The 72,089-nt window shown below is 42.9% G+C and overlaps 2 protein-coding genes across 3 annotated transcripts; both read left to right on the top strand.

Moving 5' to 3' along the window:
• The first annotated feature begins 32,233 nt into the window (after nt 1–32,233).
• Nucleotides 32,234–43,290, top strand: w (eye pigment precursor family transporter white). Its single transcript, XM_080279683.1, has 14 exons — nt 32,234–32,269; nt 33,319–33,459; nt 35,259–35,418; nt 36,857–37,095; nt 37,392–37,463; nt 37,732–37,830; nt 38,059–38,297; nt 38,836–39,019; nt 39,747–39,899; nt 40,099–40,230; nt 40,879–41,107; nt 41,381–41,486; nt 42,129–42,297; nt 43,040–43,290. Exons 2-14 carry the CDS (start codon nt 33,415–33,417, stop codon nt 43,139–43,141), a joined length of 1,929 nt encoding a protein of 642 aa, XP_080135809.1. The 5' UTR covers nt 32,234–32,269; nt 33,319–33,414; the 3' UTR covers nt 43,142–43,290.
• Nucleotides 43,291–50,179: 6,889 nt separating this feature from the next.
• On the top strand, nt 50,180–67,870 carry gammaSnap1 (gamma Soluble NSF attachment protein 1). Of its 2 annotated transcripts, XM_080279866.1 has the most exons (11): nt 50,180–50,266; nt 51,379–51,446; nt 53,730–53,814; nt 54,014–54,031; nt 59,205–59,412; nt 59,863–59,933; nt 60,103–60,167; nt 63,066–63,178; nt 63,638–63,784; nt 67,155–67,259; nt 67,391–67,870. In XM_080279866.1, the coding sequence occupies exons 1-11, from the start codon at nt 50,208–50,210 to the stop codon at nt 67,415–67,417; spliced, it is 966 nt and encodes a 321-aa protein (XP_080135992.1). In that variant the 5' UTR covers nt 50,180–50,207; the 3' UTR covers nt 67,418–67,870. The 2 variants fall into 2 exon arrangements, with proteins under 2 accessions (XP_080135992.1, XP_080135993.1); XM_080279867.1 differs by lacking the exon at nt 54,014–54,031 and having other exon boundaries at nt 53,730–53,832.
• Nucleotides 67,871–72,089: the final 4,219 nt, after the last annotated feature.

Raw genomic sequence — 72,089 nt, 5'->3', positions numbered from 1 at the left:
GGGGAAAGACGCAAGAAGAGGGGAAAAAATGCGTCATGGTACTGTGAAAAGACGCAAGGACGGACAGAAAAAAAAATGCGTCAAGTTTGCGTGAAAGTTTGCAAGAACAGACGAAAAAAATAAAGCGTCATGATATCGTAAAAGGACGCAAGAATAGACTAAAGAAAAATGCATCAGTACTGTAAAACGACGCAAGAACAGTAAAAAAAATAATAAAAAGCGTCATTTTAGCGTGAAAGGAGGTAAGAGGCGTCAGTAGAGCGAAGGCGGGGTGGCTTGAACGTCGGCCACTCCACCAAGCAATTTGTGGCGTTTATATCATTTGTGGGACTCAACCTCTGCGTGACTCTTGTGCGTGACCTGCCTGCTTAAACCCCCGACTCTATAGGGAGGGGGATGGAGGGGAAAGGGGGGAGGGAGAAGAGAGGAAGGGCTGTAGGAAGAGTGGGAGAAGTAGGAGGGGAAAGAGGAGGGAGGGGTAGAAGGGAGGAAGGGTAATGGGAGGAGAAGTAAGAGGCAGCGAGAAGGAGAGGATGAGGGTGAAGGTATGAATGAGTGGAAAGGATGAGAGTGGAAGAAAGTGAGGGAGGGAGAGTGGGGAGGGGGGGAGGAAGATCGTGGAAGATGGGAGAGGGAGGGAGAGAGGGGTTGGGAGGGCAAGGAGGAGGGAGGGAAGGAGGGGGAAGAGAAAAGAGGGGGAAAAGACGTACTGTTCAATTCTGTCCCCTCACTATGCCTTTTTTTAACTCTGGCTTGAGAAAGATTGTTTTTTTTCTCTCTTTTATGGAACAATGGCACTTAGAGCTGGTACTTCTCTCTGCCCTTTGACTGATACCAGGAACACACACACACACACACACACACACACACACACACACACACACACACACACACACACATACACACACACATGTACGGACACTGACACGTATACACAAAATAAAGCCTTCTTATCCCCCTGCGAGAGAGAGAGAGAGATAGAGAGAGAGAAGGGGGGGGGAGATATACAACAGGTGAGGTAGAGAGGGTGTGGAAAAGGGAGTGGGAAAGAGAGAGGGAAGGGAAGGGAAGGGAGAGGGAGAGGTGATGGTGTGGGTAAGAGTGTGAGAATGAGAGAGTGGGAGAAAGGGAGTGGGAGAGGGGGAGTGGGAGAGGAAGAGAGGGTGTAGGTGAGGAAGTGGAAGACCGAGAGAGGATATGGGTGAGGGAGTGGAAGAGGGAGAAAGGAGTGGGAGGGAGAGAGGGTGTGGGTGAGGGAGTGTGAGAGGGAGAGAGGAAATGGGAGAAGGAGAGAGGGTGTGGGTGAGGGAGTGGGAAAAGGAGAGAGGGTGTGGGTGAGGGAGTGGGAAAAGGAGAGAGAGTCTGGGTGAGGGAGTAGGAAAGGGAGAGAGGGCGTGGGTGAGGGAGTGGGAAAAGGAGAGAGGGTGTGGGTGAGGGAGTAGGAAAGGGAGAGAGGGTGTGGGTGAGGGAGTGGGAAAAGGAGAGAGGGTGTGGGTGAGGGAGTAGGAAAGGGAGAGAGGGCGTGAGTGAGGAAGGCCAGTGTAGTGCCTGAAAGTGTTGGCCAGTGCTCCACCAACTTCTCACACGCACATACCACCGCCACCACCACCACCACACTCACCACACCTGTCGGTACTACAGTACTACCATTGCCAGTTTACTACCACACCAACCACCAGGATCACATACCACTACCACCATTACCAACACCAACACCTACACCAACACCACACCTGCCCTCACAGGTGTTTATACTATTACCTACCATTATCATTACGTATACGCCACCACCATACCCACAACACCTGTCCATTACACCTGCTCGTACTACCATTTTATAAGTCACCACCACATCTACCACCACTAGCACAAACTACCACCAGTACCACAACCTACCATCACCATCAAATCCATCCTACACCTGATCCCACAGGTATTGCAGTACTTCCAAAACCAGTGTATGCAAATCATCACCACATCTGCCACCACTACCACAGCTCTCCAGTGCTACAGGGTGTTAGGAAATCATTGTGCAGTACAAGACCACACCACACTTCAAGCTGCCACACTTCATACACTCATACTTCAGTCACATGTCACACTGCCACACATCACACTACCACATCACTCATTACACCACCACACAAACCCTTCACACTGAGACACTGTATACTGATGCCCCTCATACTACTGCGTCTCACACTGCCACAGCACATATGCATTTCACAGTAACACCTCACACTGCCTCATTTCACCATTTCACACTTCTAAACCTCACTCTGTAGCACCTCCCATCCTCTACTGCACACAGACTTCTAACACTCCTTACAATAACACCGTCACCACACACACACACACACACACACACACACACCACAATCACTGCCTCCACAATCACCACATCCGCCACAATATTTACAATCTCCAGTGACTATAAGCATAAGCCAGTGACCAAGACGAAGAGATACATTTCCTGTGAACTGAAAAAAATTCAATACAGAAATACTGATTCTGGCCCGTTAAAATCTGTAAAAAATTATGAAAAAAAAAAAAAAATCTGTGCCAGTATATATTTCAACGTAAAGATTTTGGTTTTTTATTTTTTTCAGGCTGAGTTATATAGTATAAAAAAGGAAATAACTAAACAGGTGTACCAATAGGCCTACATTAAGGATTCACACAGGAAGTTCTAAAAACCAAATGAGAATTGAGTGAAGAGCATAACAAGAGCGCAGAATAAAAGCACAATAAAAAAACAAAAACAAAAACAACAGGAGTGCGCGAATCTGACAAGGATAACACTCAACAGGCATCCCTCCACACTCCGACACGCAACAGTCACGCCGTAAATCCAGGTCCCTATGCAACAATACTAAATAAGGAGAACCTAAACAGAAAACGACTAGACAGCAAAAGGAAATACGAGAGGACTTCGAGGTATCAGAAGTTAACAGAAGAAAGAGATGAATAAACAGAGAATCATACTATGCATAAGAAAGCAAAACAATCCAAGAGAGAACATAAAAGTCGCAGGAGAACGAGAGAAGTATGAATAACAAGAGAAAATATGGAAAATGAGTAACGAGAGCTGGTTAACAGTGTATAACAAGAGCCCTGGTGAGCAATGTAAAACCAGAGAACAATGCAATGCGTAAGAGAAATGTACTACTGATGTGAGAAAAAAACAGTCGAACATGGAAAGAATACATCGCGAGACCTTAATGTTTGAGAGATGTAAGCAATGAATAAGAGAAGCAGATTATTAACAAGAGAACTGATACATGTTAGAATAAAGAAAGAATGTATTGCTAGAAAAAATGTATGAAAGATGTAGACAGAGTACAAGGGAAGTAAATTATTGAAAAGAAAAATGAAAAATGGTTAAACAGGGACAGAATTTATAGACAGGCAGCAAAGTTTGAGATGTGTAAACAATGTCTGACAAAAGAAGATCGAAAAATGCTTAAACCGGGACAGAATGTATAGCCAGATAGCAATGTTTGAGATGTGTAAACAATGCCTAATAGAAGAGAAGAACGATGCATAGTAAGAGAGTAAGACTGAAGCACGCCAGGGTGGGGGTGGGAAGAAAAGTGCGGTGGAGAGGTGGGTGCTGTGGTGGTGGTGGTGGTGGTGGTTGTCGAAAGCTGAAACCACGCCATTCCCCACAAGTTACCCACACCCACAGCCTTACCCACAGTTACACATAATTATACCCTCACCACTAACAATCACCAGCACCCATCCAAAATCACATCTACTTATCCCAAACCAAATAATCAGTTGAATATCACAATAAAATCACATTCGTCACCCATCCATACTGCACCTACCTATCCCAAACGACATCCTTAATTGAATACCACTCTCAGCCAATCCAAAGTCCATCCTAGCCAATCCTAACTACATACACCTTTCCCAGACTACATTCTCAATACATATCACTCAACTCATCTCCAGTTCACCAGTCCCACACACAACCACCATAAACCAACGATACCTATCTGGCTACACCCCATCCTCGTCCTTCTCAAACTACTCCCCAGTTATATACTGTTCTCAGCCACAGCCACAGTCCACCACAGCCACCCTCAGCCACTCCCCGGGCCGGCCATGTACCGCAAATACCTGCAGGAGTTGAGTGAGAACCCTGCCGCAGCCACAGCCACAACCGCCACCGCCACAATCGCCTCCCCCGACCCTGTCTTCCCGGATACTCACCTCATCGTGGACGAGGCGCACATCAAGGCGGTCAGGGCAGCCGCTAAACACCACCACCACAACCACCACCACTACAGTCTCTCACCGGTCATACAGTCACCAGACTCCAGCCAGGATACCACAGTCAGCTCAAGCAGTCAGAGTCATGCCCCAAGTGCTTATATTCAGTCGTCAGCTTCCAATCAGGACACGCCAGTCAGTTCAGGCAGTCACAGTCATGTTCCGAGTGCTTACAGGCTGGAGGGCAGCGCTGGCAGTCAGAGGGAGGCGCCTGAAGAAACCTCCGTCACCAAAAATGACCACCGCTTTGACACGAACAGTCTAGGAAGTGTGAGCGACGAGGAAGGAGACAAAACTCAAAGTGACGGTGAGAGAGACAGTAAACAAAGTGCTGTCAGTGCCAAGTCTAGAGAGGAATCGTGTAGTTTAGGCTATACCACAAAATTAGTCGATGCTTTCAGTGTTTCGTTGATAGAAAGAAGTGCCATTTACCGAAGTACCGGGACTGACGTATCGCGTTACCAAAGTACTGAAAGTGACGCTGTTGCTGACAGTCACGCGGGTACAGACACTTTGGGGAATCAGATAGCTTCCTCGTCAACATTCTTGGGAGAACCTATAGCCTCCTCTTCTGCACTGCTGGGGGAACCTGTAGCTTCCTCGTCCTCAATCTCAGATACCAGGTCAGCGGGATGGCGGCGGCGTGACCTCAGGCAGTCCGAGGTCATACAGTTGGATGACCTTGTGTCTCGCAGTGGCACACCGGAATTTCGGAGACGCCCCTTAGACCATCCCAGCCACTCTTCCCGCTCCACCCGCTCCCCCACCCACTCCGCCCTCAGCTTGGTATGGGAGGACGACAATGAAGTAACTAAGGTAACGAAGGCCCCAAGAAACGAGATCATCCTAGTGCGACCTGTGGAAGAAGCCGCTAAAGTCAGGTCGCCTCTCTACCCGACCCTGCGCCAGAATCTGTTGTCGGAGATGAGGCCCTCCCGCGCTACATATTTCCACAACCACATCCAAAGTCACACTTCCGGCCACACCCACGCTCTAACCCACGTCCACGCCCGCAGTCGCAGCCCCGAGGTGATCAGGGTGGTGTCGGCAAAGATGGAGGAGCCTGGCAATGGTGATGACGGAGTGAACGGCGTGAAAGAAGCGGTGAATGGGGTGACAGGACCGGCCATTAAGAGAGATTTGCTGCCTGAACACCTAACATGGCCTCCACCCCCACCACCCACACGCGCCCCTGCCTCACCCACATCCACACAGGTAGTTAAAATCACCATCCACACACCAGGCTCCCTTACATTCACATACCTCCACACATTCACACACCACACATTCATAAACCAGCTTCGCAAACATCCACATTTACACACCTACACACATTCACACATCAACACATTCACACACCACACATTCACAAACCCAGCTTCCCACACACACACACACACACACACACACACACATACAGCCATACTTTCCACACACGCCCACCCACAGCCACCACCCTTAGTTCTCGGTTTATTTTCGAGTTTGTTTATTTTCGAGTTGAACAGCGCCACCTTTTTTGACACATCAGGGGAGAGTTGTAACATATTTCTTATCAAATGTTTTCCAAAAATTTAGAGTGCCATGTTAACGGGTGAGTTCAGGTACGCTTTTCGATTACCATTTTTATTTTCTATTTGTTTTTTTTCTATCCTCCTCGTTTAGTTTATAGGCCAGATAAAAATTACACCTGGCCACAACTCACACTCTAGCACTCCCACCATCGATACCTATAACTCCATTACCTGAAGCTATAATTATTATCTCGAATGGTCTATAATCACAGGTGCTAAAGGTAGTGCGAATATGGATGGGAATGAAGAGGCTGAGCTATGGCAGTGTTATCCTAGGTTAAGTTCCCTCCTCTCTCTCTCTCTCTCTCTCTCTCTCTCTCTCTCTCTCTCTCTCTCTCTCTCTCTCTCTCTCTCTCTCTGTTCGTACTACTAAACAGTGTCATGTAACCTGTCAATTTTCAAACTTTTGCACACTGGCTAAACACACACACACACACACACACACACAGCTCACAATATCCTTCACTTAACCATCCTAACCCTCCCCAGCCCTGCGTGAACCTACACCCAATTATTTTTATCGTGTCCACTGTCACGTAAATGTTGTTGCAAAGGAAAAATAGACTTAGTTTTTTGATATATCGTTTTTTTTTTAGTGTGTGTGTGTGTGTGTGTGTGTGTGTGTGTGTGTGTGTGTGTGTGTGTGTGTGTGTGACGAGTATTAGATTTATCCTTCCCCTAATCTACTTAATCTTCATTCAGTGTTTCCAGTTCTTATATATATTGTACTCTTCTTTTTTGGCGGGGGAGGGGAGTGGCGTATTGTTATTGTGTTGGGACAGAAATACCTGGAGATTTTCTTTTTTTTTTATCGGCTTATTGGATGTGTGTCAGGTAACAGATAGACAGATAGATAGATCGATACAGACAAAATGAGAAAGTTTAAACAATTATAGACAGACAGACAGACAGATAGACAGACAGATAGTTAGACAGACAAATATAAATAGATATGTGTTTCGTCTGCTACGTTACATATTCCCAGTCGCTCTCCATACAAAATTCCTGTTTAATCCATTCCCCAAACCATCGTCTCCATATCGTTTCCTTCTTTTTCTTTCACCGTTTCATTTTCCTGATTTCACCATTTTCTTCACCCCCTCTTTGTTTTCCTTTTTCCTTCCCTCTGAGTCCCCTTTATTTTACTTTCCTTCTTTTCTCTTCTCTCCCTATTTTCTTCGTTTTCGTGTGCTTCCTTCTTTTTCCCATATTTTCACTGTTCTTTTCTTTTTACCTTCCTCCTTCCTACCTAGCTTCTTAATTTTCCTGTCTGCTGTCTTCCTTTTCTCTTCCTACTTCTTCCCCTTTCTATTCTCTGTTTATTTTACTTATCACCCTTTTTTCATCTAATTTTCCTACTATTCTCTTCCCTTCTCCCTTTTTCTTCCTCCCTGTTGCCTTTCATCACACTTTCCTTATTCTCTCCTCCTTAATTCCCTCCTTCTCTTTGTCCTACTTCCCTCCTTTCCTCCTGCCTCCCTTCCTCCCTCTCCACCTCCTCCTCCTCCTCCTTTATACCCGCTTAAGTCTGCGTATTGAAGCAATCAGCTTGAGTGGTCATACTGTAATGAAGCAGGGAGGAGACGGTGGAGGTAGGGATGAGGGAGGGTAGGGGGAGGGAGGAATGTTGGAAAGGAGTGGGGAAGGGAGGGAGACGGACAGATAGGGAGGAGGAGTCAAAACGAAAGAGAAAAAATGTTAGACAGATAGGCAGATCAATAGACAGATAGGTCGATGAACAGACAGATATAGACTGATTGAGTGACTGATTGACTGACTGACTGATTGTTAGGTAAGTAGGTAGGTAGGTAAGTAAGCAGGTAGAGAGCAGACAGACAGACATAGATAGAGAGATAGACAGATATAACACAACATCCCATAAATGCAAGGGGTGGGAAGGATCCAGGCATAGGAGAACCATCAATAATGTTCCTAGTAAAGTGGTATCGAATATAAATACACTCATTACTCAAGCCTACGACATTCTTGCCTCGACTACCCAGGCCAAATGATCCAATAATGTGCTCTATAATGTTTGTGAGTCAGAGTATATTCCATCAATTTTGCTGGATCATAAAAGGGGTGCAAACTTTGTCATGTGAATCTATTTCAATCCTCCATTTCTCTCGTTCATCAGTTATATATCTTTCTTCCTCAGGTTCCACACATCGATTATTCTCACATTTATTTACCATACACATGCACCTTGTGACTACCTGGCTTTCCACTTCTCCCGTATGATTATTCTCAGTCCTTTCCTCTCGTGTTTACTCGCCATACGCATTCACCTTGTAACTAAATGGCTTTCTGCTTCTTCCCTTCGCCCATGCTCAGTCCTGTATATCCTTTTCATCATCCTATTCACATCCATTCTCTTTATAAAGCCGTACCGGACGCTCACTTCTTTTCTTTTATCAGTTTTGTTCCCTAATTCACGGTTTTCCTGCATCTCAATTTATTTCAACCTGTCCAGTCTATACAAGATATACATACTGTACCTTTTACAAACTCATTTTTAACGCTCTAACATATGATTTTTTTTTTTTTTAGGTCCGTGCCATTTTAGACTCTCTCTCTCTCTCTCTCTCTCTCTCTCTCTCTCTCTCTCTCTCTCTCTCTCTCTCTCTCTCTCTCTCTCTCATAAAACAATATTACCCTTCTAGTTCAGCTATTTACCGTATACTTTTCTCGTGCAATAAGCTTCATAATACCTGACTCGCGCCCCCTGTTCTAACCCACCTGTAATATAGAAACACCCACACATAGACTTAGGCGTTACTCACACGCTCGGTAAACACTACCAATAATACAGTGCACAAGGGCCAGGTATGTCAGCAGGTGATCTACACGTGGGCATACTCTGACGATATGCTGGTGTCACGCTAATACCTTCTAAACACCATCATCACCACCACCATCATCACTCCACCAGCCACCTTAAAACATACCACATCACTACTACCTACACGTCATCACCACCATCTGCACCACTGCCACAACTCCCACTACCACCATACCACACCACCACCACCACACCACTCCACTACCACCACCACCATACCACTCCACTACCACCACCACCATACCACTCCACTACCACCACCACCATATCACTCCACTACCACCACCACCATACCACTCCACTACCACCACCACCATACCACTCCACTACCACCACCACCATATCACTCCACTACCACCACACCACACCAGCACCACCACACCACACCACACTGCAGCACACCACCGCACCACACGTCCCTGGCTCAAGAAAGGAGGCAGTAATATCACGCTCTCGTCGTATACTGAGATCCTTAAAAATAGTCATGCAAGGATCTGTTATTATTATTATTATTATTATTATTATTATTATTATTATCATTATTATTATTATTATTATTATTATTATTATTACTACTACTACTACTACTACTACTACTACTTCTCAACTACTGCTACTACTGTTACTACTACTACTACTACTACTTCTACTACTACTTCTACAACTACTATTTCTTAACAGTATCACAAAACGCTTTTTAATTCCCTCCAGTTCTATATCGTACTTTATTTTCTATTCTTTTCTCCAGACGATTTTATTTAACATATGGAAGGCGTCTTATAAGGAAGGGTTTAATTTCGTAAAGTCTCCCCTAAGCTGAATAAAATCTCAAGACGGCAGCGAGATTAGGATACAAAAATACTCTCTCGGGTTGAATAGGTTAGCTTGGCCAGTGTAGGAGAGTTCTGTAGTCCCTTCACCTTAACCTGGCCAGGATTTTCGTCATGTGGCAGTTTTATTTCACGTAACTCAGTGGTAGAAAGAGGTAATACTACGGCTCTTCATATTTTCCACAGCACTTCTTCGTGACTGGCATAATATTCTAGTGCTAATATACTGTTACATCTCATCGTTGGACAGGGAGAGATAGCAATTCTAGGCCTAGTTAGAGTAAAAGGAGTATATGTATCAAGTTTTCCCTACACTCATTTCCTGCAGCATTAAGAGCTTGTGTTTTGGGTATTTGTGAGGGTCGCCATTTCGCGGTGACACCAATATGACCGGCCAGTGGAGCTACCTGGTGATACAAACTTCCCTCAGTCCCCTCCCTATCCCGCAAAAGGAGGATGGTGGGCTCTCCAGGAGGGGCAACTTCATTCTGCAGCCCACTGGATTCACAGCTACTACTGCTTCTTAAGGGTCCATATCTGCATTATGGCGATTCACGTGTATTTTGTATTACTGTATCTCGCCTTTACCTAACGAATCTGGCTGCCAATTTTCTCTGTATATTCTAGCTACCTCCAAACGGCTATCCGAATTAGGGGTTATCTATAATTACTCGTATTTATATCTGAGTCCACCACATATGTCTCTCCAGAGCTGAATAAAATCGCTCAAATGCAGTGATAAATAAATATGAAGGGTGTCACCATGTTGAAGGGTTTGATTGTGTTTAGTATCTAGCATTGTTCTCTCCCTCGCTGCTTTACAATACTGAACAATCTGATGCCAGCTTTCACTTTTGTGTACTCATTATTTTAAATCTGCCTATGAGTACTCGAACAGGTCAAGATCTCCTACATAAGATCTACTCAAGATCTCGTATTCATATCTTCTATTCTCTATTCGTGGTACCCTTCGTGTGTATGCCTCATTCAGTGCCAGTGGTCCATCAGTCTCCCTTCGGTGCTACGTGTCCCTGCTTACACTCACACCACACACCAAACGCCACTGCCATATACTGGTGTCCCTTTCAGAGTTAAGCGTCCCGTAAAGGAATAGATTATGAAAAGCAACATTAGATTCACTCTTTCTCTCTCTCTCTCTCTCTCTCTCTCTCTCTCTCTCTCTCTCTCTCTCTCTCCCCCTTAATATGGCTACCTTCTCTTATCGATAGGGACAGAGGCAAATTAGGCCTCAACTTACTCCTAGAAAAAGCTCAAACTGCCACTGTGAATTTCTCTTCCTGCGTCCACTTACAGGATATCTCAAAAATAATAATAATAATAATAATAATAATAATAATTGCTTCCACTATTTAGACGGCCAGCTTCGGGACCGTATTCAAGCACCTCTTCTTTAGTGGTTTAGTTTGCACATTACGAAAGAGCTGTTGCAAAATCCAAGTCGACGAGTTTAAGAATAATTTTCGTACTCTCCTCGGGTAAAGAAGTTCCCTAACACCTTTTCCTAAGCGATTTATTTTCCTTATTACACCTTACTGTCCTATTCTGTGTTCCATAATTCCTACTAGCATCACCATAATCTGCATAAATAACGTACAAAAGGATATTAACCAGCCATATCCAAGAAATAAGTCGCTAAGTTAGAGGTGTTAGGGAGCTTCTTTACTTGACATAACACAAACCCAGATTCCTGTACCATGATGCAGCACCAGAATTAATAAGGAAGCATTACTGATTCTGATTACATAAATAAGAAAAATAATAATGAGAGGAAGCATCACACACGATCTTATTATCAGCGTAGGAAGCTCCCCGGCACCTTCCCCTCTCCTCCCGGTCAGACTGGTGGGCACAGTTCGTTTCCCCCTTTCCCCCTGTTCATCCCAGCAGCACAATTGGGGACCTGGATGCAACACTGACTATATCGGATGACTGAAACTTTGCAAAAATTGACTGTCTGGTTTTATGATCCTTGAACAGGCGATGGGATTAAGGTTACTGACTTTCTTCTTCCTCTTCCTTGCTATGAGAGAGAGAGAGAGAGAGAGAGAGAGAGAGAGAGAGAGAGAGAGAGAGAGGAAGGCCATTTGACTTGAACCTTGGCGTGTAAGCGGATGGCCTCACTCAGCACGATCCAAGTTCGATCCTGAGATTGCATGAAGAGGGTCACCTGTTGAGTTCAGTCCTAGCCCTGTGTGTGTGTGTGTGTGTGTGTGTGTGTGTGTGTGTGTGTGTGTGTGTGTGTGTGTGTGTGTGTGTGTGTGTGTGTGTGTGTGTGTGTGTGTGTGTGTGTGTGTGTACGTTGTCATATCTATTACTGTCTTTTTTCAATCTCATTTCTTCCATACGCCCACCATTCTCATTTTCTTTTTCAGTCATACTGTATATCTATCATCATTTTTCCACCATCTATTCACTGTAAATCAAAATATCTTCCCTTTTTCAATTATTTTCACCATTTTTTTGGCGTTTCAAAGCCCTGGAATTATTAGGCATTTCACCCCATTTCATTACTGTTCATTATATTTCATTCACCTTTACATCCTTTCCATAACACTTCTTCGTGACTAAAGCCATGTCCTAGGTTTAATCTATAGTTACAACTCAGAATTCAAAAGGGATAGATGGCAATTTTGGGCCAAGTTAAAGTAAAAGGAGTGTAGCGAAACGGGTCTGGGCGATCAGTATTTCAAAAGTTCTTCGTCCGGTGTTTGAAAATTGTAAAGCACTACGGAAATACGGATAATATTCTTCTAAATATGAAGTCGAAGTACAATATTAGGGGGGTAGAGGGACCGGGAGGCCAAAGATGAGATGGAGGGATGGAGTGGAGAGGTATAAAAGAGAGGGGGGTGTGAGCTGGGAGCACGGGAATGAAATGGCGGGGGACAGGGCGAAATGGAGGCGAGATGTTTGCGGTCACCCCTTACAGGATTAAGGCGTTTGGCAATAGATGGATAGATATATAGATAGATAGACAGATGTTTGGGGGGGTCTCGAAACCATGGTATGACACTCCAGCCTTCATGCATTAATATCAATCTGTTTTCTAAGCTTTCATGTGGCTCTGACTCACTGTCGGAGGAGTGTACAAGGAATATTGACCGTGACTGTACCTGCCTACCTGTCTGTCTGTAAGCGTACCTACCTACCTACTTACCTGTCTCTCTGCAGCTGTACCTAAACTGTGTCTCCCTTTGTCTTTGTAACTGTTTCTACCTATCTCTCTGTAATTGCACCTGCCTACCTGCCTACCTACCTAATTGTTTCTCTGTAACTGCACCTATCCAACAGTCTCTCTATCTCACTGCCACATTCTCTGGATCTCACACTATGGGCTATCTCATTTATAAGATATCACAGTCATATTACGTGATAGGGTACTAACCTATTCCTCTCTCTCTCTCTCTCTCTCTCTCTCTCTCTCTCTCTCTCTCTCTCTCTCTCACACACACACACACACACACACACACACACACACACACACACACAAACACACATTCCACATCCTCGTGTCCCCTCAGCCAGGTCAAGGTCCCCTCCAGAACTGTCCTCTTTCTCAACTCATGCCTCAAGAAACATTCCACTTCTCTTATTTCCTCCTCTTTATTAGGATTACGTATTTTATTTTATTTTATTTTTTATTTTCTCTTATTATTTAGTCCACTTTCACTTTACAGGATTGACGTTTTTCATTTTCTTTTCTTTCATTCATTTTCTTTCTTTCTCATTTCTTCCACTTTACCATTTTAGTACGTGACGCCTTCCTTTTTTTATTTATTTTTTTATTCATGTGACCCTTTCACTACGATATGACTCTAGGCTGAATAAAATCGCCTGAAGGAAGAATAATCGTCGTGCTGATAAATGGCAAGGAGTGTGTGTGTGTGTGTGTGTGTGTGTGTGTGTGTGTGTGTGTGTGTGTGTGTGTGTGTGTGTGTGTGTGTGTGTGTGTGTGTGTGTGTGTGTGTGTGTGAGAGAGAGAGAGAGAGAGATGAATAAAATCAGTCACACCCCTATTACCAAACACATCACCACCAGACCTAACACAGATACAGTACACAGCACGTTGGGGGAAACATGAGTTTGGAGGATGAGAGAAGCAGTAGAAAGAAAGGGGGAGAGAAACTATGGTGAAGGAGTGAAAGGACAATGGTTAGTAAGAAAGATATGAGAAGGTGGAAGCGAGAGGGAGATTCCGGAGGGCACCTGTAGCCAATACCTATGTGGCACTCTTGTTGTGGGGAGAAATGATGTTGGGAGTAGTGACAGTGCAGTGACAGATTCCCACCCTCCTACCCACTTATCTACCCACCCACCCACTCAGCCATCAACCCACCTACCCACATACCAACTTACCCATCTTCCTACCTACGTACTTACCTACCTACACACCTACCTTCCTTCCTAGCTTCTTACTCACTCATCCAAACACCTATTCACTTGTCTCCTGGCCCACCTACCCACCCACCTACCAACCTATCTACCAACTCTCCTACCCATTTACCCACTAACCTAGCTACCTACCTGCCTATCTACCCAGTCACTCACCTACCTACCTACCTACCGTCCGGACCACTTATACATCCCCTCCTGTCGCCATTTCTGTCAGTGTCAGTCTATACACAGGGACATTAGCCAGATACACACACACACACACACACACACACACACACACACACACACACACACACACACACACTCCCGTCCTTGCCATAATTTGATGGGGGGGGAGAGCTTATTGATTCAAGGGAGGAGAAGGAGAAGGAGGAGGGGGGGAAAGAATGAAGGACTGAGGAGGGAGAAAGGAAGGACAGAGGTAGGATGACGAAGAAAGAAGGGATGAAGAGAAGGAAGGAAGGAAGAAAGGAGAGAACGAATGAGACAGGAGGAAGAAGGAAGGTGAAGTAAGTGTGAAAGGAAAGAAGGAAGGACAGAGGAAGGAGAAAGATAAGGAGAGAAGGAAGGAAGGGGGGTAGAAGGATGGAACAATGGAGGAAAAATGTGGAGGGAGAAAAGATGATATAAGGACGGTGGGAGAGGAAGAGAATAAAATGATGGAGGAAGAAAAAGGAGGAAGTAAGGAAGAGGCAAAAAGGACAAGGTGAGGAGAAGGAATATGAAGGAGAGAAGGAAATACCATGGGGGAAGAAGGAAGGGGAAGGAGAGAAAGAAGAACGGTGATAGGAAAAAAATGAGGAAGGAAGAATTAGGAAAAGAATAAAGGAGTGTTGATATTAAAGAGGAAACAATGAGGAACCGAAAGAAGGAAAAAGAAATAATAGAAGTCAAAGAGAGGAGAAAACAGAGGGGAAGAGGAAAGGAGGGAAGCAAAAATAAAGGAGAGGTAATGACAAGATGGAAAAAAATAAAGCAGTGAATCCAGAAACAAGGAAAACAAAATAATGAATTAGTAAAGCAAAAGAAGAGACAGGAAATAGAGAGGAAGTAAGAAAGAGGAAATTTAGGGAACAAGGAGACATGATAATAGGGAAAATGAAACCGAGAGAGAGAGAGAGAGAGAGAGAGAGAGAGAGAGAGAGAGAAGAATGAAGGAAGGGGGACAACATTAAGGAAGGAGTGATATAACGTGTTTGGGGTAATTTGTCACCTTAAATATCTTATGCACCCGAGACAACACCTACACATCCTCCATATTAGTGGGCCTACCTGTGTGCCTACTTGCCTATATGCCTTCCTACCTATGTGCCTGTCTGTCTATGTGCCTACCTGCCTATGTGCCTATCATCCTGCCTCCACCTTCCTTCCTCCCTACCCACACACTAGATTCCTTAAGTTTGGTCCTGCCTGCTTACCTAACTACACATCAATTATCTTACTTTCTCACGTGTGTTTCTGCCTGTCAATTAGTCTGTCCATCTGTTTATTTACCTTCCTGTCTATCAATCTATCTGCTTGTCTATTTATCTGTCTATATTTTTGTTTATCTGTCAATCTCAATCTGTTTGCCTATCAACCTGTATCTGTCTGTCTACCTATTTATCTATGAGTCTATCTATCTATGTTTCTCAGTCCTATCTACCTGCTCACCTACAACTATCTTATTTGCATACCGACAGTTTTTCTATCTATCCACCTTCATACCTACCCACATCCCTGCCTTCTTACCTGTTCGTTTATTTACTGAGAAAACAAACGTAATTATTCAAACCACTCATCTTGCTTATTGGATACTTATCGACCTTACCTACACACACACACACACACACACACACACACACACACACACATTTTACTCAGCCATCAATTTTTAGTGAATTAGAAATATGCCTAGGATGATTAAGAGAACGACAATTAATAATAATAATAATAATAATAATAATAATAATAATAATAATAATGGTGCAAGTAGTGATGATGATGATAATCGAAATGATGATGATGATGATGATGATGATGACAATTACCTACCTACTTACTGACTACTTTCACGTCACCTCCCCTACCTCTCTAAATTACCTGTGGACATATCTGGCTCACTACCTATCCATATACTTATACATATCCAAATATTGAAATTTATCCATATACTTAAACATATATTTACTAGTATACTTAAAACATATAAACTATGCTTAAATACTTTTCCATATACTCTCCATATACTTATACATTTACAAACTATTAATAATGTATTTATTGATATACTTATGCATATACTTATTCACAGTTATAATAAAAATAATAAGCACTGTAAAAATAATTATATAAAGTACGAAATAAGAGGACGTATTTTTCTGTTTTATTCTTGACATCTCCAAACGATTATTTTCACATCCTTGCTGCATAAAATAAAATCACATGTGGAGACGGTAAGAATAAAGCAAAAAATAAAAACGTAAATAAAGTCATCTGTGTCAATTAGTTAACCTTTTCGCAGACATGGACTCTCTCTCGGTTATTCCGCACATACTAAATTTAAGCCATTTCTATTTAACTGAGGGAAATTCTGGGAGTACTAAGTTTGCTATGGACAGTTTTCAACCCTCTAAGCCACACAGAATCATCTCGTATTTTAAGCCTCTCAATTCCATGATCGTATTTCCTTTTATTGTTGTTACCTCAAGACAACTGTATTCACCCCATTAATGGCTTCTCGTATGGAAGGGGTTACTGGAAGCTGAATCTAACCCCTCCGGTTTGAAAAGTCTCTCTAGAACAGCTTAAAAAATGGTCAATATTTAGCAGAAACCACAACTAAACTCAAGTATTTTGTTGTGTTTCCTTGTGTTTCCTGTTTAAATCTCAACATTTACCGACACTTTCTTCTATGACACTTCCGTCGCAAATCAACCCCTTCCCCCCTCCCCCCTTAAAGTTACTAATACACCCTGGAGGATCATTAATACCTCCAGGAGTCATTTGTAGCCAAAGTGTCATGGGAGAAAAGTGTTAGGAAATGAGGAGATGTCAACAGAAAATACTGCAAATTGCTTGAATTCTAGCAGTGACTTCTGCTAAATATTATCCAGTAAAATTTTTCCACAGCAGTTCGCAAAGTCTCTCCAATACAGTTTCAAAAGTCTCTCCAAAGCTAAACAAATTCGTCATGAAGTGGCAAAAAATAAATAAAGCCATAAAATCATGTTCCCCGATTCAATACGATAAAATGAGTCCACAGAATGCAAAAAGGTTGATGTTTTTGTTCCCTAATGCCCATTGCTTACAGGAAGTGAAGTCTCGGGCTGCCTCTGCTTCCTCTGGTTGCTTCTCGGTGCTGTGCTGTAGTTCCCGTAGCAGGCGGTGACGGTGGGGCACGGTGGTGCTGACGGAGGTGTTTGTTTACATTGGATTAGGTGATTTCGTAGCTCCTCTTCCTTGGCAACTAAGTGTGTCTGATACCTTAATATTTTTCCTTCTTTTATTTATATCTTTGCACCATCTACAGTTTGTGTCAATAAAATATGCAATGATTTCAAATTGTAATGGGCATGCTTAATCGTCGAGGCATAGATGCTCCGAAATCTCCCAAAAACAACAAGCAGTGTATTTATTAGACTAGGAGATGTCGAAATGCCTCTTCCTCGGCGATTTATTTTGCCCAGTAGCTAACTATTTCTCAGTATGTTATGTCTTGTTATTATCAACATAGTTGCGCCAGTGAGATATAAGTGAATATCATGGTAAAATGTGCAAAATAAATTGCTTAGGAAGGGAAGCTACGAAATCTCCTATGGGCCCACAAGACGACCCACAGCAATGGCAGCACAGGAGGACGGCAGAGCGCGAGAGAACAACGGGAAGAGCGAAATTAACAGACAGAAAAAACGAACACCATACAGTCAGACAACAGAAAAGGGTGAACGTAACAGAGGAAATAGCGAAAAGAGGAAACGAAAGAAGGAAGAGTTAGAATCATGTAACAGAAAGGATGAAATTGACATAATGAAGAACATATATAAAGAAAATTGAAGAACAGAAAAGAACGAAAAGTGAGAGATTAGGTAACAGAAAGGGTAACTGTAACAAGAACAAGAACAGACAACGTGTGTGAACACAGTAGAACAGAAAATGAGATATTAAGGAAGTCAATAGAAAACGATGATTATAATAGAGGGAAAAGGAACAGAGAACACATGGGTGAACAAAGGAGAAAAAAGGGAGAACAAAATATGAAAAAGAAATATATGTGACATGATATAATTATGGAAAAATAAAATAAGTTAAATAATCCGAATTAAAAAAATCATCCTTAGCACAAGTATTATATAGCTATATAATGTGAAAAAATACGTGAATAATACAAACATGAAAAAATTATACCTAGTGGAAAAGAAAAGAAAAATGAAATAAAAAGGCTAAATTTCTGACTAGACCTCCAGCGCGTCCATTAGGCAGAGACAGGTGGACAGGTGTGTTTAATTAGCAGGTGTTTCATTAGCAGGTGACACATGACACCGGCCTGCCCACGCCTTCATTACCGCCTGTTTGACACCGGAACGCAGTGTCGTATAAGGGAGGCTGTGTGGGTGTCATATGTGTCGGAAAATGGAATGTTATAATGGAGTAAATGAAATGACACTTACTTAACACCTGAGTGACACCTGGACGCGGTGTCATATGTGGAAAGTTGTGAGAGAGTAGTTTAGCAGAGGAATGACAGTGGAGTAAGTAACAGGTGTAGAGGAAGTGAGATGACACTTAAAGTACCAGCCGACTGACACCTGAACCCAGAGTCATATGTGGGAAGCGGTGTGGGTACTGGAGGAATGTGTCAGAAAATGGAAAAAAAATAATAATAATAAAGAAGTGACTGTGATATGCAAGTGGGTGGAATGATGGAGTAAAATTATGATATGACACCCTACTTGTCACCTGAACGTCATAACACATGTGGGAAGTAGCGTGGATATTGAAGGAATGTGTTGGACAATGAAAGAATAAATGTATGAGCAGTATCTGAACAGCAGAATAAGTGAGTTGACACCTCCTGTACATTCATCCTCAGCTACAGTCCTTCTACTCTAACTTGGCCTAAAACTGACATCACTCCATCTCGAATGCTCAGTTGTAACAGCAGATTAGCAAGAGAATATGATGCTAGTCATGAAAGAGTGCCATGGAAAGGATGCAGAGACATAGCATCATTTTTCCTGTCACTGAGGTTCGTGAAATAAGCTACAAAAGGAAGGAAATCTGGGCCAAGTTAAAGTGAAGGAATTATAGTCTTTTGTGACACCTCCAAATGACACTTTAATGGATCTTCAGTGCCATGTGTCAGAAAGCAGCGTGTGACACCAGTTAGCTCTTCAGTACGAGGACATTTTTCATTCTGTTCTTACTGGGGTCTCCACGCTGGTTAGAAGGGCCGTCTTGTAGTGAAGAAGTTACTGAAGACATTATAAAGTTCCTTCAGTAAAAAAAAAAAAAAATTCTCTTCTTAGCTGAGCAAAATTGTCTGAAGAGAGGAAAGAATAAGAGAAAAATTATATCCACAGGCTGAAGGGGTTAATGGACCTCAAATAAGCCCAAGGACGCCAATTGTATTTATTTATCTATCGATCTACCCTTCTATCTGTCAGTCTGCCTATCTGCCTGTCTGTCTGTCTATCTATCTATCTATTGTATCTATCTGTTTACCTAGTAATTATATTTTTTTTGCTTATCTGAAGGCGATTTTCACTCTGCTTGGGATATTTTTTTTTTTTAAGTTGTTGGTGTTATATACAGTATAACCTTCATTAACTCTCCCACTAAGACAGGCTTTTCTAAGCTTAATCTAATAGTCTAGAATTAGCAAGAGCAAGTTGAAAAAAGAAGTCCTCGGGTTGAAGGGGTATATATGAAATTAAAAAAAAAAAAAAATACTCTACGACGCTGCAATACACATCCTTCAATACTGCAAGCATTATTTAACACTACTTTACTTGTACATATAAATTCGTTTTTCACTGTACATATTTCAACACCTATTATTAATCTGTACATATAGTAACATTTATTATCATTTATCTGTATATATATAAACGTTTCTTAAGTGTACATACATTAGCAGTTCTTATCTACGTGTACATAATTTTAACTCCCATATTTTTATCAACCACGGATATATATATATAATGATCTGTGTTTAATGTTCAAATATCTCCATGTACTTCTGTAACACAGGGTCGTAATTTAGGTGATAGGGAAGGCTCGTTGCACCTCTTCCTAAGCGATTTAGTTTGCATTATACACCTTAACATTTCTCGTACGTCTTTACCCACAATTTTTTCAGTAACACAAAATTTTATTAAGATAAATAGAATAAATCGCTAAGGAAGAGGCGTTACGAGGTCCTCAGTGCCACTTAAAATGCGACCCATATCCCTGTGCCGAATATCTTCCTCAAATCGAGTATTACTTAATGTTATCTCTTAAATATTTGTATTTTTAAAGTTCATACAAATCCTGACTGTGTTTAATTACCAACCTCATTTCATGCTAGGTAAACGTTGCTGGGAAGGTGTGTGTGTGTGTGTGTGTGTGTGTGTGTGTGTGTGTGTGTGTGTGTGTGTGTGTGTGTGTGTGTGTGTGTGTGTGTGTGTGTGTGCGTGTAAAGCTGTCGGAGCGCACACAAGCGGCGCTCCTCCACCTAATCCTCCATAGAACAACTTCATAAAATGGACACACACACACACACACACACACACACACACACACACACACACACACACACACACACACACAAGCCCTATAACCCGGTCCCAATCACTTTCTCAAAATCCTTGGCCTCGATTTGGCATCAGTGGCATTTATTTACAAAGTGCACGATTTGTTTTTTCCTACCGTAAAATTTTAGATAATAGCAGCGATCATGCCATAATTCCGCCTCATTATCCAGTACAATAACCAATGGGCAGCTTCAGGGCAAGGAAATGAAGGTACAGAAACACGAGGCAAAAACTACGAAGGAAAAATACATGTTTGTGAGTGAAATACGTGGACAGAGAGAGAGAGAGACAGACAGACAGACAGACAGACAGACAGACAGACAGACAGACAAACAGACAGACAGACAAACGGACAGACAGACAGACAGACAGACAGACAGACAGACAGACGGACTGACAGAAAGGGACAAAGACAGACTGACAGAGACAGGGACAAGGACGGACAGAGAGAGAGAGAGAGAGAGAGAGAGTGAGTGAATTCCCAAATTAGCTAATACATGTTGCAAGGGTGATTTTGTAATAATGGTAAGCAAACAGCATTTTAGCGTTTTTTCTACTGAACCTACCCACTTACGATATCAACAAACATGATGATGATGATGATGACGATGATGATGATGATGACGAGGAGGAGGAGGAAAACGAGGAGGACGACGACGACGAGGATAATAATAATGATGATGATGACAATGAACATGATGATGATGATGATGATGATGCCTCTTTTACAAGTTCAATGTGGTACCTGTCTGAATCATGCATCTTTGTTACTTAGTCTAGGAACACTAACACACATTTCTGTCACTCCTTTCAGTTAAAAATTCAATGAGAAACATTGGTAATTGTTTCTAACCTCTTGCAGTACAAAGGGCAATTTTCTAAGGCTGAATTCAAGCGTTTGGAAGCTCCCTAACATCTTTTCCTAAGCGACTTATTTTGTAACACCTTTCTGTCCACATCTGTGTAACATAAAACCTTCCAATATCTACATACTCTGCATAAATATCGTACAAAAGGATATTAGCCACCCATATCCAAAATAAATCGCAAAGGGACAGGTGTTAGAGAAAAATATATAGAAGTGGAGGAATTAATGGAACCTTCTATGCCCAAAGTGAGGTCAGTCCGGATATAAAAAATCGTCTGGAAGGAGAAGGAATAAAAACTTTGCACTGAAGGGATGTGCCTGATAAATTCGTGTGTGTGTGTGTGTGTGTGTGTGTGTGTGTGTGTGTGTGTGTGTGTGTGTGTGTGTGTGTGTGTGTGTGTGTGTTCATTTGCCAGTGTTTACGCCTTTTTGTTTGTGTACCTGTTAATGTATTTGCCTTCGTGTATGTGTATGCTTTCATGTACACCCGTCCTGAGCATGTTTCCACGTAATTGTACCCGCTTATGCGTATGTTCTCGTGCATGTTCACCACCTATATGCATTTTCCTAGAATGGGTGCAATTACTGATGAATGTACTGTACGTGCATATGCATTCAAGGACAAAAGGCAATCTTGTATTTCACCTCTTCTATTTCTCACTTTCCTCTGCTGGCTTACTGTGTGTGTGTGTGTGTGTGTGTGTGTGTGTGTGTGTGTGTGTGTGTGTGTGTGTGTGTGTGTGTGTGTGTGTGTGTGTGTGTGTGTGTGTGTGTGTGTGTGTGTGTGTGTGTGTTCAAAGAATTTATGTGCATGTTTCCTCAGCATTGTTTTTGTTTATGTTAGTGCTATTGTAATCTATCACTCACCCCTTCAGTACGATTACTTAATATATGTCCTTGTTATTGTTAGGCAGATGTATTCAACTTAAGAAATAACTCTCGTGGTGAAGAAAATTAAACTCTTGTAACGATGCAGGGATTATTGTTCTTTTACAGCCTGTTTCCCGTAGCTTAGTGCCAAAAATGAGACGATGTTACAGTCCTGCTTTCTTGTCGTACGGTAGCACTTTTTCGTGACCCTGCATTCTTTTCGTAGCACTTTTTCGTGGTCCTGCATTCTTTTCGTGGCACTTCTTCGTGACTAGCACCATATTCTAGTGCTGATCCCTTGCTACAGCTCAGCATACACAATGAAGGGAGGGTTAATTCAGGCCCAGTTAGAGTCAGCAGCGTAGAGTTACAAGCAGTCTCCATGCACTCATAATTAATCAGGTAGGGGGCACCTCATATAAATAAATGAATAAATAAATAAATAAGTAAATAAAAATATCGTTTGGCTGTCGTCAAAATAGTATGTTAAAACTTTTCACTGCAGGATCGCATTTTTTTTTTTTTTTTCAATCTCGCTACTATCAGATTATTTTTGTCAGCTTAGGGGAGATGGTTTGCAGTGAAGGGGTTAATGAGACTGCATCCAACCCCTCCAGTGCGAAGAAACCTATCCTGATGTGAATAAAACCGTCTGCACCACCTTAACACACAACTTCTCTACCCCTACCTCCCCAGCACACACCCTACTTCACCCCAATCTCCCCACCACACACCTTACTTCCCTACCACACACTCTTCCCAACCACATCACATTCCTCCCTCACGCCACCTTCTGCCCGCCTTCTTCCTCCATCACATGGCCCTCCTACACCCCACATTTCCACTTTTACCCCTCCTCCTCCCCTCCACCACTCGACCCTCCTCACTGGATCATAGCTTTCTCGTAAGAACTGCGCGAAAGAAATGCAGCCAGAACCAGTACTTATACATGACATAGGAAGTGCATCTGGAAACTGACGTAAGAATTGCGTGTATAAACTGCACATAAAAATGGACGTAAAAATTGGAAAGTGGACGAAATAACTGCCAAATGGAAGTAAAAACAGCAAAATGAGGTAATGGCTGCTGAATGGAAGTATAAATTGCACAATGGACGTAAACATTGCTAAGTGAACGTTAAAAAAAAAAAAGCAATATGAACGTAAAGATTGCACGGACAACTTTGCACAAAAAGAAAACTCCAAAAAACTACCACTAAATCTAACACGTAAACATAGCACGTAGCATAGCACGTAGAAATAGTACGTAAAAATAGCACGTAGAAATAACACGTAAAAATAGCACGTAATATATGCACATATGAAACACAGCGAGGATTAGCACGTAGAGCCTTTATCATGGAAGGTACGTACCACAGGGAATGGCGTGCTGGTGGCTTCGGTGTCCCCTCATGTACCCCACACTTGTTACACCTGTGTGTGTGTGTGTGTGTGTGTGTGTGTGTGTGTGTGTGTGTGTGTGTGTGTGTGTGTGTGTGTGTGCGTGTGTGTGTGTGTGTGTGTACTCTTTCTTTTTGGGTACTGTCTGTCTCTCTTTCTTATGTCTGTATTTGTGTGTCTGCCTTTGTTTCATGGGTGTGGATTTTTCTTTATGTGTGCTGTGGTAGATCTCGGTGTGTGTGTGTGTGTGTGTGTGTGTGTGTGTGTGTGTGTGTGTGTGTGTGTGTGTGTGTGTGTGTGTGTGTGCCCGCGCGCGCGCGCGCTTGAAATTCATAAAAGTTCTCTTAGTAATCATGACTGTTTACTCTAATGCAGTCATATTACAGTATACTGCCTCTGTACGTATGTGTATGTATGTATGTATGTATGTATGTACGTATGTATGTATATATGTTTGTATGTATGTAAAGACTAATCACATGACAGTAAAAGCATAAAAGACTAATGTAACGAATATGAGCATAGAATTATTATAAATGTAATAAGCAGATACATAACACCGCACATCCCATTATACCAATGATTTACCACATATAATAGACAGGTAGATAGATAGATAGATAGATAGATAGATGGACAGACAGATAGATAGATAGATAGATAGATAGACGGATAGGTACACAGATAGATAGATAGATAGAGAGATTCAGGAGTCACTAAGGTAGACAATAAGCTTTTTCTAAGTCTCAGTCATCCCCTTGAAAACGACCTGAGTTATACGATGTAGCTTCCAGGTCCCTAAATTATACTGCTGGGTGAATACGCACAAGAGGGAAGCCAGCTGTGTCTGAGAGTCTGACCGGCACAGGAAATATAACTCGCGTCCTTCCAGTTTCGTGCTTTATATGCTAACCAGTGTATCATCAGGCCGGGAATCGAACTCACATCCACTCAGACAGCACATCGCTCCTCTGACGCCTGACCACTGCCTACCCATGTGCTTGTGTGTAGGTTTTTGTGTGTGCGTTTCTTCTTGCTCATGTTGGAATGTCTTTGGATAATTTGTGCTGCATGTGTGTACTAATAGTCGTGTGTGTGTGTGTGTGTGTGTGTGTGTGTGTGTGTGTGTGTGTGTGTGTGTGTGTGTGTGTGTGTGTGTGTGTGAACGACAAAATATGTAGTACAAATTTATGTGAGGTATGGAACAAACTAAGAAAAACTCTCTCTCTCTCTCTCTCTCTCTCTCTCTCTCTCTCTCTCTCTCTCTCTCTCTCTCTCTCTCTCTCTCTCTCTCTCTCTCTCTCTCTCTCTCTCTCTCTCTCTCTCTCTCTCTCTCAGAACTTTGGTTTCACATGCCCACCCTACAGGAAAATCTTATTCATGGGGATGGAGGTGGTAGTCAGGTGGATAGAAAAGTAGTAGGCTGTTTACAAAGACGTGACTTCGATCTCCGGCTGTAGGAAGGGACAATCTGATTATCTGAATTTCGTCCAACCTAGCTTCTTCTTCTTCTTCTTTTTTTTTACTAATCCTCCACGCGACCCCAGACCCGCCATAAACACACCCCTGCTAATACCATGTCACCCTTCCTGAATGAGACAGTCCTAGCGTGTATTCAGTGTGGAAGGTGGATATTAGCGCTAAAGTAGTGACATGTGAAGGTGTGAGACACGTGAAAGCACTGCAGGGTCCTTGGGAATGGGCTGTGGAGTCAATGGCCAGAGTCGGAAACCCAATAAATACATAAATAAAAATAAACGAGTAAAACATTGCTTAGATCGCGTATCATCAAACAACTGCCTCGATATTACGGTGCATTCCTTTGCTTTGCTTTTCTTCCTTTTTTTATCTCCCGAAGATTCCAAACCCCTTTACAGCTAAGTCGATGGCCAAGTGTAGTCGGAGTGGAGAACCTATCTGACTAGTAACCAAGGAGACTTATTCATACTTTGTAACCCAGACTCATCGACTTAAAAAAAAAAATGAACTCAAGTACTAAGATTGGCCCAGATTCGTTATATATATATATATATATATATATATATATATATATATATATATATATATATATATATATATAACAGGGAACCTCTGTGGTAGAGTGTGCGTTTCGTACACGGGTGGACCAGGGTTCGCGCCCCGCCAGGGTTATAAACTTTGGGAGCGTTCACCCGGCAACGTACTGCATTGGCGGACACAATGGGTGCTGTGGTTGAACCAGTGTCGCTTACTGTAAAGTATGCTTGCACCCAGTCGGCTTGCGCGGGCCGATTACACTTGGTTCACAGACTACACACACATCCAAAGCCACTCCAGCACTACAATTACACATACAAGCACTTCTCACCCTACATACAATCTCTACTAGACAGTCTAAGCCACTTGGTAGAGATACATTGGCTATATCGTCCCGACTTCGGTCGGGATAGGCCGGTCCTGCAGTGGATACTCAAACGGCTGGTGATGATGATGATGATATATAAAACAGACTACTTCTCTTGTTGACTGACCCTGCTGTACTGCAGTGTCCTCCCTGCCATCACGTAAACAGGGTAAGAATTTAGGGGTCACTGCAGCAGTGCGTGCATGAGTGAGTGTGGGGAGAGCCAGCCCGACACACGCTACGTACAATATCACAATTCCACGCATCCAGTAGCTTCATGTGCACTGTTCTCGACTCACTTTAACTCAGTCTAAAACTAACGTCTCAGATCAGAGTTACGACAGGGGTTTGATTGTAAGGTTGTGAATTCGTTCCAAGTTGCGTTCCTTCAGAATCTGTTCCAGTTTAACGAAGATTAACCTCTTCCAGCTTAGTTGATGGGCAAATGTAGTCGGATTAGATGGCCGATTTGACTAGTAACCAAGGAGACTCATTCTTAATTCATAAACAAGGCTTGTTTCATTTCAGATCCTTTAAGTCCTTTAAATATAAGGAAAGGAGAAGTATTTCCAAAAAGGTAACCCTTTCACAACGATGACGGTCTTTTGTGTTTTATTCATGTTATCTTTAAAGGTGAGATTTAGAACTAGACAGGTAAATAGACGGATAGATAGACCGATAGACAGATAGATAGATACAGTAGATAGATCGATAAATAGATACATAGGTGGGTAAATTGGTTGGTTGGCTGGTAGTAATTAATTGCATTTTTCCCTTCAACTCGAGGACGTGTATTATAGTAACATTTTTAACGCCTCAAAATCGCTTCATTAAATTATTATAAATTTCTCTTAGTGAAGGTGTAATTAAACCTATTTCAAATCACCCATCCAAAAAAATAACAACAATAATAAGAGTAGGAGTAGTAGTAGTAATAATAATAATAATATATAATAATAATAATAATAATAATAATAATAATAATAATAATAATAGTAATAACAGTCTCCTACCCTAAATAAAAACTCTCCATAAGTACCAATAAAACTCTACAGAATGACGACACCAAAACAAGGGGGTTAAAAATGCAGGTATTCTTAGTGTTGCGTGTTGCTCTGATGTGTCCTTGAATGTACGTGATAATTATGTTTGTTACCCTCAGCGTGTGTGTGTGTGTGTGTGTGTGTGTGTGTGTGTGTGTGTGCTGCTTTTCCGTACACGTGTTGTTTTGTAATCTTGTCCCTATATCTGTACCCTGTCATGTGTACCTATGCCGTGATGTGAAAATGGTTCTTGGTGGTGTGTGTGTGTGTGTGTGTGTGTGTGTGTGTGTGTGTGTGTGTGTGTGTGTGTGTGTGTGTGTGTGTTAAATGCAGCATACTGAAAGGAAGTATTACTGGAGGATACTGGTGAGGACGCCTTAACGAGGTGGCACAGATACAATCTAGCAACTCCACTGTCCCATTACACAAACGTCCCTCAGCTCCCTCCCTATCCCCCAGAAGGAGGATGGTGGGCTGCAGAAGAAGGGTAGGTTCAGTCTGTAGTCTACGGGGTTCGCGTCTAAGGAAAAAAATTGAGGACAGCAACACCACTCAACTTTCGATCACCTTGTTGAAGACAGTTTTTGGGCGAGTGTACCTAGACTATAAAGAGAGAGAGAGAGAGAGAGAGAGAGAGAGAGGGGGGGGGGAATGGTACAAATCTTTTATTCATACTTTTCGGTGACCAAGAGCGTGAGGAAATTTACGTAACCTCAAGAAATACTTACTGATATGGAATGGGGTGATTGCGTGTGTGTGGGGTAGTGTGAGGGTGTGTGTGGGGTAGTGTGAGGGTGTATAGGGAAGTATGAGGGCGTGTGGGGTAGTATGAGGATGTGTATGGTAGTGTGAGGGTGTATGGGGTAGTGTGGGGGTGTGTGTAGGGTAGTGTGAGGAATGTGTAGGATTGTGTGAAGGTGTGTAGGGTAGTGTGGGGGTGTGAAGGGTTGTGTGAGGGTGTGTAGGGAAGTGTGGGGGTGTGTGGGGTAGTGTGTGCGTGTGTAGGGAAGTATGAGGGTATGTGGGGTAGTGTGAGGGTGTGTAGGGTAGTGTGAGGGTGTGTAAGGTAGTGTAAGGGTGTGTAGGAAAGTATGAGGGTATGTGGGGTAATGTGAGGGTGTGTATGGTAGCGTGAGGGCGTATAGGGTAGTATGAGGGTGTATATGAAGCAGTATGAAGCATGATACACTCCCTGAGGCCGGGTTAGTGACCGAACCATCTAATACTTCCAAGAATTATTTTATTTATGAGGCAGTAGGTGGGCGAAGACAGGTTATGTGTCCAACGGGGGTGAAATAGATAAACGCTGCTGACGAGCTTAGATAGATGGATAGTTAGATTGATGGACATGTAGATACACACATACATATATACATACATAGATACATGCATACATATACACCTTCACATTATAGCAAAATTTTGTGAAAGGTATATAGTCGAACAGTCTCATTCATAACATTACAATATCACCTACATTTTCTGTGGATAAGAAGCCCAACAATCCATTTTCTTTTATGATCTTACGTATGTGGTAGGTGGTACGGGAGACTTCCTTACGCCTCTTCCTTGTATGTGTGTGTGTGTGTGTGTGTGTGTGTGTGTGTGTGTGTGTGTGTGTGTGTGTGTGTGAGAGAGAGAGAGAGAGAGAGAATGATTTATTTTGCGTATTACAAAAATAAATACGGCCCTAGTCCTTTCACCTTGATCTGTCTTTTTGCAGCTTATCACATAGATGCATGGCTGAAAAAGGCAGTATCACGGCTCTACATCCTTTCCATAGCACTCCTTCGTGACTAGCATCGTATTCTAGTGTTAATATATGATTAAAACCCTGTATCGAAGATGGGGAGAGGGTAATTTTAAGCCAAGTTAGAGTAAAAAGGGTGTTAAGTATATTTAGGGATTTGTGCCAGGGTAGGAATAAATACTGTACAGTATCATACAGTAAACAATTAAGCACCAGAATCTTTGGGGAGTCACGCCTTACTTTCCGCCATATGACAGGTGAGGTGCGCCAAGCCTTACTGATTATAAAGCTGAATCATTTGCACTGTCGTCTTCACCAACATCGTCATCATCATCATCGTCGTCACCATCGTCGTCATCACCATCATCGTCGTCATCACCATCTTCGTCATCACCATCATCGTCGTCATCACCATCATCCCGTCATTGTCATCACCGTCGTCTTCATCACCATCATCGTCATCGTCATCACCGTCATCTTCATCACCATCATCGTCATCGTCATCACCGTCATCGTCGTCGTCATTGCAACCCCAGGCTCATCTGAAAGTGAACCCGGTGGACTGCAGGTCAAAGTTACCCTTCTTCCCCAGCCCACCATTCTCCTTTCGACGACCAGGGAGGAGGAGGAGGGACGTTTATGTAACTGAGAATCTCCACTGCCCAGTTATACCAGTGCCACCACGTGAAGGCGTCCCTCTCCACCACCATTTCAATCACATTCAAGGACCCGTATTCTCGGTCGTTAAGAAAACTCCCTAACACCTCTTCCTTGCCGATTTATCTTAGGACATGGCTGGTTAATATCGCTTTGTACGTTATTTATGCAGAGTACGGTGATGTTATAGTGGTTTTAAGTAACACAGAAGAGGATGGCAATGCGTAATAATCAAACTAAATCGCTTAGGAAGAGGTTTTAAGGAGCTAAGACAGAAGCGTTACGGAATCCCCAGTCATTTAGAACACAATTAAGATTTATGTCTATATATAACACTAAGTAGAGAGAGAGAGAGAGAGGAACAGTGGGTCGTGGATGACTCAGCACACACTAGAAGAATAGATGTCACGCTCACATGATGCTTACCTGTCATACTAAACACCACACACACTACAACCAGTCACACTACGTCCAGTCACACTTCAGTCGGTCACACTACAACCAGTCACACTACAACCTGTCACACTACAACCAGTAACACTACAACCTGTCACACTACAACCAGTCACACTTCAGTCAGTGACACTACAATCTGTCACACTACAACCAGTCACACTACAACCAGTCACACTTCAGTCAGTCACACTACAACCAGTCATACTACAGCCAGGCACACTACAACCAGTCACACTACAACCAGTCATACTACAGCCAGGCACACTACAACCAGTCACACTACAACCAGTCATACTAAAGCCAGGCACACTACAACCAGTCACACTACAACCTGTCACACTACAACCAGTCACACTACAACCAGTCACACAACAACCAGTCACACTACAACCAGTCATACTACAACCAGTCACACAACAACCACAACAACCAGTCACACTACAACCAGTCACACTACAACCAGTCATACTACAACCAGTCACACTACAACCAGTCATACTACAACCAGTCACACAACAACCAGTCACACTACAACCAGTCACACAACAACCAGTCACACTACAACCTGTCACACTACAACCAGTCACACTACAACCTGTCACACTACAACCTGTCACACTACAGTCAGTCACAATACAATCAGTCACACTTCAACCTGTCACACTACAACCAGTCATACTACAACCAGTCACACCACAACCAGTCACACTACAACACAGTCAATTACATTACACCCAATCATGCAGCAACACAACCACCCACAATACAACCACTCGCACTACGACCAGTCACACTAAACAAAAATCACACTACAACCACTCACGCTACAGTCATCTTAGCCCAGTCTTTCACATTTCACCCTACAGCTCAAAAAATCTCACTTCAGTTAAGAATGAAAAATGAAAAAAGAAGAACAGGAAGGAAAAAAAAGTCTAAACAGGTCTCATATTCCGTATCACAATCTCGTGTGTTGCAAAAACGGCCCGTCAGCGTTACTAGTGTCTACCCTGCATAATTTTCTTTTCCTTTTCATCCTAAACGGTCTGCTTTTCATTTTATTTATTTATTCATTTATTTTTACATTCATTAACTGCATGGCTGGTTAGTAATTTCATAAGGCAGCCTATAACAGTCTGCGCGCCTCCCTCTAGCAGACTGAGACGTTCCCGCAACACAAAAATACGCGGGCAAAGTTATAGACCCACCCTGGTAATTTATAACTGGTCTGAAGGTAACAAACAAAAGAAAAACCTAAAAAAGATCACCGGTCTGTCGTCGTAAATATTGATGATTCTGGCGACCACAAGGCTGACATGTTTATTCCTCCAGAAAAACAGGGGATTCCGTGTCAGTCAAGCGGCCAAGCATTTAATTTACTGGGCTTGCAAGGACCCTCACATCTGGGTGGTGAGGCACAAAGAGGAGAGGGGAATGGGGGACGAAGGGGAAAGGGGGAGAGAAGGGGAGGGGAGAGGGAGAGAACGCTGGAAGGGAGAGATAGGAGAGGGGGAGATGGAGAGGGAAGGGAAAAAGGAAGAGGAGAAGGAGGAGGTAGAAAGGGAAGGGGAGAAGGGAAAGGAGAGGGGAGAAAACAGGGGAGAGGAGGTTGAGGGAGGTGGAAAGGGAGAAGGGCGTGGAAGGGAAGGGAGTGATAGGTGCAGAAAAGTGGAGTTAATGGGAGTCGGAATAACTCTGCACAGAATTTAAAAAAAAAAAATATATATTTGAGCCAATGCAGTACAGAACTATATTCTTTTTGCTCAAACTTGGCCCCAGATTACCGTCTCTCCATCTTGAATGCTGACTTGTAGCAATATATTAACAAGTGAATATGATGGCAGTCACGAAGAAGTGCTATGGAAAGAGAGCCTTAGTATTGTCTTATTCTGCCACTTAGCTACGTGAAATAGGCTGCAAAAGGACGAAAATCTGGGTCGAATGGAAGTGAAAAGGGGCTCAAAGTAGTGTTAGAGAGAGAGAGAATGTGTGTGTGTGTGTGTGTGTGTGTGTGTGTGTGGAGCGTGACTCTCCCTCCAAAGCTTAGGTAGTATTGTAGACTCAAGCTGCACACTCCTCCGGCGACAGACACACAAGGACACAGTGTATTCTTTGGCCACGGACGAAGTGTATTTTATATATTTTGGCTACGGAAAAGGCGCATTTATTTATTTTTATTTGTTTATTTATTTCGGCAACAGACAGAGCGTACTTGGTGTATTTTTCTATAATCTGGCCACGAACAAAGTGACTTCTACTGTAAACACCCTAGCCACGAACAAGGTGTCATTTATAAATATCGATCACGGACAAGAGACGTTCTTTAGTTTTTCTTGTTTTTATGCAAAGAAGAAGGAACCAAAGGCCAGGAGCCAGCAAAATTTTTCCCTTCAAGAAAAAATGAAAAAATAACAGGGAGCCAATTTCAAGTTACGGATATTTTTTTTTTTTGTCCAAGTCCTTTTTTTTTTTTTTTTTTTATCACGACAAGGCATATTCTTTGGCCACGGACAAGGTGTGTGTGTGTGTGTGTGTGTGTGTGTGTGTGTATTCTTCGTCAAAAACACGGACACACGCAACTACGGGAAGAGCAGGAACCTGAGCCGAAAATACTGATAGCTAATAATAATAATAATAATAATAATAATAGCAGCAGTAGTAGTAGTAGTAGTAGTAGTAATAATAGCAATAAAGCATCACCACACTTAAGCTGGAAATTAATATAGGGTTGTGCTCTGGAGGCCGTATTCTCTTAAGCTCCTTACACCTCCTTAGCGATTTTTTTGTACATTATAACTTATCCTATGTGCTAGTTATTCTCCATCTTACAATGACGGAAGGTGCAAGAATAGTTATTTTGTTAATTATGCAAAATATGGACGAAATAGGTGAGATTTGGGTTACGAAATGGGTCCAAAATGAGGTGGCCAAACGGAGTGATGACGAAACGAGCCGCATCCATTGAAACGATACAAATAACGTCCAGGAAAATATTGTGATGTCATATGCAAAATAAATCGCTGAGGAAAGGGTGCTGGGAAGCCTTTATGCCACCTACAAATGGGCAGTATATCCGATTCTGTCCTGTTTGTGACGCCATTATATTAAAAAAAAAAAAGAGCGCTGAAAATATATTGTTTAAAAAAGGGAAATAGAGTGATGTCTCGTTTATTAATAGGAAGGACAAAATTGAAGAACAGAAGTGGGGATTAAGGAACCATTAAGAGGACAGAGGAAAATACCAAGAAGCTGAAGACTGACGAAGGAAGTCAAGATGAAGCCAAAACTTATGTCGTTGATCAGCAAGACTGAGAGTGAGGTACGGTACGCTTCTCAAAATGGTCTATTTCTGTGTTTATTTTGTGTTCTCCCTGCATCAACCAGAGAATATAGACTTTTATATGTTTCATCCTGCCTCGTGACTAGCATACAGATGAGTAAAATCGTCTAGAGATAGCAAGAACACAAACAATTTCGCCATCGTAGTGAAAGGATTAGTTAACCCCCCTTCACCACCATGATGTGTTTATCTCTTCACTCGGGCCACTACCAGACGATTTTACTCAGCAAGGAGGTCCAATGATGAAGGGAGTTAGAGAGAGAGAGAGAGAGAGAGAGAGAGACTGTGGCCGTCGTTTAAGGGAGCACTTGTGAGCACTGGATGCTTTTAGCCTGCATACCACTTTTCATTGCACATTCAGCAGGGAGGGGGAAGAGTCAAACATGCTTTAATCCCTTTACTAGCGTTATGGGATTTAATAAGTGATGTGTGTGTGTGTGTGTGTGTGTGTTTCCATAACCTCAGAAGACACCCAATTAAAGAAGAGATTACCATATAACGTCGTACTAAAAATCATCTTCCCTGAGCTGAATAAAATCGTCTGACACTAGCAGATATATAATTAAACTGACCTTACAAAAACCCTCCATTAACCTCCTCTCCACTATGACCCCTTTTTAATCTTGTCGTGTTGTTTTGATTCAGATTAAGTAAAATTTTTCTTTAGTTACGGAAGCCGAGCATCATGGGGCGCTGTTGTGGCTGTCCAGTGGTCTTGATACACACACACACACACACACACACACACACACACACACACACACACACACACGTACATACATCCACAATTCATAAAGCACACACACACACATACACACACACACACACACACACACACACAATTACATCCAGAATACATAAAACACACACACACACAATTACATCCAGAATACATAAAACACACACACACACACACACACACACACACACACACACACACACACAATACATAACCACACACACACACACGTGGCGTTGCGTGAGTGAGCTGGCTTGAAGGAGATCACAGAGGCTAACAGTGGAAGAGGAGAACACATGAGCACACACACCCATTGTGTCTAAGCTGTTCATAAAAGTCACATGCTGAGCTGTACCATTTTTATCCTAACTTGGCCCAACTTTACCATCTCTCTCCCTTGAACACTATGATGGAAGAAAAGAGTAACACTAGAATATGATGCTAGTCATGAAGAAGTGCTATGGGAAGAATGTAAGCCGTAGCATTGTCTCATTCTGCCACTGAGCTATGAGAAATAGCCTGCAAAATGACGAAATTCTGGGCCTAGTTAAAGTAAAAGGATTATATTATTTTTTTTTTCATCTGACGGAACTGTGACACTCCTATAGCTTGATTTCTGAGTCGTGGTTGCATGAAATTCGATGAGCTTTTGTTATATCAGTCAAATCATTCCTCTGTTATATTGTTCATTTATAACTCCACATCTGTCAATCATTCATTATTTACACTGTCCATTTTTCATACCAAATCGTAATCATCCTTCATCTATACTGTCGGTTTTTAATTCTACATGTCATTCATCCGTCTGTTACACTCAACATTATTTTATCTATCAGTTATGCTTCACTTGTACCTTTTTAACTCCATATCTGTCAATCACTCGTCGTTTATAGTGTCCCTTTTCTCGCCGCAACCATTCGTCACTTATACTGCTCTTATTTCGCTCTATCCCTGTCAGTCACCCTCCATTATACCGTCTTTCTAACTCCCTGTCAATCATTCACTTGTACTTTAACTGTCCCTGTTTTCCCCTGGCCAGAACGGGAGCGACAGTTCGTCCGTGGTGGTGGAAGGGTCAGACCAAATCACGTACACCTGGCACAACGTCAACGTGTTTACGACCCTTGAGGCGTCGAGGGGCACAGGCATCTTCAGGCACAGGAGGCACCAATCCAGGGAGAAGCACATACTTAAAAATGGTGGGTTGGGGTGAGGAGGGGTGAGAGAGAGACGGAGAGAGTGGGGAGGAGAATATGGAGGGATAGGGTGGACTGGTGGGTTGGGATGAGGAGGGGTAGGAGAGACGGGGAGAGAAGGAAGGAGAACATGGAGGGATATGAAGAACTGGTGGGTTGGGGTGAGGACGGGTAGGAGAGACGGGGAGAAGAGGGAGGAGAATATGGAGGGATAGGGAGGACTTAGAGAGAAAGGGAGAAGAGGTGAGAGAATATATGGAGAGATAAGAAAGGGAAGAAATGAGAATATGAAGGAGTAGGGAGATGAGGGGTGAGGAGGGGACGGGTAGGGAGGGACTGGAGGTGAAAGGAGAGGAATTGAGGGAATAGTGAGGAATGGGGTGAGGAGGGAGAGGACCAAAAGGGGAGAGAGAGAGAGAGAGAGAGAAGGCAAGGAGAAACTATATACTACAGAATGATGAGTGGAAGCGAGGAAGGGTTGGAGAGTAAGGGAGAAGGGGGGAGAATAGGGGGGAAGGAAGAGTGTGGAGGGAGGGATGAGGAGAAGGGGGATAGACTAGGGAGGGAGAGGAGGGGATTAGGAGGCGGGGGGGGGAAATAGGGAAAAGGGAGAGGATGAGGAGGAAAGGGATGAGAGGGGAAAATGGGAAATGAAAAGGACGTTACGGAAGGAGGGAAGCGCCTGCATTGACACTGGTACGGCGTCGTTCCCTCACACTATTTCAAATTTTCATCCCGACTCTAATAATCTTTAAAATTATTGCACATGTGGAAATTATTCTTCAGTTTTACAAGATCGTAATTAAGGAACTCGCACCCGGCACACTCAGCAGCCAAGGCCAAACTGAAATTACACTGAAATGCTGAAACACTGATTGGTTGAAAATGTTGTTAGGTGTTCACAGTCATGTTGTTTCAGAGTCGGAGGTGGTGTAACTAGAAAAGAACGTAGTGGCAGCACCGTCACAGCGATGGCGGAAGGAGCAAGGGACTGGAGTAATTATCCCTTCCCTGTTTTTTTTTTTTTTCTAACTTCTAAACGAAACATTAAGAATACCCTCCCCCCCCCATTCGGTCAGACAGTGTAAAACATGCACACACACACACACACACACACACACACACACACACACTGTACCCAACTATGAGCAAAGACTGACATAATACTGATGGATGTTGTGTATGAAACAGTGTGTGAATGGTGCAGAGAGCATGTGGTGTGCGGTTGGTGTGTGTATGGTACAGAGAGACGAGGTATGAATGGTGTAAAGAATGCACCGTAAAGTGAAATATGCATGTGGAAAGTTGTGTAATGAGAGGGTTAAACATGCCAAAAGTGGATAAGTCCCAATTGTAGCCTTCTGCTGTCAGTGTGTGGGTCGTGCCGGCCGGGGGAGCTGCTGGCCATCATGGTAGCCTTCACGTGCATTTTTTCCGTCAGTGTGTGGGGTGTGCCGGCCAGGGGAGCTGCTGGCCATCATGGGCGCCTCGGGGGCGGGCAAGACCACCCTGCTCAATGTGCTGACTCATCGCAACAACGACCGGCTCAGAGTGACCGGCGATCTCTTCGTCAACGGCAGCCGAGTCCAGCCGGACGACCTCACCAGCCGGTCAGCCTACGTGCAGCAGGACGACCTCTTCATCGGCATGCTGACCGTGAAGGAGCAGCTGGTCTTCCAGGTGGGTCTTTCAGTTTTACAGGTGGGTCTTACAGGGTCTTTCAGGACGACATCCTTATCGACACACTGACTGTGAGGGTGCAGCTGCTCTTCCAGGTGGGTTTTACAGGCTCTTAAAGGAGGGTCTTCCAGGGTGTACAGTGAAAGGTATGATATTGTCAACAGTAATAATGAAATAAAAATATAATAATAATAATAATAATAATAATAATAATAATAATAACAATAATAACAACAACAACAGCACCCCTACCTCATGCTTATAAAACTCAGGTATATTTTCCATTCCTCTCACAGGCCATGTTGCGTATGGACCGCCACCTGTCCCATGAGCAGCGTATGGCCCGTGTTGACGAAGTTATCAGTGAGGTGAGGATGCACAACACGACACCCTAGCATAATACTCTAACACTCATCTATCTACCTCTCTGTCTATCTGTCTATCTATCTAACAACTACTACACTATAATATACACTGCTGCATGGTAGCGGCTACTTCATGAGAGTTATCGATTTATAACAATTAGTGCTTCGTAACGCGTGCAAAATAAATAGCTAAGGAAGAGGTGCTAGGAAGCCTTTTAAGCTGACGACACCCCACGTTTGCTGACCGTGCCTGTGCCTGTTCCTCCCTCAGCTGGGTCTGCTCCGGTGCGCTGACACAAAGATCGGGGTGCCTGGCCGGATCAAGGGCATATCTGGGGGGGAGATGAAGCGGCTCTCCTTCGCTTGTGAGGTTGGTGTCTGGCTCTGTAGTTTATTTGATGAATTGATGACATGTGAAAAATTTTTGTCGAAGTGCCGTGTGTCCTAAAAAAATGCTTAAATATTTCCCTAGTCTCTTAATACACTTGACAGCATTAGGTAGTGTTGTACTGAAAGAATTACGGCCACATATAAAGATACAACATTTTCGACTTATAATGTTCTGGTGTAATCTTGAACCCAACTTGGACGTGTGCAGGTGCTGACGAACCCGCCACTGATGTTCTGCGATGAGCCTACTTCCGGTCTGGACTCATTCATGGCGCAGAATGTGGTGGCGGTGATGAAGAACATGGCGGAGCGCGGCAAGACCATCATCTCCACCATCCACCAGCCCAGCTCAGAGGTGTACGCCATGTTTGATCGCCTCCTGCTGATGGCCGAGGGCAGAGTCGCCTTCCTGGGTGAGGTGGACGCCGCCTACCAGTTCTTTAGCAGGTACGGACGCGAGCCGTAGCTTTTGTTCTCCCAATGTTCCAAGGGTCAAGATAATCGTCGATACTTAGCATTATTACAACCACGTGAAAATCATGTCGTTACAAAATAAATACATTTATTTCCTGCTATAAAAATGTTGTGCCATATCCATGTGCTTGTAAGGAACCACCTGGGTATTACCAGCAGGACAAGTGTAGCATTTTTTTTTTTTCTATTTTTTGCTAATTTGGTGTATGTATTCAGACCAAAGGTATAACACATCTCTTTAATAAAGTGAATTGATCACCCTCACCCAATATCAGCGTCACCTGTCTTCAGTTTATGTCACCTTGTTCCCTACATGTCAACAAGTGGGCTGATGGAGGGTTAGTGCCCCTCCTTGTAAAACCACTAACTCAGAGATAAACAGTCACCTCTTACTGGATTATGGCGTCTGGCTATAGATAGACAGATAGACCTTCACTTGACATCTTCACATGACGTCACTCTCACCAATCAGCCTCAACTGACATCACCCTCGCCTGTCCCCCTTCCCCAGGAACGGTCTACCCTGCCCACCTAACTACAACCCTGCCGACTTCTTCATCTCTACCCTGGCGGTGCAGCCCGGCAAGGAAGACAGCTGCAGGAAGGCCATCGCCCTCATCTGCGACGAGTACGACAAGTCAGAGGAAGCGGCCAGTGTGCAGAAGGCCGCGAAGGAAAACTCCAAGAACGCAGAAGTGAGTCCTTGTGTTGTATTCCAAGTGGCTTTGGAGATTTCGTAACGCTTCTATTTCAGCTGTTTATTCTGCACATTACTCCATAGTATTCTCTCGTATATTATTGATGAAAACCAAGTCAAAATTAAAGCCATATTAATAACACGCAAGAGAATGATGACGTATAATAAGTAGAATAAATCGCTGAAGAAGAGATGCTATGAAGCCTCCTATGCCACCTAGGACACAGGCATCAATTTTCCGCAAGAATGTGACCCAACTGTACGGATGGTGAAGAAAGACAAGCTGCGGCACAAGAACAGCTGTCAGATTTATCATGCTGTTTTGCTAGAACGAAACATCAGCGTATAAAGCAGAATCCGTATATAGTGTTAATTTTGGATAGATGGAAGTATTGTAAAAAGGAAACAAGACTTGAAAGAGTTAGCTTTCATTCCTGATGTTTCGTCACTAAGGACATCTTCAAAGATATGTCGGTAATAACAAACCTCAAGAATATAATCTAACTCCTGGGTCTTCTTTCCGTTATCATCTACTAGAATGTGTGGATTTGTTTGTTCATCTTTAGGCAGCTTGAATAATAAAATTTATTCCTCTCACATCGTCATCCGTCGTGTGGAACTACTTTAAATTTTGTTGCAAATACTATATTCTATTTATCTTCCATTTTTTTTCTTTTCCCTTCCTTAGTTGCTGCCATTCTCACGTGTCTCCTGTTCACCTACAGGACGAGAAGTACGACAGTTTAGGGGACGTGCACGTACGTAAGAGCCCGTACAAGGCCTCCTGGTGGACGCAGTTCCAAAACGTGCTGTGGCGCTCGTGGCTGGAGGTGATCCGGGAACCCATGCTCATCAGAGTCAGGTTTTTTCAGATCATGGTACGTGGTGGTCTGTATGGTTTTGGAGTTATGGTGTGTGTGTGTGTGTGTGTGTGTGTGTGTGTGTGTGTGTGTGTGTGCGCGCGCGCGCGCCAGCGTGCGTCTGTGATTGTATTCTTCATTTTACGCCTCCAGACTCTCCCCCCCCTTTCTATCTCCGAGTCTCCATCTCTAGTCTCCTCCGTCTCTCTCCCTCCAGGCTATATCGTTGTTAATCGGGGCCATCTACTTCGGGCAGCGACTCACACAGGAGGGCATCACTAACATCAACGGGGCGCTCTTCCTCTTCCTCACCAACATGACATTTCAGAACGTCTTTGGGGTCGTCAGTGTGAGTGCATTCCGACGTACTGTACACACTATTTATGCGTCAGTGTGAGTGCATATTTGGCGTATATGTTTTGAGAACACGTATGTGTGTGTTGTAGTGGTCAGATTTGAGTTAACAGCTGTATGCATATGTGAGTATATCTGACACACCTATTTTGAAAACAACAGTAGTATCTAGTCGTTTGAGTTCATTATAACATACCCACTTAGAGCAGCAGTAGCATGAGTCAAAGTGAGTGGCCTTGACATACCTATTTTGAGGGTAAATATCATAATTCTATATGAGATCACAAATTGTCTACGCGGGGCTCTCACTTTCTGATAGTTTTGCATGAAACCCGTGATAATAGCAGTTTCTGTCTTCGTAACTTCTTTTATAGAGGTTTCTGTTCAGCAGTCCATCACATCCCTTTCAGACGTCCAGTGCTCAGTTGTCCACTTTCCTTTGCAATTATTCTTTGCTTAGCTCCCCGTTTTTCTTGCAGCCGTTCTATGTTCTTCCCATCCTCCCTTGCAGACGTCCTATGCTTCTCCCATCCTCCTTTGCAGATGTTCTATGCTCCTCCCATCCTCCCTCAGATTTTCTATACTCAGCTCCTTATCTTCCCCGGCAAACATTCTATACTCAGCTGCCTATTTTCTTTTGCAGACGTTCTGTGCTCAGCTGCCCATCTTCCTGCGCGACCACTTCAATGGGATGTACCGCACCGACGTGTACTTCCTCTCCAAGATGGTGGCCGAGCTGCCCTTCCACGTCATCTACCCCTTTGTCTTCGTGGCCATCGCTTACCACATGGTTGGTTTCACCGACGACGTGGTCAACTTCCTTGTCTGTGCTGGCATCGTCATCCTTGTCGCTAACTGTGCTATCTCCTTCGGTAGGTTTTAGTAGACACTATCATATCACGTAGCCATATCATCATACCATTACACCACGTACCCACATCATCACACTATACACCACATACCCACACCTTAATCCCACATTGCCTCACTGTCACACAAAGGGTGCATAAAATTGCAGGAACTGACACACACACATACATACATACAAAGGTGAGCTGCGGCAAATATGAGTACTAAATATTTGTCATGCTGTGTGAATGTTGCTAATGACCGCCCACGCCCTGACGTTTGTATTACTCCTCCAGGGTACATGATCTCCTGCCTGGCCCGCAACCTGAACGTGGCCCTCGCCATCGCCGCCCCCTTCATCATCCCTCTCATGCTCTTCGGCGGCTTCTTCCTCAACAGCGGGTGGGTCACGTCACACACACGTGCACCCTCAATACCACAGCCGTTTCTCATTGCCAGATAATATTTTTCCCTCTTTCAGTGGAGGCGTTAGAAGCAATATTCATTAACCCTTCAGCAATATGACCTAGTTTTTATAGGGCAACAAGAACAACAACACCAGCAACAATTACCACTACCACTACTACTACTACTACTACTACTACTGCTATTACTACTACTGCTACTACTAAACGATTCTATTTAGCTTAAGAAAAGTCCCCTAGAAGTAAAGGCGTTGATAAGAACTATCCCTAACTCATTTATTTGGAATAGCCTCTCGTAAACTGAATAAAATCACTTAGATACAGGAAGAACTTAAAAAAATAAAAATCGGAGTAAAGGAACTAAGCTATTCACTGCAAGAGGCCTTTCCAAAGTTGAAGAATGTGTCCAAGTCAGCAAGAATAACCAAAAAAAGAAAAGAAAATACCGCCACCGTGATGAAAGAGTTAACTGAGAGGATACCTAGATGTTAGAATTATCGCTACATAGCATATTTCTAGATGCACCTCCTTCCTTATGAGCGATATAATTAAAGTTGCTACTCTACGCTCTAACCCCTACATAACAACGTCTCTGCTACACAAGATCTCCCTCCTCCAGCTCGACCCCCGCCTGGCTGACGTGGCTGAAGTACGTATCTTGGTTTAACTACGGCAATGAGGCTCTCTTGGTGAACCAGTGGCGGGGCGTCACCTCCATCGCGTGCCGCTCCAACCAGACTTGCTTCCCCGACGGCAATGCGGTTCTGTCCTTCCTGCACTACGACCAGGTACCCTATTTACAGTCCATGTCCGACCAGAACCTCTATTTACAACCTATTTACGACCAGGACCTCTATTTACAACTTATTTACGACCAGGACCCCTATTTGCAACCTATTTACGCCCACGAGCCTTATTTACAACCTATTTACTACCAGACTCTCTAATTACAACCTGTTTACGACCAAGATCCCTATTTACAACCTATTTACGACCAGGGTCCGCTTTTACGACCTATTTATGACCAGGACCACTATTACCAGGTATCCTATTTAGAGCCTACTTCCTAACCTACCTATTTGCGACCAGGGCCCTTATTCACATTCTATTTGCGATCAGATCCCCTATTTACAACCTATTAACGACCAGAACCTATTTACAACTTATTAATGACCACATTTACGACCATGTGCCCTATTTACAACTTATTAAAGACCAGGAACTTTATCCACAACCTACTAACGTTCAAATTTACGACCAGGTACGGCATTTAAGACACTGCCGTCCTATCATTCCTACATTTTGATGCCATTTTCACAAACTCACTTCGTTATGTTCTGTAAAAAAATAAAAAATGCTTCTTTGTATTTTTTTTCCTTCACTCATACACTTTTATACACAACCAAATCAAAATGAACGTGATACGAAAAATATATAACCTTACACACTCGTTAACTCATGATACTTCGCTATTTAAGATGTTTATTTAGCAATGAAGTTAACAAGCTTTTTTCTTCCTTTCTCCCCCAGTCTTCCATCACAGTGGACGTGTTCTGCCTGATGGGCCTCCTTATAGCATACCGCACTGTCGCCTTCTTTGGACTCCTCGCCAAGACCTACCGCAAGCAGTAGTGGGACGAGGGACAAGTGTGGGACAAATGGGACCAAGGCATAATAGGCAGTAGCAATTAATGGGACGACGGGTGGGGAAAGGGAGGGCGAGGCAGAGCAGAGAAAGGGTGAGGCAGGGTGGGGTGGGGCAGGGCAGGGCAAAGCAGGGGTAAGGCAGGATAGGACAGGTGGAGCAGGGTAGGGCGGGACATGGATGAATGTGGGGCCCTGACAGAACATCACAAACAGCAAAGAGAGGTGGGGCAAAATGGAGACCAAGAGTTGACTGCTCAAGTTTATTCCTTCATATCAGCACTCTCTTTCCATACCACCAGTCTCCAAAAGGCGACTGAAGGATTTTTGATAATGTAATGCCAACATGGACGTAGAAAGTTCATTTTCCCTTGATTTTTCCAGACTACGGTAGCCTAACCTCGGCCCCCTACACTTCAAAAGAGTCAAAGAAGGACTGGCATTTACCGTTTCTCCTCCTCCTCCAAATTTGTTCATATTTGTGGTGCTAGGCTGAGGAAATTCCGTCATATTCTATTATTATGTCATTAAGTCATAAATCTCTCTCTCTCTCTCTCTCTCTCTCTCTCTCTAAGTTCGATCAAAAAAGTATTAAACCATGTGACTGATAGTTCCAACTGCTCGCGATTTTTCCCAAGACATATCTTTTAATGGATGTTATATAAAATTCTTTATCTATGTTGTACGGATTAAAAAAAAGAAAAAAAAAAGACATTCTAACTCGAGAAACTACTGAAGAGAATTTTCAAACGTTTCGTCCACTGTTTGAAATGGTAAAGACAAAAAAACGTGAGGAAAAAGCGAGATACTTTTTTGAGCGACTTACCACTTATGAAGAGGAAATTTGATTCCTTGATTTTGCTGCATTAATGTACTGTATGGTATGAGAAATCAGGTACTAGCTTTATCTTTGTGTTTGTAACGTAGTGAGTAAAATAGCATTGAAGTGTCGTTTCCTTTATTCATATCCTCCCTGTGTAATTTCCTGTTTAATTTGCAACTAGGTACTGTGCAATATTAGCTTCTTCAACGACTTATTTTTACTAATAGGAAGAAAATAATAATGTGATTCTGGCTGATACGTAATATAAAATAAATAAGAAGATAATTATGGCTGTGAGGTTGATTCAGGATTCCATGGGCTTGACTGGTGTGTGGATGAGAATGTGGCCCACTTAATTGGACATACTGACTAATTTTTCCCTGTCAGATCTAATTTTCTTTTCCTCTCTGTTCTCCGGACCCTACCTCACTCCATCCTTTGGTGGGAAAGAAAGGTGATGATGATGATGATGATGATTGTTATGCTGGTGTTTTTAAGGCGACTTCTCGTCGTAAAAACACTAGCGACTGAAGCGGGGTCCTCTTTCTAGATCAGAAGCAAAGCACCAACAAAGGAACAGGACATAAAAACCAGGCAGTATACCTTAACACATCTATTACATTAATTCTAACCGTAACAATACAACGCAGAGTGATATTTGAGATACAGGGGAACAGAGACACAGAGTTAATATTCAGCACCACAAAATAGAGTTACACTCAGTACACACTACAATGTTCATAAAGGGAGATCTTAAATTATATATGGTATTGTTTATGTGTCACTTTTAGGCAGGATATATACTGAATGGTTCACAAAGGGGATAAGCAAGATTGGGAGTCTGTAGGGAAAATATTACTATAAATAAGGTAGGGTGCGGATAGCGACACTTGACACAGTCACCTTGTCACGGCGACACTCACTCTCAGGCCTTTGACGGGCCCGCGCACCTTTACCTTATGTGTTCACAGAAAGTTCGCTTATATGGGGGGACTTGGATAATTACACTAAAGTTCATTCTCTGCCCTGCCAACACTGAGTTCTTGTGGACTATTATTAACTACACTGTTCTTCACTTAGTCACTGTTCACTGTTCTTTTTCCCAACTCGTCCTTGACACAGGGGGAGTCACTATTTTCCCATATCCCGTCTGGGGGCCTCGACCTGATAGGCGGCCCTCGAGCTGAGGCCGCGTCGGTGTGGTGCAGGGAGGCCCTCTCGTCTGGGGGCCTCGACCTGATAGGTGGCCCTCGGGACTGGGACCGAACAGCCGGAGAAGTTGGGCCTGTCGTCTTTGGCTCCGTGGAGTGAGGGAGCCAGGATCACCTTCGTCGGGAGCTGGAGGGTCTGGCCTGGGTGTCCTGGGACCGCGGGCGCCAAGGGGGAGAGGCGCCGTCAGGACTGGGCTGCGGCAGCTTCTCCTTCGGGACTCGGGCAGGAACAAGGAACTCCCGGGCTTGGGCGGTAGGTCCGATATCGGGCCTTGCCACCACTCTAGTGTCTCCTCCGGGGCTATATTCCCGGGTGGTGACGAAGGGCTTCCACAAGGGAAAGAGGCTGGAGAAGGACTCACGTCACTCGTGTCCTCTCTAGTACGTCCTGAGGCCGGAGCCTTGGGTCGCCTTACCCTGGTACGTACGTTGGCTGTAGCCGTGAACTTGCCCGGCGTACGAGGAACAACTGAAGGGCGTACAAGGCCGCTCCTTCCCCGCCACGTATAGAGACCGTCAGCGCGGTGTTGCTCCCGTACTATGGGACAAGCCGGAGTGAGGGGCATAGAGGCCACACTCTCTCCAGTACGAACTGAAACTACCTTCAGGGGCTTCTCTACCCTGGTACGTGTCCCGGCCGAAGCCGAGTGCCTACCAGTCTTACTGAGAGCAACTGAAGGGCGTACAAGGCCGCTCCTTCCCCGCCACGTATAGAGACCGTCGGCGCGGTGTTGCTCCCGTAATAGGGAAGAGCTACACGTACGGTAGCAGGGGCTCTTTACCCTGGTACGTACTCTGGCCGTAGCCGGAAGCTGATCTGTCCGATCAGAAACAACTGAAGGGCGTACAAGGCCGCTCCTTCCCCGCCACGTATAGAGACCGTCGGCGCTGTGTTGCTCCTGAAGGGGAGAACAGCAAGAGAGGGATGCACTGGGGCAACTCTCTCTTTCTGGTGTACTAAGGCCGGAGCCTTGGGTCGCCTTACCCTTGTACACTTTGTTAGGCCGTAGCCTTGGGCCTCCTGCCCTAGAGGGTGTAACAAAAGCCATCAATACGGTGTTACCTGAGACTGAAACTTGTTCAGTCCCATCCCTATTCTGACGACAGTTGCTCCGCCCGCAATGTAGTTGCCTTTTCATGATCACCTGGGGTTGGGGCAATTGCGGGGAACAAGGGCCCAGGATCGTAGTGTCATGGTGACCCTCTTGATCGGGGTCACTAACCCCACCGTTGTGTCCTCCTGGGGTGGTGGTGCGGTGGCGGCCCGGTGGTGGGGTGGGGGGTGGTGAGGTGGGAGGTCCGGCGGCGGGCACGGCGGGCATTTTAATGATGATGACTGAAGATGATTGATATTGACTGTGATGATGATGATGATGACTAAAGATGATTGATATTGACTGTGATGATGAAGATGATGATGAACTGCAATGACCTGTCAACGAAAGACTCCAGAAGTGATTACGGAGAATGTGTCCAACTCAAGATCTCTGAATGGTCGCCTGCCACCAATGTCACTATCAAGCAGAGGATGCCAGAGAACACAGGGCTTTTGAGGGGACCACATTCTTGAGAAATTAACCCCTCAAAAAAAATAAATAAATAAGTGGTCAAAAAAATCAAAGGGCCCAGAAAAAATCTCAAATGGACCAGAAGAAATAGAAGGGTTCAGATAAATGCTAATAATTACACGGCAGCCACTAAGGCAGAGAGTCCTACCGTTCCAACCTTCCCAAAAGATATTACCTGCAATAGTCAATGTTACTCTGGATGTCACCCTGTGTGATGACCACAGCTGACTACTGTACAGTAGTCCAGTATGGGTTGCAGCAGGGCTTTCCAGAGGGAAGGCATTATTTCTGGTTCCCAGGAGGCGAAAGGCCTCAGGAACCAGCCCGCTATCCCTGGCCTTCTTTACCGTCTCTATGACTCGGTATTGGAAGACATCATCATCAATGAGGTGCACTCCAAGGCATTTTACGTGGCCATGGGGTGACGTCCTGTCCTTCTCCGGTGTGCAACATACAGTAGATGACTAGAGGATGAAATATATGGAATAACTATGAACAATACTTCACTAACTAAGGTGATGTTATCAACCGACTTAAGTGTAGCCTACCTAAGCGACATATCAAAGTAATAGTAATTATCGCAGGACCGCAAACCGGCTTTCGTATCCCATTATAGTGTATCCTTCGTGGCCATCCGTTTTCTTTCATGTGCCATAGTTACTCTTCGTATAGGGGTAACGTTAAAAAATTCCTAACGTGTTTGTGGAGTACTAGTATGGACTAAAGGCATCAAGATTTTATTATTTTTCTTTATCAGAATTTTCTTAGACCAATTGGGAGTGGCTTTAATTAGCCCTTCAAGAAAGAACTTCCTAAGCCTGCTAGAGTGAACATGCTCATTTCACTTTTACCTTCAGGAGCTTCTGCCTCAAGAGGATGTTGCTACCTCGTAGGTCGTTAGGCGAGGCCACGGCATCGCAGCAACCTTTCTAAAATGCCCGCGACCGGACCTTCCGCCCCGCCACCCCCCACACCACCACCGGGCCACCACCACCCCACCACCCGAGGAGGAGATAACGGTCAGATTAGTGACCCGGGACAAGAGGGTCATCCGACCACCTCTGACCTGGGCCCCTTCTCCCCGCAACTACCTCAACACCAGGTGAGCCCAGACCCGCAACAAGTTATACGGCGGGTTAACCCTCGACAACAGTGGGGTGGGACTGATACGTCAGTCCCTCGTAGTCTTGTGGTGACGACCACAACTTCACCCCAACGGGACAGAAGGTCCCTAGGTGAGCCGCGGGGTGTTTCCACCTACTGCCACCGCGAGCCACGAGGAAGTCCCTTCCTCTGCCGCAGTAACCCACGTGAGCCACGAGGGGCTTGTCTCCTCTGCCACAGTGAGCCACGAGGGCGTAATACCCTCTGCCACTATCAGGACAGGAGGTCCTTTGATGAGGGAAGAGAGCCCTCTATAACAAATAGGGCAGGAGGCCCAATAGTGGATTGTACGGGGCTCACGCCCCTAGCCACTCTAAGGGTAAGAGACCCTCACACACCGCCACAAGTGGGTCCCAGTACCGATCAACCTGGTGCCACGGCAATTATAAAGACAAGAGAGAGAGTCGCCTCTGTGCTACCCTCCATAAGTGTAAGACAGACCACGGCCCCCGTGTGTCCTCTAGAGCCAGCTAACTCCTGCAGGAGTAGCCGGACACCACCCGGGGGAGTTACCCCTAAAGTGTCACCTGAACAGAGGCCTGGTCCCAGTCGGGACCTACCTCCTACCCCCGGGAAATTCTTGTCTTCCCCAGGTACCAGCGGGAGACGAGGCCGCAGCCCACACCTGACGGCGCGTTCCCCGGTAGACTTCCGCAGTCCTCGGACCCCTAGGCGAGCCCGGCAACCCGTCAACGCCGACCTCCCCCTGCCGCAGACCCTACGACGTCAGGCCCGTCTGCTACACCTGTTTGGCCCCAGTCCCTAGGGCCAACACAGACAGGCCTCCCTGCACCGTGACCAGAGGAGGACCTACAACAGGTCGAGACCCCAGGCAAGAGGGTCTCCCTGCACCGTGACCAGAGGAGGACCTACAACAGGTCGAGACCCCAGGCAAGAGGGTCTCCCTGCACCGTGACCAGAGTGGGGACCTACACCTTACAGTGACAAAGTGATATCGCCCCAGAAACTCGGGCAAGAATAGTGACTTCCCCTTCCCTGTACTGATCCAGTGACAGAGTGAACCAGCGGGAATACACCAAAAAGTGTCCGTAAATACCTTCCCCTAACAAAGACTATAAGTTCTGGGTTCATCCGAACAGTGCTATCCCAAAGTCCAATCTAGAGTAGTCCCCCCCCCATTGTCAGTGTACGCACGGGCGAGAGTTGCCGCGCCGAGCCTAAAACAGTGAACTCTAGTGCTCTACCTCCCTTGCTACCTTATAGTAATAATCCCTCCTCGGCTCATCAAGCCCAGACATCTCCATTGCCCCGACACGCTAAGACCTTTTGGACTTTGATACAAGTGAATCCCATCCACTTACGGACTCTTAACCTATTATAAAGCATAATTAAGGAGTGTGTGAATATCCCATATTACATTAACGTAACTCTGTATGTCTGTATCCTCTGTTTATAATACCATCCTATGTGATATTGTTAAGGTGTTGTAATTAAGGTAATAGATGTGTTAAAGGTGGACTGCCTAGTTTTTATGTCCTGTTCCCTTGTTAGTGCATTACTTCCGGTCCGGAAAAAGGACCCCGTTCAGTAGCTAGTGTCTTTAGTACCAGGAGTCGGCCTAAAAACACTCAGCATAACACTTTCATACTGCTGCATATACTCCAGTTGGGATGTGAGTGAATTACAAATTGCTGGGTGATATGCAGTGTAGCCTCGGACCCATGATGATCTGCGACACCGTCCAGGAATTTGTAGAGTTCCCTCTTGAATACCCAAGTCCTTTCGTCCTTGATGGTTCTTAAGCAGCCTTTGAACGGTATCACCCTTTCGTGATCTGCTGTGGTACTCCCGTTAGGCTGTTTTATGGAGGTTAGGCATATTATCATGTTCCTGCTTCCTCTTCTGGGTCTGTGGTTTGGATGGTTCCCATCCAAGTCACCTACAGTAGTAGCTTTCCTGCTTTTACGCTCTCTTGTTCCTGTTGATTTATTCTGCCTCGTATGGGTAGGATGAAAACTAACTTAGCTGGCAACTTGAAAAATAAATTGTGTAGCATAATATTCGAAGAGTATATGGTACCCTAGTCCAAGTCAATGACTCATATGTTAGATCGATCCCCCAGTCTGACTACATTTATGCATCAACTGATCAGAAGGCGGTTGTCAATCTTCGTCAGGGTAGAATGAACACGCTATAATGGCACCTATTTTATCTTAATGGCAAAATATGAGAGTTTACGACAATGTCCCCGTTCCAGGATGGTTCTCCCTTCGCGCATGTCAGCTGGGCGGATAAACAATCTCGCATCGTCTGTCAACACAACAAACATGGCAGCAACCAAGAAAATCGAAGAGGCTCTGGCGCACGTCAGAGAGGCTGAAAAAAGGTACAGTAACCCCCATAAGTTTGACTGTCATGTAATACAAGGATAATATAGGAAATCAATATAGCTTTTGATGATGTCCTTTCAGAAAGATGAAAATATTAAACATAGACTATTGTACCATGACCTGTTTCGTATGAAACCTATTAATAACACATTGTTCATTAAGATACATGATGGTACATTTAGAGCTGATGATACTTTGGGTAAGTGGGTGTGCCCACCATCCATTCACTTTATACAGAGCTGCCTTCATGCGACCCAGCACAGACAAACAATTTGGCATGTCATTCAATGACATGCCAAATTGTTTGCTGTAGTCCAGGACGCTGTTTCTTATGTTGAGTGGTAACCACATAACCAGACAGATGCCTCATGGCCCAGTGAGTGAAGGCACTCCGGCCTGATGTGGCTGTTACAGATTGACATCTGATGGTTGGTTGGGATTTAAAGCCACACCACAGCAAGTGACAGACTTCCCCAAAATGTTCGAACTAAGCACCCAAACTTAGCCTTGGGCTCCAGTCTTCCTTATGGAACAGTGAAGGACTGGGTGATAAGAGATACTTTTTTTTTTTTTTAAATTATTATTATTAATGATTGGCCACAATCATCCAGGTACCCTTGGCAAGTATTTTTCCAAAGCCATTACTTTCACTTTGCAGAAATACAGATGTGGGGTGGGATTCTCAAACATGTTTACAACCAGTGTCATGTTATAACTTGAGAGCTGTTCTTGCAGGAAGAACAAGACAGGAAATTTCTGCACTCATTTCCATATTTTTAGGGGAAAAAAAATTGTATATTTATTATTTGCTTCTGCAGACAGAGCAGGAGACATGAAAAGATTGTACACTCCTCCAATCCATCCTGTTAAACAAATCAGAAGCACAACAGGGAATTGATCATAAATACATTTGAGAATCCCAGCCCTGACAAGAGTGAACAGAGCTTTCAGGGAGAAGATTGTTTGCCTTAGCCTAGTTCATTGAAAAAAAGTTGTAGGTGTACATAATTGAAGGTTTCATCTGGTTGTCAGGCATTCAGAGTTATTGATTAACTGGGTTACTTTAATGTTGGGTGGGTTTCTAATATATCGTTTGTTTGTTTTGCAGTCTCAAAACAAGTTTGCTGAAATGGAAGCCTGACTACGATTTGGCAGCTGATGAATACAATGCTGCAGGTGAAGTATAATATGAAGAAATTGGGAACTATGTAATTTGTGTAGCTACTGTAGGAAATATCATTGAAGGCAGCTACCATGAGAGTGGAAGAAGGGAAACCAGTAACATCACTCACTCTCTGAGGGACTGTAAGTTTTAAATATCAGTTGACTTTTTCTAGTTACCTCAAAAATGCTGGCTTAATGTGACACCCAACAAAGCCAGGCTAAAAGATCCAGTCTAAACTAATTATCTCAAAATTATACAGGCATCCCTTACGATTAATGATTGGGTTGTGATATCGAAAACCATAATGTTAAATGAATGCTTTTTAACATGGGATCAATTGGGATACATAACCAGAGATCTCAGGGGATACTATTGCCCAGCCTAAGTCCAAAACCAACCTAAAGTTCAACAAAACCAAACTGAATTTCAGTTTCATAACCACCTTAACACTACACACAACTCGTTATCTTCGGCACTTACCAAATCTAGATACCAGGCTGGGTCATCACTGTTAAGTCCTCCGTGAAGCTGGAGGACAGCTGTAGCCACATGGCTGCTCTCTTGCTCTTACTCTTACCACAATTAGCACTTGACCTAGGAGAATAGGTTCACAGTTCTGGCTCTCCCTGACTTATTCTCACTTTACAAATGAAAAAATTAAGTATTATCAGTAATGGTTATATATAATGCACTGTTATAATGCTCACTGTTACGATATTAGACCAAGTGGATGGTGGTGTTGTGGACACAGGTTTGGCGACTAGTCATTGACCACATTATTGTACATATATGTCACTTATTTTCACTTTACATATGAAAAATTTTAACTCTTAAAAGGGGGGAGAGGGAGGGGGAGGCAAAGGATGAGGTGGAGGGATGGAGTGGAGAGGTATATGAGAGAGGTGGATGTGAGCTGGAAGCAGTGCAGTGAAATGGTGGGAGATGGGGCAACATGGAGGCGATTTGTTTGTGGCCACCCCTTATGGGATTAAGGGATCTGGCAATAGATAGAGAGACAGAACTCTTAAAATGCACACATCATATTTAGCATAATTAGGGAACAGTACCACAATATCACAGCACATGTTTAAGGCAGTGATGGCCATAGGGTGGGCATTAGTGCACAGATTTTTTTTTTTTTTTTTTTTTCCTTCTTGTTATTGATACCTACATTGCAGTACAGTATCAGTGTTAATGCACCTGGGATCATGGTTGTACAAGATGTGATGATTATCAGTGAGAAACAACAGGATGCAGAACAGTGCTGCAAGCAAATGTAAGATGAGAGCAATGAATGAGGCAATAGGAGTGAGGAGAAAAGGCATTGGGAGGGAGGGAAGGAAGATGCTGATGAGCATGGGTGTTTTAGTACACACACAGAGGTAAAAAACTGAGTTCAACACATGGCATCTTGTGGCAGAAAAGGGGTGACAAAAGATTAGAAATGTTAAGCAAAATAATGTTAACTGAAATATCATTAAGCAAGGAATGCCTGTAACTTCTGTTTTAAAATCCTGATATGATAACAGAATCATAACCTTTTCCTTTGTATATGTTGGGAATGTTAGTCAAAATACCATGGAGGTAATGATAAAGTATTGAGTAAAATATGCTTAGAAAATTTGGCAGTGAAAAGTCAAGAGAGGGAGTGATAACAGGAATTAATAGTGACATGGGGCTGAGGCTGAAAATTTTGAGTATTACTGGTACAATCCAAAGTCAGCCAAAAATTCATGAAACTGAAATCAGCCCTTTTGAAATTCACAGTCCAAACTAGAATAATTTTGAAATGCTATATGACATCGCAGGCACATGGTCATGATTTTTCAGGGGGGTGGGGTGGCAAAGCGAGTTCAGGAATGTCTTTTTCATTTTACTCCTGCTATTTCCTGACAGTTTTATTCATCTTAAGATAGACTTCCCAAACTGGTAAGAGCAAGAGTAAATTGAAAAGGATGTTAAACAGATTCAGGGAGTCAAACAACATGAATCTATCAAATTTGAACAGAGGCATATGTTGAACCTGTTGAATTATCCATGGCTCACAATGGAGCCTCAGAGTTTTGCACACATACACCCTGCTTGACATTTCAAACTTACCAGCATACAATCAATGTTGTGTACAGGACAGTGTAGGAAATTTTGAAGGAAAAGCAGGGCTTGTACCATAAGAGTAAGTAGAACAAGATATCATAATTGATGATGCCCTTCCTTGGTACAAGTATGGGGAGATGTCAGCTAACGTATTTACTGTCTTTCATGATGCTGGGTGTTGCTGCTGGTGTGTCATTCAGCCACTTGCTACAAGACTGCCAAGCAGTATACTCAGTGCCGAGAGTGTCTGCTGAAGGCTGTTGAAAACTACAAACTCAACCGATCGTATCCTTTACTGTGGAAGTGTTAGACTTGTTTGGTATTAGTTTGATGTAAAACTCATAAAAATTCCATCTATCACGAGAGGTGTTAATTTTACATTTCGTGGTACATAAAACAGTTCTTTTGCATTAGGTTATTTTATATATATATATAATTAGAGCTCTACAATTTGGCCTGTCCTTCCTTAACATTAGTATATCAGATTCTTCTCAGCTGGCAAGTGAGTACTGTAACTAGCTGGAAAACTTTGTTAAAGTGTACTGTACCCTGGTTGTAGGCTGAACTAGTCAGTGTTATCAAGTTGCTGTTAGTGCTAATATAAAAATTTTAGTTATAGCTACTGTATTTATGGTAGGTATGGTGCCCACTATCACCTCAGTATAATGGTACCTACAAATGAGTCCGCAATGAGTGATGCAGAAAATGGTTTCCAGCATACGGTACTAAACTAGTTATTTTGCTTTGTGGTTACCCATAAAATCTATCCCTTGGTTAGGAAAGAATATTGCCTCTGTATTCCCTGCATGCTAAGTAGGTAAATAGGGATTGGTATGGACTAAGACACCATCAGCTCTCAAAATCTCCCTCACAGTGCATCTGAATAGTGTTGGATCTTAATCTTCAGCCAGCCCTGGGGAACCAGCAGAACTTGGCAAACTCATGGCTACGTGTGAGAGTGTAAAAGTATAGTTTATGTGAAAATAAGGTGCAAAATAATGTGATAGCACTGTATGAGATAAAGATGAGAGGGAGTGAAATGGATAGATAGGAAGGTGTGAATTGTGTAGGGTCAGATAAGAGCATAGCTTATATGAACCAAATAAAAGAGAGGGGCAGTGTTGATGAATGGTGAATGGTAAAGTGGAAAGAAAGAGTGTAAATGTATCAAGGTGCCTACAGTGTATGTCAAGTTTGAGTTCATGAAAATAGCACAGATTATTGTTCATGCCTATTATCATGAAGGTGTGGAAAAGAAGGGCAGACATTGTGACCAACTAGAAAGTGATAGGCCAGATGTCAGGGATATATAAGGAAGTATTCTCATTGGTGCAGGAGAATATGTAGCTCATCTTCCTTGGTTCTATTTTACAAATTACATCTTACTACAGTGCTCGTCAGAAGTATTCAGCGATGTCCGCCGGGCGCGCAATACTTATGGCCCAAAAAGAATCACCCCATTTTTGGGGGTAAGAATTGAGCCACAAGTTTGAGCTCCAAGCATGACGTCACGGTAGCCTGAGGCCTTCTGACGCGCTGGTTGGTTCCCGCCTCAGTTGCCCACGGGCTGCCTGAGAGAGAGGAACTCCGCCGAGTGTCCCTCTCAAATTGCGCCATTTTTTACCGAGTGTCCCGCAGTGTTTTGGCCTTCAAAACTTTGTTATGGCACCTATCCGTGAACTATCGAGTGAAATCATATCCCAGATCATTGCTCTAAAGGAGGCAGGCCACCAGACAAAGGAAATTAGTGAATTGGTTGGTGTGGGACGATCGACAGTGCGTCGTTGGTGTGCGCGGTTTCGGGAGGAAAACAGTGGTGAAGTTCCCACAAAGAAACCGAGGTCTGGTAGGCCTAGGAAAACTTCCCCAAGGTCTGTTAATGTTTTAAAACGTGCAGTGGAGTTTAATCCTTGTGTGAGTGCAAGGAAAATTAAGGAGAGCAACCCAGAAGTGTTTGGTGAGGTGTCAGTGAGAACAGTGTCTCGTAGGGTGCATGAGCTTGGTTACACAAGTCACAGGCCTGTGAAAAAGCCTCTTCTCTCTAGCAGCCAGAGAATTCGTAGGCTTGCCTTTGCTAATAAATATCTAAATTGGGGTGAGGAGCAATGGTTGTCAGTGTTGTGGTCTGATGAGGCAACGTTTAGTGTTACCTGTAACAGAGGAGCATGCAAAGGTAGTGACCAACTTGACCCACGGTATGTAGAAAGCACAGTTAAACATCCTGATTCACTCATGGTATGGGGTTGTTTTTCAGGGAAGGGTTTGGGGAAGCTTGTTGTACTTCCCAAGAACCTCAGAGTGAATCAGGATGTTTACCTGGAGCTTCTGTGTGATCATTTACCAGACTCCTTCGAGCTAACAGGTGCACGAGTGTTTCAGCAGGACGGTGCACCTGCTCACAAGGCCAAATCGGTCACCAATTGGCTTCGTGACTGCGAGGTATCATTCATGACAGACTGGCCAGGAAATAGCCCAGACCTCAACCCGATTGAAAACCTCTGGTACCTCGTAAAGAAGAGTCTCCAAGGGAAGGACGTGAGCTCTCTGCCTAAGCTGGAAGCCGCCATTCGTGACTCCTGGGACAAAATACCCCTCCAGCACCTCAGGAGCCTCGCCCTTTCACTTCCAAGACGTCTCAGGTCCGTGAAGAAACGTAAAGGCTACCCTACGAAGCACTAAAGGTAAATAAAATGCATTATTTATATGTTTTTTCAATGTTGAAAGGTTTGTTTCTCAGGAGGGACGCAGGGCGCCCCATACTTCTGACGAGCACTGTATACTGTATTTCATTATGATGTCAGTGCAAAGTATATCAGTACTGTATATAAAAGACCCCAGTGTAAATAGCTTTCAAGGGAGCATCTATTTAAATAATACCCTATCTCAGTGAGGGAGAGATGCTGTAAGGTCCCACACACCAGCAAGAATATGGCTGAAAGTGTATTTCTGACAGGAGACATGAATGGGAAGTTGACACTGGCCCTGGGTATGATGTAAAGGGTCGTCTTGGAATACCAAGGGAGAACGATACTAGATGGTGACAGAGGGTCATAATGTGAAAGATTATTCATTAGTGCCGAAGTACATAAGTATACATGGTATAGATAGACAGGAGAGATGTTGAAAAAAAAGAAACAAATATATAGGAAGAAGTAAAATTACTGAAGAGGTTGTTGGAAAGGTGCCAGGAGTGGGAAAAGATCATTACACAATTCCAGGTAGAAACATAATGCTTGTCATTCACAGATAAGTTGGTGCTGTTATCTGTTGTGTGTGAAAGCCACCATGTTGTAGGTAGCATTAGAATAAGCATGATTAGCATTAAGCAAAGGTAAGAAAAAGGAATATCTGCATTTATGTCTGAGAGGGTAACCTCCATAATGTACATGCTATACTCAGATGGTTCCTTGCCATGGAAGGAACAGTCAAAGACATTCACCCTGAGGCAATTCCAGTCCACAGAGTTCCATTATCCTATTTGATGCCACTTATGGGGAGGATCCACAGAGTTTACTGGAGCAGGACAACAGATTATTGAAATATTATTGTTAACAGAGACACCCAGAAAAGGATTGACAGAGTAAACTGATAGAATAGTTGTAAGAAAAAGATCATTTATGTTGGAACTCACCAAAGCAGTCATGGGTACAGATACTGTGCTGTATGAGCTGCTGTTGGTCATTCTGTCTTTGTCAGTATTTTTATTAGTCCATATTATGTCCACTGCATAACTAGACCTTCTTCTTAGGTGAGTACCAGATCAATGGAGAAAGCCAAAGATGATAGCTAAGATTTCAGAGAAAGAAGTGGAGAGAATATATCCATTTTCAAGGAAAGAAAGTCAAAGAATTGTGAATAGTCAGTAGATTTAAGGGATAAGTAAACAGTACATTTTAGATATTTACAGAATATCCGTAGCCAGAGCGTTGTGCAGGTATATGCAACAGCCACCTTTGACTTTAAGATGACTATAAAGAAAGGATAAAGAGTAGAGGCTGATGATCGGCCCTACCATGCCAAGTTTTGGTGAGGGTAAGACAAGGTTTATAGATATGAAAATTATTTGTGAGGTAGTTTGGGAAAAGACCACCACAAATACCTATATGACAGATATTGATGGAAAGTGAGTCAGAACATAAACCAGGCCATCTCCAGGACAGGGGCAGAGTGTGGGGGTTTGCTTACCATGTATAATATCTCCACCCTTGGAAACTAATAGGCTGGATGTAGAGATGTTATTTCTATTGATATAAGAAAAACGGACTAGGCATGGAGTCTGGTGTAAATTAGATTGTCAGAGGATAATGTAGGAAGAGATGCTGGGCTGTCAACCAGTCACTTTGCATACCAAGGCTAATTTGAAGCCTTTATAGTAAGCTTCAGCATCTTTTTATCCTTCCTCTCTCAGTCATGATGTCAGCCACAACGAAAGTCATAAAAGCACAGTCCAAAGCAAATTGTTAGACACAATTACTAACTTTTGGAAAATTATTTATGTACGAGTGAAGTGCAGTGTGTATTAGTGTGTATGTGCTATTTCAAAGCAGGAAAAGGCAGTTCGAAGCTGTCGCACAGTTCATACAATCACGAGTGAGTTGAGAGAGGTACATACTATGATAGGCAAGATGCAAATGGAGAGTTATTCAGTTAAGAGAAGAGGGGAAAGGAGAGGAGAGGAGGGAGGAGCTTGTTTGGTATTTCAACCATTCTGATTTGTGTGTGGTTCGAGACGCGTAATAGGCCTTTGAAAATACTGCATATACTTAGTAATATATTTCTTACGATCAGTACTTTTTGTTAAGTACTGAGCATTTCAAGCTTTCCCATAAATTTTCTGAGTAATTTCAGTCATGCAGTGTGTTTAATCGGTGTTTTTCAGTACATCTCTCTCTCTCTCTCTCTCTCTCTCTCTCTCTCTCTCTCTCTCACTCACACACTTTTGTATATTCTAATGCCCTTTAAAAGACAAGTGATTTGTCGTGGGATACACTCATAAAGCTTCCATTGAAGAAAACTTGCCTTCAGGTTAGTAATGTTGAGCATGCAATTCCACATTCAAGTATGTTCACTTTCATATTCACATATATTCACCTTCACATCCAGTTACTCATTCATCTCCACATCTAACTGCATATTCAACCACTCGCCTTCACATTCAACTCCACATCCATCATCACATTCAGCTTTGCACTCACCTCCACATTCACCTTCACAATTAGCTCCACGTTCACTCACACCTTCACATTCAGCTACACATTCACTTACACCTTTCCTTTCACCTCAGCATTCAACTCCACATTCACATGCACCTTCATAATCACTACACCATTCCACTCCACATTCACTTACATCTTCCCAGTCACCTCAACATTCACCTCTACATTCACACCTTCAGTCACCTCCTTGGTATTATTCTGGCAAACATCAGTCTTATTAACCCTGCTGTACAGTAAGGCTCTGAATAGTATCTTAACAGATATCATTTCTGTATTGTTATGTCTTGCTATACATTGTGATGCTGGAGAGGGATGCCTTCACTTGGTGGCACTGATATAACTGAGCAGTGGAGTTGTGTGGTCATACAGACACCCTTCACTTCCCTCCATATCCCCTAAAAGGAGGATGGTGCACTGCTCATTATTTACTGCACTGTATGCTATCTTCTCACTTATCAGATGCCTGGAACAGGCTGCTCTGGTCAGCAAGGAGCTTGGAGACATGGAGTCTATATTCAAGTTTTGTGAGCGTGCAGCCTGCATGTACCAAGAGCATGGGATCCCCGACACAGCTGCCCTTAGTCTGGACAAAGGTGCCAAGATGATTGAGAACCAGCTCCCTGAAAAAGCACTACATATGTATGAGCACGCTGTTGACATTGTTATGGTAGGTGCTTATCCCCTTGAGTCCAGGGATGTACTGTACTGTACTGTTAAATTCACTCCTCCTATTTCCTGATTATTTTATTCTTGTAAAGGAGAGACTTTTTGAACTGAAGAGGTTAGATACAGCCTTCAATAAGCCCCTCACTGCTAAGCATCATTTCAAAGGTAAATTTAATCATGTGGAGGTAGCAAGAGTAAAACAAGGTAATATGTCATCATACCAAAGGAATTAAGAACAAGCTGTAGATGTCTTTAGTATAAACTGCTGGGCATTCTCATGACAGGTTCTACCACATTAATATTTTTCCTTTTCTATTTTGATGCTTACTGTCCCATGTGAAACACAGAGAAATTGGATGAGGATGGCAGTGATGATAGCAGTATGAGACAGGATTTCCATGTGACACAGACTTTAATGTGAGCATAATACTAACATAAAGCTCTTCCCCAGACTGAGGATCGACCTAGGCAGGCAGCTGAATACCAAAGCAGAGTGTCACGCATCAATGTGAAACTCCAGAAGTAAGTTTTGTGCTTCTGTTGCATAGACTAGAAAAGAGGCTGACCAGTTGTATTCCTGAAACTGATATTGGCCCATGGTTGTAGGCATGTGTGACATTAGTAATCTTTAATATTACCTCATAGGCAAGCACTACCAAGTTGTCTTAATTATTAAACTTTTCCTCAACAGATATGATGCCGCAGTTGATGCTATAAGGAGAGAAATATGTTATCATCAAGCAGGGGAAAATAATCGTAAGTTCCAAAGAATTATCCTTGTAGTTCAAGTTGCAGAATTTCCCTGCCCTTCAGGATCTGCTTCCATGCATGAATGAATATTCTCTAGGAGAATTCCATTTCATACAGCCTCTCCTCCTCACCACTCTCTCTTTCTCTATCTATCTGTATCTATCTCTATGGGGGTGGGGGAGGATAAAGATATGTGTGGTGCATTTTAGAGGAATGTGGACAACTTCCAAGGAACACTGTCTTTGTACCCAGTTAGTCATTGGTTTTCACTGATGAAGTTTACTCTCATAAAACTGAAGAATCACAAGGCTAATAATAAACAGATACTCTGTAGGATATTAGCGTTCTACATAGGGCTGTACCTCATCAGAAATACTCGTATAGTACAGCAAACCCTTGACAAATATGTAGTGTGGGAGCTGTTCTGAATTACCTTGTTTTCTGACTTAACTGTAATATCTTTTCAGTGGACTCCCAGAAAATAGACAAGGCCTCAGATTCTGACATCAATAAATGAATTTTTGTTCTAATACCTGATTCATTCATACACTCCTACAGAGTAGGCCTACAATATAAATGTAAGTTATAAAAAACTAAAATAACTACATTGCAATGTAAACTGTAGGGAAGAGTAATCAGCATGCACACTCATATCCACTGCAGACATAGCCAGCATAATCAACTATCTCTATCTCTATAGCCCGACGCCCTAATCCCGCAAAGGGTGGCCGCAGACAAAACGCCTCCAAGTCACTCTGTCACCCACCATTTGACTCCCCTCCCCCCAACTCACCCCCCCCTCCCTCATATACCTCTCAACTCCATCCCTCCACCTCATCCTCGGTCTACCCCTCCCTCTCCCTCCCTCCACCTCACCTACATACACCCTCTTAGTCAGTCTTTCATTCTCCATCCTCTCCACATGTCCAAACCACCTCAGTGTATTTCTCCTAATCTTTTCAACCACATCCACATCTACCCCACAACGTTCCTTCACTTCTTCATTCGTCAACCTGTCCCTCCATGTCACTCCACATGCTCCTCTCAAGTAACTCATTTCCACTGCTCTCACTCTTGACTTGTTCCCCTCTTGCAAGGTCCACGCCTCGCTTCCATACGTCAGGGTAGGGATCACAATACCATCATGCAGTGACTTCTTAACTTCCATACTCACCTCCCTATTTCTCATCACTGCTTTCAGTGTGCCAACAACCTTCCTTCCCTGCTGTACCCTTTCACGTACTTCATCCCCCAAAGTTCCATCCTTACTCATCACACTACCCAAGTACTTGAATGCACTCACATTCTCCATATCCTCACCATCCAACCTCACTTCACACACTCTGTGACTTCATTCCTCTCAAACACCATAACTTTACTTTTGTTTACATTAACTTTCAGCTTCCTCCTCCTACACACTGTCCCAAATTCATTCACCAAACCTTGCAACTCCCATTCATCTTCACTCAACAATACTGTATCATCAGCAAACAGCAACACCGGGAGCTTCCAAATCTCACCCTCATTCATTAGGGCCACCCCCACATCCACTGCCCTACCTTGTACCTCCTTTACGACCCCATCCATATATATATTAAACAGCCATGGAGACATTACACACCCCTGTTTCAGTCCCACATTGAGATCAAAGAACTCACTCAGCTCACCATCCACTCGCACAGTAGCCCTAGCTCCCTCGTACATACTCTTCACAGCACTCAACAATTTCCCCTCCACTCCATATATTCTTAATACCTTCCACATACCTTTCCTATCTATTCTGTCATAAGCTTTCTCCAAGTCCATGAAGGCAGCGTACACTTTCCTTCCCTTCTCTAGATACTTCTCCACTAAACATCTTAGAACAAATATCTGATCTACACACCCTTTTCCCTTCCTAAATCCCCCTTGTTCTTCTCCAACTAGCTCCTCTGTCATATGCCTAACCCTATCAATGAGTATTCTACCATATATTTTACCAGTCACACTAAGAAGGCAAATACCCCTATGGTTACCACATACTTCTCTCTCCCCTTTTCCTTTGTACAGAGGAACAATTATACCTGATTTCCAGTCCTCTGGAACCCTTCCCTCTTCCCAAGCCAATCTACACAACTTCCATATCCACTCCACAACAATCTCACCCCCATACCTAAGCATTTCACCACACACTCCATCAATTCCTGGGGCCTTTCCCAGCTTAATCTTCTTCATCGCTTCCACTACTTCCGACCTACTGATCTCTTCTTCCCTCCTCTCATCTCTTCTTCTCCCAGCCATTCCCCAACCACTTATACTCACACTGCTCTCACTCTCTACATTCAACAAATCCTCAAAGTGCTCCTTCCATCTCCTCAATTTCTCTCTTTTCTTCACCAACAATCTATTATTCCTATCTTTCACTCCCCTAATCAACTACACTACATAATATCTGGTATAACCCTTCCATAGTGAAGACTTGACATGTTTGGTTAATGGCTAAAGAATTTTAAATAGTTGAATTAAAAGAGAGGCAGACAGCACAGATAAATTCAGAGACTGACATATTACCTGGAGATAGAATGGAGCAAATTCAAGACCCTGAAGACAAGAACATTAAAGAACATCACCTGAATTTCTAGGACACCTATAGTCCAGCAAGGTCCAGTAAGCTAACTCCTTTAGTCTGGAAACATTTTTTGTTGTTTTATTCTTGCTTCTGGGCAATTTTTTTTTCCAAGCTGCATCTACCTCCTCTAGCTTTAAGTCTCTCCAATGCTGAATAATCTGAAGGTAAAATAATAAAATAAGTCATAGGAATTAAATGATTTCCTGCATGAGGTATGGACTGTTGCAGAGGAAGTAGAAGAACACTTTGTTTTACAATAATCGAATTAACACCACATTTGCATCACTTGCCAACAGCTGCAATCGGCAGGCTAGCAGTGGCGCTTGTGTTGGTACAGCTGGCAAGAGGTGACTGTGTGGCAGGAGAGAAGGCATTCAGAGAGTGGGGAGCCTACTGTGAGCAGGAAGAGGTGAGGATTATTATTTCATTATTGTATACATCCTTCTGTGACTGCAACACTCTCCCTCCAACATTAGGTCTTCACATTTATCTTGTACCACTCTACTTTTTCCCACCTTAGTTGATGTAGAGTTATACATACTCTGTAGTTGATGTAGAGTTATAAATACCCTATAGTTGATGTAGAGTTATAAACACCCTTCCCTCAGCTTTTAAGGCCTGAGAGTACTTTCCATAACCCCACAAATGCTAAAATGCTGTTTGTGGTCACAGATCTCTCTTCGTAGTTGGTCTCTCTCTCTCTCTCTCTCAAACAATTTTTTTTCTGCAAAAGCCTGACTTAAAACTACTTTATATTACCATATTTTGTGTTGCACTTATTGTATTATTTTTTATAACCTTTTTTGATGTTGCATTGATGATGTGTGTGATATTGTGGAATTTGGGTTAAGGTAGTGTTGCTTTTCAGGTGCATACACTGGAGATGTTGATTCAGGCATTTGATGAAGAGGATGGGGATATGGCAGTACGAGCTCTCAACTCCCCCTTTATCAAACACATGGATGTGGAGTATGCCAAACTTGCACGCAGTCTCCCTGTACCTAAATGTTCACAGGTAAGGTATATTTGAAAAGTTGATAAATTAAGAAATGAAGAAAGAGACTTAAAGAGTCATTGAGGTTTGGAGGGAGGTTGTATTTTAGGTTATATTTTGGGAAGCTTAGAGAAAAAGGAAGAGATTATTAGGGGGAAAAAAAAAAAAAAAAAAGGAAGTTGGGCAAACTTCACAAAAAATTATAAAGCAACAAGTATTGTGATATGATTTAAAAAAAAAAAAATTAATCACACTGGAGGAGAAATGGAGGGTAATGATTACTGTGCTGTGTTGTCGGAGGAAATTTCAGTGACTAATTTACCGTATGCATTTACCTGCTGATGTGGAATAATGTTGTGGCTTAAGGCTAATCAGAATATGAACCTAGTTGAGCTGTAGGCTGCAGCTGCCCTTCTGCAATTCACATGTCTCTTTTCAAGGGATAGGGAGGGAGTTGACAGACGTTTGTGTATCTGAGGAGCAATTTTTACATATTGAGAATACCTTAATGAGTTTTGAGTGACAGACAGTTTGGGGATATGGTATATTGTGTTGAACTGTTAGCTGTGACGGTACTGGTGAGGGGAGAGATAGAAAACAGTAATCATTTGTAGCAGGCAGGAAAGAAGGGTATCAAAGAAAGAAACAAGATTCTTTCAACACTATCTATCTCAGTCCTGTAAGGGGTGGCCACAAACAAATCGCCTCCATGTCGTCCTGTTCCCTGCTACTTCACTGCCTTCCCCCCGGCTCACTTACCCCCCTCTCATATACCTCTCCACTCCATCCCTTCATTTCATTCTTGGCCTCCCCCTTCCTCAGTCCTCCCTTTATCTCACTCACATACACACTCCTTGTGAGTCTCTCACACTCCATCCTTTCCACATGGCCAAACCACTTCAGTGTATTTCTCCTAACGCATTCTATCACATCCACATCCTCACCACAACGCTCCTTCGAATCCCCATCTGTCAGTCTGTCTCTCCAAGTAACTCCACATGCTCCTCACCAATAACTCATTTTCCCTGCCATCGCTCTTGACTTGTGTCCTCCCAACAAGGTCCAAGCTTCATTTCCATACGTTAGAGTTGGTGCCGGTATCACAGTATTATCATGCAGCGACTTCTTTACTACATCCATGGTCTTTTCTCTGTTGCTTATCACTGCTTTCAAAGAACCAACAACCTTTCTTCCTTGTCTTAACCTTTCAAGCACTTCATCCCCCAAACTTCCATCTTTACTCATCACACTGCCCAAGTACTGAAATGCATTCACATTTTCCATTTCCTCATCATCCAGCCTCACTGTACATTCAGTGAATTTATTTCTCTCGAAGACCATAACTTTACTCTTCCCTACACTTACCTTTAGATTCCATTTCTTACACACTCACCCAAACTCATTTACTACGCCTTGTAGTTCCCTTTTGTCTTCACTTAACAATACAGTATCATATGCAAACAGCAGTACAGCACAGGAAGCTTCCAGATGCTGCTCTCTCTCATTAGGGCCGCTCCAGCATCCACTGCCCTACCTTGAACCTCTTTTATAACTCCATCCATGTATAGATTGAACAGCCATGGAGACATGACACATCTCTGTTTCAATCCAACATTCAGACAGAAAAATTCGCTCATTTCATTATCCACACACACTGCAACCTTAGCACCCTCATACATACTCTTCATGGCATTTAACAACTTCCCATATACCGGTACTCCATATATTCTTAATATTTTCCACATTCCTTGTCTGTCCACACTGTCATATGCTTTCTCCAAATTCGTGAAGGCCACATACAACTTCATTCCCATCTCTTGAAACTTTTCCACAAAAGACCTAAGAATGAACATCTGATCTACGCAGCCTCTTCCCTTCCTATAACCTCCCTGTTCATCTCCAACTATTTCCCTAACTCTGTCAATAAGTATCCTCTCTTATTTCCCTAACTCAGTCAATAAGTATCCTACCAAATACTTTTTCTATTACACTGAGAAGACAAAAGCCCCAGTGATTAGCATACACTTCTTTTTTCCCTTTTCCTTTGTACAGGGGAATAATTATACATGACTTCCAATCCTCTGGGACTCTATCTTCCTCCCAGGCCAATCTGCACATCTTCCATATCCACTTTACTACCGTACTCTCTCTCCCTTCCCCATACTTCAGCATTTCATCACACACTCCATCAATTCCTAGGGCTTTCCCTATTCTGACTTTCTTCATTGCTTCCACTACTTCCATCCTACTGATCCCTTCCTCCATTCTCAACCCCCTCCTTCTCCCTGCCATTCCCCAGCCACTTACACTCGCATTACTTTCATTCTCTGTGTTTAAGAGTTCCTTAAAGTGTTTTCACCATCCGCTCACTTCTTCTCCCTTCTCCACTATCAGTCAGCCTGGTTTATCTTTCACTCCTCTATACTAACTTCTCTGTCACCCTGTCCAACTCTCTGTACCTCCTTCCAGAACATTTTCTTACATTCCCTCCACTTTACACTCAGATTCCTTCAAAATTCCTCATCCGCTCTCTTTTTTCTCTCTCTTACTAATTTTTTCACCTCTCTCTTTTTCTCTACATATAACTCTCGCTTCCGTCTCTCAGCTTCCTCCATGACCCTGCTTCCCATCCACTCACTATGGCATAAGCTTTCTTCTTTTGCACCACATCTAGTCTCACCTCTCCATTCCACCATCCTGTTCCTTGCACACTCTTACCTCTTTTCATGCACCACCTCACATGCAGCACAGATTTGTTCTGTGAATAGCTTGCACACATTTTCCACCTCCCCCATCGGCTCTAAATCATAATTACTCATTCACTCCTCCACTTTTCTCTTATACTCTCCCTTTTTTTTCATACTCTTGCTACCTTTCTACTCTCCTTATATGGATTACTTCCTCCTGTCCTTTCCTCCATCTATTCCTCCATCGCACTTGAACCTTGACTTTCACCACCACCAAGTGGTGGTCCGAAAGTCCACTCTCCCAACCTCTGTATGCTCTTGCATCTATTATATACCTTCTTATTCTCTCAGCAACACACACTTAAGTCAATCATTACCTTCCGTTCATTCAGTTCATCACCCACCCTTCTCATTACTTGCCATGTATATCTGTGTATCATTTTGAGTCTAAATAGGGTATTGGCTATCACCAACCCCTCCCCACACAAATGTCAACTAGAGCACATGGAGGAAGATTATTTGTTGGAAGGGAAATGGCAAGCATGGAAGCTGTTAAAATTCACTGTATAAAACTGTACCACCTTGCATGTGTGTGTATTAATACACTGAATCAGTCTAAAACTGCTCTTATACTATTCATACCGTGCATTTTCTTATTCACTGCAAAGTTTACAGATACCATGTATGTATTATGATTTGCACAGGACACAAGGAAACCAGGTGTGACTGACACATACCCACCCTATACCTCGGCTAATGCTGATGTAGATTCTGTAACGAAGGGTATGGGCAACGCGTCAGTTTCAGGGGTATGTATTAAAGCTTCTTGTCTGTTGGGAATGGCCAGGAAGATGTAATGTGAGAATTTGTGGGAGAGATATACATGATAAAGGTGATGGTGATGATGATGATGATGATAATGAATGTCTCTGTCTTGCAGGGTGATGATGATCTGGACTTGTGCTGAAGAGATTGAGGGATATTATGAGTGGCACCATCAATTTAAACCAAGGAGGCAGGACACTTCCTAAGAGAGGACACTTCACCTGCCTGGTAGAACTTGTGGGTCAGTAGCCAGGGAGGAGGAGAGCTGATCTTGAAAGGATTATAATTAACACTGCATTCCAACAGTTCCCACTAATAGTACGGTATGTTGAGTCGCCAGCTTGGGGGTGAACAAACTTAGGATTTCAAAAATTCACTTATTATTTTTCTCATTTCACATACAGGTGTCAGTTTTGAAAACATTTTAGTTTTGTTAAAACAAGACTGGACAGGTGTTTAGCATATTGCATAATAGTTGGGTGAATTAAAGGTTTAATTATAGTTTAATGATGATACAAATACTTGTTATTTAATTTCTAAAAACCTCAGAGTTTATTTTCCAGGTATATGTTAATTGAAGAATTAGTCAGGAGTTCAAGGAGGGAGGGAGGGAGGGAGGGAAACTGCTGATGCTGTTTTTTCAGAAAGGTTGGCTACAAGGATGCACAAGTAAACAGAGGCTGTTGATGTGATTATCACTGAAAGGTCTGCTGAGCCAAGAATAAAGAGGAAAGTTTGAAAATTTGCTATTCAGATTTGTGAGGCAAAGGTATAGTTCTAAACTAGAACATGTGATGTAGCTGTCTTTATCTTGGCACTGTACTGTGAGGGAATGTTTAAAACTACAGTACTGTTTGAAGAAGTTAAATGTTATTGTCAACTATGTCACAAGCTGGAAATGAAAATATTGAGCCATGAACTGGGGATCAATTTTGGTTTTCCCAGTAAAATGTTCATTCAGAAGAACAGAAGGGTTACCATACTTGGATGTTAGCGAATAAGTAAAAATATTTCAGGCTGTTATTAGTTGATCCTGTACGTTTCCTTGTTTGGACTGTATAGTTGAACTATTGTGTTGCTTCTCAAGAGAATATATCAGCTTCCAATGAGGTAGCCATATTATATCATACATTATGACAGGTAATCTTCAAATTGAAAGTCCCTAATCCTATATTTACTGGTACAGCCTTCTATGCAAATAAGGTTTAATATGAATTCTTTTATTTTGTTTGTATCTGTACTGTCAAACTATTTATGATAATTATTCTTTGAGTACAGATATTTAATGACATGGGAGCTGAAAGTGGGCCATTGTTAATTGTGACAGTTCATATCCTTGGAGGAATATGAAGTGTTGTTCAGGAAAGTTAAAATCGGACTGTATGATCCTCCTGATGTACTCTTATACTTTTGCTGTTTACTTTATTGTTAACAAGAGGAGGTGGTTTCTGTTGCATTCTTGTTGCTTCATCATGTGATTAAGCTTACAAAATTAACAGTATCGTCTTGTAATAAATTAACACACAGATTAAAACACCGTTAGTATATTGAAAGGTTGTCAAGTTATGGTACCAGGTAGTTATATTTTTGAGTTACAATTGTACCATCATATTAATTAGATGTTGTAGTAGAAAAGCTGCTGATACAAAGAGAATGAGGAGTTGGTTATATGAGAGGGGGGAGACGAAGAATGAGATGCTCCTTAATCCATTTAATACAGCTACTCTATCCAAAGCTGAATATAATCATTTGAAGAAAGCAAAAATCAACCTATGTATAATGTCATCAGATTGAAGGGATTAAGACTGCATAGCCAACTTGAAATTAATGTTGACAGTGATGAAATGTATGGTTTCCGGCAACAAGAATAGCCAAGCACAAACCACCTCTGTCTCTTCGAAGGTTGCCTCTGGTGGCTGCTTAAGAAGAACACGAAATAGTTGTTTACGGTTGTAGCTCTACCATTGTTATTTGTTAATATTTTGGTAGTCTGTTATTTTCAGTAAAACTTTCTGACTTTCCTATGAAGAATTTATCACTGAATGATGTGACTAAAGCATTAGCATTGCTGCACATCTTGTTATTTATTAATTGTTGTGATCAATTATATTTAGTGGGAAAGCATGAAGCAATGTTATCAGTGTTTTACATGGTTGGTAGCAAAATGTCAGTCTGTTTTCATTAAGCATTTTACTGATATATATATATATATATATATATATATACAGTACAATCCCAGCTATCCGGTATCCAGACAAACGGAATACTCAGAAAAACGGGAAAATTCAAGGGCTGGTAAAAATGTCAGTAAGTTATAACTGTGCGCCAATTTGAATGGACCGCCAAACCGCCGTTTGATCGTGTCACGCGAGGCTGGGTGAAGTCAGACAAAGCGAGGTGAAGGCATTTCCGGCTAATGTAAATCCCTAGCAAATCCTCTTAACCACCCCTCCTCTCCCCCTCTTTCTTCTACTTGAATTCAGTCATCCTCCACACCCTCCAAAAATCACCAGTCTGCTTTTTGCCACCAGACAGTAAACAAGCTCTCTTGCTATTGTATTCCTCTGATAGACGGTAATTTGTACACTCCAAAATGCCTAAAGTGCAAACTAAACGTAAGCGTATCGTGTTTACCCTGAAACAGAAGCTGGACAGACTTGAAAAAGGCGAACATTATAAAACACTAATGGCTGAATATAAATGTTAATAGGAATGAAAGTTTACTTTGTTGGAAGAAAAATAAATAAATAAAATGCCTGCATTTCATACGAACATCATTTATTTTATTTTCTGCAAAACAGCTGAGTGGCGGGTGAGGGGTGGAGTGATGGAGGCCAGGTGGGGAAGAAGAAGAACAGTCGGGGTCAGAAACGTAAACAAACTCACGTGGGGGCACAGGTGTCGTGATAATTCTACAGTGCAGTCTTAACACATCATCAGTTCACTAATAAATGTTCAAGCTTTTATTTCTTTATTTTATTTTTCAATTTTTATGAGTACAGTACATATAATGAATACAGTAATTCGGTAAACAATGGACTGGTGCAATTTGCAGTACTGCAAATTCCTAGACATTGTACGCACATGCGTTATGACCATGGTGTGTGTTTACAAGGCAGTTTTTCAGGCGGAATCTCTTAATGTAACCCTTAATGTGACTGGTGAGTACCTGAACTGTATTTACTGCTGTGATAGCCTTTGTATAGATTTGACTTGAAAATCAGAAATACGGGAAAAATCTGTAACCGGGAAGGTAAATTCCCCAAGCCACCCGGTTAACTGGGATTGTACTGTATATATATATATATATATATATATATATATATATATATATATATATATATTGGAAGTTCTCTGGTTATATATTTGCTTCATATAACTGTCCATGTAATACAATTATGGTACACTGTTTTGTAACCAAAAAAAAATAGCATTGCATTTGTATAAGTACACTTCAATATATATGTCAGTTCCAAATAAAGCTACATACACATAAATGCATCTGCTGTTATAGTTTTAATAAGAACATGATAAAATATTAAACACATGGTGATTCCACTTTGTCACATGAATACAAACCTACTATCATTATTGGGGATATGTGTTTGTGTGTTTTATGGTCAGGTAAACTGAAGGCTGTTACAGCAAACTCTACATTATTTCCCTGGTTTTTCTTTTCTAAGTGTCTAGTTGCATATCATTCCAGAGCCAGGCCATGTCTGTCAAGACATCTCGGGTGGTGTCACATTCCCCTACTGAGACCCAAACATAAGTAGTATTTAAAAGTCGATGACGCTTATATTTGAGATTTTCTAGGTGTCTTTGGTGTCAATCTCCCATTCCTCCCTGTGAACACTGAACACTCGGGCTGAGCACTCAAAGAAGGTAGCAGTTTTGCATAGATTTAATCCAAGGTGCAGTGTTGATATCTAAAATACAGTTCATTGTCCTTGTGCATGCTATATATCAGAAAATAGAGAGAAATTTACCTTCTGATGAGTGGCATCCCACAATCTTTCATTCTAATGAGAAGAAAAAAAAAAAAAAAAAAAAAAAAAGCAAGGTAGCATACTATGGACTTTAATTATACCAGAGAATTAACTTGGCCTCACTACTAAGACAATTAAATTAGCTGCCTGTAGGTAAGGTCCTTAGCCTTGGTGAGGAAGCTTTTCTTGTGACTTGTGAGTCCATTGTTTTTTTGCTTGTGTGTGTGAGTGTGTGCATGTGTGTGTGTCTGAGAGCAGTAACATGCACTTGTCTCCTATGCTAGTGTGATCACCCTTTTGTTAAGCAATTGCCATAATATTATACTGTACCTGTATATATTTCCTGCTCTATACAGTATATATTATCCAATATGGCTACTTTTCACCCTTCTGTTGTGCACTGAAAGTTTAAACATAAAAGTTAGGTAGACACATGTATCTTCGCTCTGATAAATGCAGTCAGACTGAACATTCTTCTTTACATCCTAGCCAGCAAGGAACTATACTAGTCGTAATAGTTCTTTCAGCATGTGCTGTTCGCATTTTTGTTAAATGGTTGTAATTGTGATGATAAACTGATGTTAATTTCTGCCTTGTTATTGAAATAAGTCTTCATATCTCGAGCATCATGAATTGCAAATAATGACAACAGCTGTTATGCAATATCATCTGGCCTTTTAAATTAGATTAAGGTTCATATCCAAGAGAAAAAGTTTATAGCCTTTTCTCTTTCCAGCCATGATGCCTGAGAATCTGGACTTGTGTTTCATAAGATACTTGTCATATATTACTGTTAACTGTGTACTTATGAAAGTAATATAGCTT

The sequence above is a fragment of the Coenobita brevimanus genome, chromosome 80 (assembly GCF_032717465.1).
Source record: "Coenobita brevimanus isolate Jiangsu-jjx chromosome 80, ASM3271746v2, whole genome shotgun sequence".
Lineage (NCBI taxonomy): Eukaryota > Metazoa > Arthropoda > Malacostraca > Decapoda > Coenobitidae > Coenobita > Coenobita brevimanus.
This window is presented reverse-complemented; position numbering and strand designations above follow the sequence as displayed.

Bases quoted from the DNA above. Each gene is read 5' to 3' on its own strand.
- w (XM_080279683.1), top strand. From the start codon at position 33,415: ATGAAGCCAAAACTTATGTCGTTGATCAGCAAGACTGAGAGTGAG. The intron at 38,298-38,835 runs GTACGGACGCGA...CCCCTTCCCCAG, and splicing joins GCCTACCAGTTCTTTAGCAG to GAACGGTCTACCCTGCCCAC. The intron at 41,487-42,128 runs GTGGGTCACGTC...TCCCTCCTCCAG, and splicing joins GGCTTCTTCCTCAACAGCGG to CTCGACCCCCGCCTGGCTGA.
- gammaSnap1 (XM_080279866.1), top strand. From the start codon at position 50,208: ATGGCAGCAACCAAGAAAATCGAAGAGGCTCTGGCGCACGTCAGAGAG. The intron at 51,447-53,729 runs GTGAAGTATAAT...TGTGTCATTCAG, and splicing joins TGATGAATACAATGCTGCAG to CCACTTGCTACAAGACTGCC. The intron at 63,785-67,154 runs GTAAGGTATATT...TGATTTGCACAG, and splicing joins CTGTACCTAAATGTTCACAG to GACACAAGGAAACCAGGTGT.